Below are 60,958 nucleotides of genomic sequence, written 5' to 3'. Positions count from 1 at the left end.
CCAATCGCAGCTAGGACAGCGCACAGGATCCTCTTTCAATTCCCGTATTTCCAATGACGATACGTCATGTTGCCAACGCAGGTCATTGGACTTCTTGACTGGTGTCTGCTACGCTTCTTTACAAAATCGTGATTCAAAAACGAATGATTTTGGTCCATGTTTTTCTGTTAAGCACGAGAACACCTCGACAGAAAAGTTGCTCGTAAGGGCTGATGTCGGAGTCGAACCGTTTCCCTACCATAAATTTAAACCTAAACAGCCAAGCTCGTCCTGAATCAGCGCTTACATACCACTCAGGCTGCAGTACAACGACGACAACAAACACTACCCGGAAGTACAACCTCATCGTGACCCTTCCGTACACTGATGATGATATCCTGTTGTACTAAACAGTGATGGTGGTTATCAGTTAGCTAATTATAGAGGTGAAAATTTGGCGATAGAACGAGGTAGTTATACGCAAATAGATAATAGATTTTGGCATTGAATATCTGTTTCATTGCTTGTAACTATGCAATTCATCTCAGATCACACGCGTGTCTGGGAATTTGTAATTTTGGAAGGAACGGATGAATCACTGTTGCTGCCTAGCTGGCTGGCTAACGATCGTAAGCTAGATAATAAATCTTAATTTTCTTAAATTTCTGTATTGTTTCATAGATTTTGTTGACAGAGGGGGCAACAATGGCACACATAACAATTAATCAGTACCTTCAACAGGTAAATGCATTTCAATGAGTTGTTAAATGAAATGGTCTACTAGCTGGCTAACCGTAGCCACATTACATAGCTCCTGTATGTCTTGGATTTTCATTAGTTGCAAACAATCACTAGCTCGGTAGAAAATATTAATCTTTTCCTTTGAATTTGCCCATGTTTTCGGAAGCTTTTGATTCATGCATATTGCAATATTATGGCTGTCGCACTAGGTGTTGGAGGCTATAGAAACCAGAGACGGCTCCTTCTGTGCAGAACTCCTTTCATTCAAACACCCGCATGTAGCCAACCCTCGCCTGCAGGTAGAGATTCTGATTGTTTTGTAATTGTCAGTTAGATTTGTATTTTTCTGACACTGTTGTGTTTAACAGGAATTCTAAAGACTTATTTCTACAGTTCAGTTCCTTACATTTAGGCCGTTGTTGACCTATTGATTGTAGCAACATGATTTCTCTGTTCCACCGTGACCCGTTTTAAGTTATCATTTTAAAGGTAACGATGTATGGCCAGACTCAGCATCTGCATTTAAAATTTAAATTATCTTGGAAGATGTGCTCAGTGGTATGATTGTTACACTATACACTTGCAACAGGTTGAACTCCAGTTTTGGAACAATGTGATAAATTCCATGACACACATTTTGGTGGTATGCAGTTATGTAATGTGTATATGTAAACCCATATTGGATGTGCATCTGACATAACCACTGTGCACATGCAGCTTTCAAGCCCAGAAGAGAAATGTCAGCAGGTGTTGGAACCACCCTATGATGAAATGGTTGCAGCACACCTGAGGTATGACATTCTCAGTTACAGTGTCCAGGTGGATAAGGACTTCGATGACTCAAAATTTATAATCTATGGAACCGGTTCCTTGCTCAAATATGTGACTGACTCAAACCAGAGGCCTTTGGGCTACACCACACTGCCACACAGGCTGGTGTGTGTTCAGCGGTTTTTCTCTTTCAGTGCATGTGTGTTTAGGCCTGTATGTGTATGTGTAGTTTTGCATGTGTTAGTGCCTGTGTGTGCTGTTTTTTCTGGGTTCTACCTACCAGGCTGTATGCCTCTCTCCCTTAACAGGTGCACATATGCAGTGTCTAACCATGACTTTGTGGAGGCCTACAGATGCCAGACAGTGGTGGTTCAATATCCTTTATTAACATTAAAGCTGTGATCTACAGTCACTGGGTTCACTGAATGTGAAAACATTACCAGGACTTTTCCGAAAAAGGACCAAAATCTGCTTTTCTCCTTAACGTGGTACATCATTCCTGAAGGCATTCCAGGCACACAAAGAAGAGAACTGGTGAGAAACATAACAGTCAAAATTTTGTTGAATAAAAGTTAAATATCCATTAAGTATCCAGTGATTGGACGACAACTCCCAAGCACTGAAGGTTTAATAAATAAAATACTTCTTACACAGTCATGAGGTTGTCATGAATTAAACGCATGCCATGTGGTCAGTGTTTCTGAGAAGCCATGCTGATTGTACCTTTGAGCCTGGGGTCACTGTGCCTGTAGAGTGAGGCTCTTTCTGCTCTTTCCAGGGCTCTACCAGTGATGTTTGCAGTTGCACTTGATCTTCGAATATTTGCCAACAATGTAAGTGTATTTACAGTATGCTGTTATGAGAGGAAAGTGATTGCATGGCATTATGGGTATCTGATTAAAGCATGACAAATTGGCAATTTGATTAATACAGTACTGTGAGTGTTTTCATGTGACAGCTGATGAGAATGCACACTCACTACCTTGTGTGTGTATGTGTGATGCATGTATGTGTGCACACATTTATATTTGCACACAGGTAGTGTAAGAACTGTGACATATTAGTACTTGTTATAGTTGAGATCGTGGTAGCAGCTGTGGTTTTTGTGTGTGATGCAGGCGGAGCAGCAGCTGCAGAAGGGTAAAGGGAAAGTGGGAGACATGCTGGAGAAGGCAGCTGAGCAGCTCATGAGCTGTTTCAGAGTGTGTGCCAGTGACAAGTGAGCCCCCCGCCCACCGCATCTCACACACTTTGATGGAGCTGTATAATATTGCATGGAGATGTACACAGCCTAACCCAAGGAGGAGGCGCATTGTATGCTTACGTATAGATCAGAGGCTGTCCCCAATCTTAGACACCAACTGGATTTTAACCCCATCTCACACACACATCATCACAGAGAATCCCTGTATCTCTCTCCCAGTCAGAACCACTGAATCCCCAAGGCATCTTTCAAATATCGACAGCTTCTCTGTGACTTGTTTGCTTAATTGTTCAGTAAGTCTACTAGCACACTGTATGATACATATTGTTTTTTACAAAGGGTGTGAACTCCTGATATGTGTTGTGTTACAGTCGAGCTGGTATTGATGACTCCAAGAAGTGGGGGATGCTGTTCCTCATCAATCAACTCTTCAAGATCTACTTCAAGGTGAAAATGCTGTGTGTGTGTGTGTGTGTGTGTGTGTGTGTGTGTGTGAGAGAGAGAGAGAGAGAGAGAGTGTGTGTGAGTGTTAGTATGTGGTTTTGGCCTAATGAATAGCCTGCCAGGCTCAGGGGTGGCATATAATATTTTAATGCAGATTTCCCTACTCCATCTTCTGAATAGGACAGTTATTGAAGGAATTTGACAAATATCAAACTCTTTAAATTGTGTGTTTTTTGCAATAAAGACATGAAAGTGGTGAAATGTGTAACCCTGCTCTTCTGTCCCAGATTAACAAATTGCACCTTTGCAAACCGCTGATCCGTGCCATTGACAGCTCAAACCTGAAGGACGACTACAGCATGGCACAGAGGGTCACTTACAAGTACTATGTAGGCCGCAAGGCGATGTTTGACAGCGACTTCAAACCAGGTGAGAGACCATCACCACCTGTCCTGCACACACTCAGTACCTAGCATATTACACAGTCATATCTGAATGGCACATCCCAATCTATCCCTGTAAGACAAAATCAGGACTCATCATGCCAATCATGGTGAATCATGGTCAGTATCTGTCCTGCATAGCACACTGACTTTGACTCACGCCTGTTTTCACTTGTCCGTGTGTCTCCCACCTGTCACATGCCTGTCCCTGTCTCCCGCAGCGGAGGAATACTTGTCCTTTGCCTTTCATCACTGTCACCGCTCCTGTCAGAGGAACAAGCGCCTGGTGCTGATCTACCTGCTGCCCGTCAAAATGCTGCTGGTGAGAAAAAAATGATACACAGCCAAAAACTCTTACACCAATACACACCCAAAGACTGATACCTTCATAGACATCAAAATAATGATGCTGTGATACACTTCAATGCTCACACATACTCAAACACTGATACGTTGTACTACGTTATAGTAGACCGTAGAGTGTCATTGCATTTACCCCATAATTTGGTATGTCTGTCAGTAATGCACCAACAGAAATATTTATTTCTTTTTGTCTGGGACTACGTATGTCTGAAGTGTACTTTTGATGTTGCTATTCTGAACTCTCTTGTGTTTCCCCTTGATTTGTTCGGCATCTGTGGTTTATATGGTGACATCTTTTGTGTACAGAACTATGTGTATCTTTTCCATCCTTTTTATAAATTTAATTTAATTTAAAAAAATATAAAGTAGGGAGCCACTAAAAGAGACATTGTCTATCTAGAGAGATGTTGTCAATAATTTGATAGCAAAGCTGGCATGGTGTGAGAGACAGATAGGAGAGAGGGAGGAGCAGATGGTAATAAATATTTACTCTTCTTTTAAATAATAACTTTTACTTGTTTTCCTCACTGCCATTTAGACAGAAGCTGGAAGCTGCCGTTTGGATTGGCAAACAAACGATTTTTGGAAACCGTGGTGCAGCACGTATTTGAACAACATGCATAACCTTCAGCCTCAGTGAAATAGTATGAGCCAGCAAAAAGTCATGCTGTGAAAAAGTACGAAATTACTGTACAGACTGCGTGGGCGTGTCCATTTGCTCTCTGTAGAAAGGCTGATAATGCAATGAAAGGATCTGTAGTTATCAATTGGAGAAGTCAAGAGAATTTGTCATATTTTTACTTTCAGATGCCCCCCCCATCTAGACTTACTGTTAGCTCGCTGCATTGTAACCCAACTCTGAAAGTTGTGTGCGTGGGGTTAGTCTGAACATGGGTGACCAGGGCTTGTTTTGAGATTAGACAGAACAGATCACCTGACAGCCTATCAGCAGAGCACAGAACTGATGGGACTAGAGATGGTGTGTCTCACAGTCTCACAAGTCTGTAAATTTTAGCAATTTGAACTATGTGCATATCTACATACATTTTAAACTGTAGATGTTTAAAATTTGTGTTTGTTGGTACGTTGTGTCAGTACGTTGTGCGGGAAGGTTGAACATTGCGTACTTATCATCTGTGAACTGTCTGGTTAAAATATGTAGGCTAAACATTAGTCGTTGATAGTATGTTTACATTCTGAACTAGTTTAGTGCTTGTTTGTTTAGTTTTGTGTACAATCATATGCAAAACTTACATAGCTTTGCTCTCATGCCAGAGATACACACTGGTAATGTTTTGCTCTCATGCCAGAGATACAGACTGGTAAAAGTTTTGCTCTCATGCCAGAGATACACACTGGTAATGTTTTGCTCTCATGCCAGAGATACAGACTGGTAAAGTTTTGCTCTCATGCCAGAGATACAGACTGGTAAAGTTTTGCTCTCATGCCAGAGATACAGACTGGTAAAGTTTTGCCTTTGTGCCAGACATGCACACTGGTGAAGTTTGGTTTTCAGTACCAGAGATGCAGACTGGCACAGTTTCGTTTTCAGTACCACAGATTCACACTGGTACAGTCTTGGTCTCAGTTCCAGAATGAGTGACTGATACTTCTGTGTTCTCAGGGCCATATGCCCACTCACCAGCTCCTCAGGAAGTATGACCTCCTGCAGTTTGCTGACGTCACCAAGGCTGTAAGGTACAGATTTTCATCTCCGCTACCAACTACATCTTTATCTCTCTACCCCTCTGTGTCTTCCTTTTTTAGTCACTCCTCTTCTCCTCCCTTGCTGTAATATAGTAGTGCCTGCTCTCTGTTCACTCACAGTGTTAGAGTATTTTTGGGCAGATTTTACTGTACCTAAAAGATACCTACCTGTACATAAGTTTTTATAATTTCTAAATCATGTCTTTACACCATTTTTATGTTTATTAAAAAGTGAAAGCACTCAGGAAACAAATGATTCATGTATACTTTCTCAATGGCAGTGAGGGTAACCTGCTACTCCTGAATGAAGCATTGGCCAAACACGAGACCTTCTTCATCCGCTGCGGTATCTTCCTCATCCTGGAGAAGCTGAAGATTATCACTTACAGGAACCTCTTCAAGAAAGTGTGAGTGACACTAAGAGTACAGAGGTGGAGGTGCATGGGGGAGGTTGGGGTATTACCTCGTGCCCTGGTCCCTGTGTTCATGGAGGTGTTGATTAACTTGCGCAGGTATCAGCTCTTGAAGACCCACCAGCTTCCACTCGACGCCTTCCTGGTAGCGCTGAAGATGATGCAGGTGGAGGAGGTGGACATTGACGAGGTGCAGTGCATCCTGGCCAACCTCATTTACATGGTGAGATTTCCGTGAGACATGCCTCTCTCACAAATTGGACTCGCCCCTTTCAATCTCATGTGCATGATGAAATATACCCCTCTCTTAGTGGCTTTGTTACACCCACCAGATAAAGTCTGACACCATGTTATTGACAAATGAAGCCAAGCTCAAAAAGGGACTTTTTCTGTATGCTTCTCATTGAATTGTGATTGTGGCAACACAAGTCTGAAATGTTGTCTTTCTATGTCTCTTTCTCAGGGTCACATCAAGGGCTACATCTCTCACCAGCACCAAAAATTAGTGGTTAGCAAGCAGAACCCCTTCCCCCCTTTGTCCAGTGTGTCCTAAACTACAGTACCCAGAATTCCCCTTTCCACTATGCCTCCCCCCCATCCATGATTCTGCATACCTGGCTGGACTGGTTTCTGTGTCAGTTAACAGGATTACTTTCATCTTTTATGATCTGTGTTTTGTACTGTGTGGGAAATAAAGCTAAGAAAGTTTTGCAATATTGGAGCATGAGTATTTATTTGACCTGTTGGAAGAGATGGGTCAGGGGGCAGTCCAAGGATTGTCTGTCCACATAGTCAGCGTTCCATTTGTTGTTGTTATATTTTATAAATTATTATTTTAAAAACAGCACAGTAGCCACTAGCGTCAGCAGCCTTGAAAGGTGTGGGTATATATCTCTGTAGTTGTCTGTGAAGTAGCCTTGGGTCTAGCAGTCACTCCTCAGGGTGGGCCAGGTGTTGCTTAAGCCACGGCAGGTAGCGGGAGAGCTTGGTGAAGGCGTGGACCTGGGTGCAGTTTTGCATTTCAGGTGAGATGAGCAGTCCTGTGAGGAAGACTGTGTCCTTTTCCACAGTTACCACAGGGGATCCAGGCAGGGCACCACAGCCTGCCCTCTCCTTCGACCACCTGCTGTCCCTCCCTAGCATGCAGAACATCTTATTGGTGAGGTGAATACTGAGGTTGTAGCTGGTCTGGCACTCTTCCAGAGGCATGTAGGAGAGAATGTCTGGGCTGCTCTTTGTCTCGGCAGGCTCCCACCCTGCTAACAAGCCCTCTCGCCCTACCCTCATCAGCACATTCTCACTGAAGTCCTTCTCTGGGAGGCAGATCTGGAACGCTGTGGGGCTGAACCTGATGCTCTTCTGTAGTTGCAGGAAAGCCAAGTCGTGCTCTGGCTGATCTGCCTGGTACCTCTTGTGAATGGATGTGTGTGATACTGACAAGATCTGTCCTGGGCCTTCAATGATGTGTGGTCTCTGTCCTGGACGCCTCCCTCCCTGTGACCACTCGCCTAGGCTCCCCAAGTCTGTGGTCTGTCCAGCTGAGGAGAAGGAACCAGAACAAGAAGCCAGGAATGTTTGTGTCTGCCTTGTAGCTGGAGGACTGTCCTCAGTACAGCTGGGGGTTAATGCCTGGGGCAGCAGTGTAGCATAGCGGTAAGGAGCAGGACTCATAACCGAAAGGTTGATGGGTCGATTCCCCGCTGGAGCACTGCTGCTGTGCCCTTGGGCAAGGTACTTAACCCACAGTTGCCTCAGTAAATATCCAGCTGTATAAATGGATAACATGTAAAAACTGTAACCTATGTAAGTCGTTCTGGATAAGAGCGCCTGTTAAATGCCAGTAATGTAATGTCTACAATGTAGCTGACTCACCAAGCTCTACAGTGAAGCTTTTGGCCTTGGAGACGCAAGCTGCAGCAGTCAGGACGGAACGTTCCCCTAGGATCACACCGCTGCAGAATTCGTGTCCCCTGGAATCCAGCAAGCTGACCTGTGCAGCAGTGAGACTTCAGCTGACTGGCTGCACTGCACATTTCACCAGCAGATCTGACAAACCAGCTTCACTTTGACAGAGGCCATAAAGTGTGGCTGTATCAGATAAGGATGGGCATGGCTGTGGAGTTAATTAAGGAGGAGTTTTGCTATGTTTTTGAACAAGGACTCACCTGCCAGGGACACCTGCCATGTAGACAGTGATGACTACCAGAACTGGACCTCATGATGGTCTGGTTCCGCTCAGAGGACTCGTGTACAGGTGTTCTCCCACAGGGGTACTGGACTGAGGAGACACCATCATCAATCAGAAGCACATCCCTGGCTCGGATTGAAATTTGTATGAGTGTGCGAGTAAGTTGGTTGTCTGTCTCTTGTACCCTCAGGTTGACAGGTCTTCCCGTCAGGCTGAATTTTGTATCCATCTGCACAATGGCAGTGGTACGAGGTGAAGGTGGGCCTGCAGAAGTGGTCACATGACAAGGGACCTTCAGGATGGCACTCGGCCACATCTGCACACACAGTCAGACACACACCGTTAATAACTAAGACAACTACAAACAGCGTGGGTGACATGGAGAGTCAAGCACTTAGATGCCTACAGACACCTTGGAAAACACACAGTAATACACAGAGCCACAATGAGTCAAAAATTAAAAACAGACTTCTTTTGGTTAGGCAAAACTTGACACAATAGCTTTTGGTGCCCTTATGTGTTTATCCATATGCTAACTTGATACACAAACAAGAACACTCCTTGTGTGGCCAAACTCAATTCCATGTCAGACGACTCAAGGTGACAGTATCTTTATTGCTAAAATGTGTTGCTAGCAAAATCTTGACCTTCGCTGTTAATATACTGACAGACGAAATGCTTTTCTTCACCTTTCTTTGCAAAATAGGATTTTTTTTTTTTTCAAGCTGGCCACTGAAGTCTGATTAAAATATTTTCACCTTGAGTAAAATGATATCTTTGGGCATAGGCTAGCCAGATCTCAGATCACTTGTATAGTTGCTCAGTGTAACTACTTATAGTTATCAACTATTCCTGGTCACACACACTCATCTTTGCTCCTTAGTATACCAACAATTTTCACTCCATACTCCTAGCCAGACTGACAGTCATAGTTTTTGCTACTCTTACAGCTACACAGCATATGCACTTGACTATATCATGAGCAAAAATGTGAGCAATCAACAGCAATTAACATGTGATGTTACTCCCTGAACTCTTGGTCTCCTTTTTCCTCCTGACCCTGCCCCCCTCCTTGATCTTAGACCATCTTGTGTATCTGCTCCCCTCCTGCCTAACCCCTGACCCAAGACCCTCAGGTATACCTGTCTCTCTCCACTTAACCCTGCCTGCAGATGCTCTTGTGTACCTCTCTCCCTCTGCCTAACCCCTGACCCCTGAGGCTCTTCTGTACCCTTCTCGCAGTTCACCCCGTTGTACAGCTCTTTGCATTCGCAGTTGTAGCCTCCGATGCTGTCAGTGCACCTGGCACCGTTGAGACACGGGTTGGGCTTGCACTGATCACCATCTGCAGGAAGGGAGAGGAAGATGAAGCTACATCACAGACAGAACTGAGGACATACTCTTGACTTTGCACATCTGCCCAAGACTGAAACTGCACTTACCATAATATACTGCCCAAAAGACATCCTGTGGAAACAGAAGACCCACAGTGACTCGTCTAAAGCCAGGCATATAGGTTAATGAGTTTGGGCTAAATATAAGCTTTTAATACACTGTCCAAAAATCAATATACCATCATGGCCATATAAATTCAACTTCATTGACTTAAGCTGAAAAAGTTACAGATTCTTTAAGAAAGAAAGGAATTTAATATTTTACTGATGGCCTTTTGGTTGGTTGACCTCCATACCTGTATTAGTGAGAATCTGGCACATAGTGTAACAAAGGGTTGATGGTAATTTTGTGGATAATAGTAGGACTAAAACAGAATGCTGAGAATGTTGGGGATTTTATGATTGTAAAAATTATGTATGGTATGAGTATGGAGACTAATAGTAAGCTTTACAAACAGCCACTTATGGTTTTGGAATATCAGGATCCCATGAAAAGTTTGGATAGTGGGATTGTAACCAGATACTGACAGTTTTTGGGATGTCCTCGAAGTATTCCCTGGCCTCCTCGTAATCACATCTCTCCTCATAACACTCCCGCTCCAGGTTTCCCTGAAGTATCTCTTCGATAAAGAAAATATTGGCTCTCCTGGACCGCTGTAAGACAGCGCTGGCCTCCGGCTGGGACTGAAACACTGAGGGGGATGTCTTAATCACTTGTCTGAAACACTTGGAGTGTCTTAATCAGAACATCAGGACACTGACTGCTAACTCTGTACACACATCAGAGCACTGTTTTCTTTTCCCTCACTCATAGCTTGCACACATTCAATGAGACTCAGGCATTCTTTCCAATTGTGATGCAGGTAACATTGAAAATAAATCTTAAAGGTTAGGCTTGAACACTTGAAACAACACCAAAAGCATTTCTTTTAATTCAGTGTTAAGGAATGGTGATCGTATGATACATGAAAAAATGAACAAATGAATGAATGAATGAATGAATGAATGAATGAATGAATACATGAAATTCATGTATACATGAAATTCATTTTGCAATTTCGTTGTGCTTGCACAATGACAACAAAGTTCTTCTTGATTCTTGAATGAATGAATGAATTGATAGTGTGTCCTGCGTAAATAATGCCCAGCCAATGCGGTTGTAGAAGACACACTAAATGCAAATATGTCAGCGTTTGTTATACAATTTGTTTTTGGAAAGCAGGATGTCGCACGTGAATATTTACCCCTCCTCTCAGTGCTGGTGAGAACAAAGGACCTGAGCAGAAAGAAGTGAAGAAAGCAGGTCCACAGCGTCATGCTGATCCACGCTATGCCAAGAGCTCACAGACAGTCCAGAATCTCCACCCCCCCACTCTCCCTCTTTCCTTCCCTTCCCCTCTCTCTGTCTCACAATCAGACTGCGCTCGGAATATTATTCCTTTCTCACACTGTCCCTCTCACACACTGTACCTGTCTCTTTCTGCCTCACAGTGAGTCAATGTTCAATACTCTGTCGTCTCTCGCTTTCACCCTCCCTCTACTTCTCTCTCCTCCCCCCTCTCTCACAGGCTGCCAGTGTTCAGGTCGCTTTTTCAATTTACGGCTTGTGTTACTGGCATGAGACACATCATATAGATGTATATTGCTTCCGCTCTGTCTCCACCTCCTGTAGTTTGCACCATAAGTATTGGTGTTTTTGGCAATGTTTCTTCGTTTATAATTCAAAATTTATTTTGTGTGTGACAGTAGAACCAGGTCATCTGCATAAAATCAATTTTTTATGCTCCATGAAAGGTAGGTTCTCTCTTACTCTCTTTTTTATGGCCACAGAAAAAAACACCCCCCCCCCCCCCCCCCCCCCCAAACACACACAGTTCTTGCCTCTCTCCTAACCAGGTAGTACTTTGAACAGTCTCTCATGCCCCCCTCTCACATTTGCTGAATGCTTTGTGAATACTGTATTTGGTGTATCATTTTTGTAGTGCATTTTATGAACAGTGGTGGGAGCACTTCTATGCCTTTCTGGAACAATAAACAATGAATGTATCAAACTTGGCAGTTGATCTGCATTTCTCTCTGAATATGGAGTGCTAATGTAATAAACTGGCATCTCGTCTGGATGTGGGTGTCTAAGCCTATGTCACCATCCCTCAGAGTTTCGGTGGAACACTTTGTACTGCTAGTGGACTCTAGTCATGTAAACACTCAATTCTGTTGATGAACTCTGTGTCTAAACAGTGCAGAACAAACATTAAACTTGAGTTCAGCAACTTTTCTGTAAGTTGAATGTCTTACCTAATCATCAGAGCATGTGTGTGTATGTGTGTGTGTGTGTGTGTGTGTGTGTGTGCGTGTGTCTGTGTGTGTATGTGTGTGTGAAACAGTGAGACAGACACAGAGAGAGAGAATCAGAAAGACTCATGGACTGATAATTGCCAAAGTGAATTCACAGGTTAAGGATGAATAAAAGTTTTAATGGAACCTTGATGGTATCTTGTTACTAAATAGCCAGTATTGTAGCTCTGTGGCTTTGGGTGAGGTAATTACTCAGTACGATTATAAAAACAGTCATTACAAAAATGCACAAGCATGACAAGCTACTTGCGTGAAGTGAACAAATGATCATGGATATCATTGTGAAATGTGAAAAACACTTCATCAACCATCATTCCAAACTCTTTATTTTTGTGTGTCTCTCACAACTATTAGTGTTCACCAGTCCTCATCTTTTCCCTTGGAACTGTGTCCACTCCCCTTTGGATTGAATCTCTCCATAACGATCCGGATCCAGCCAATGTACTTGGATACCTGCGTGTAGACGCCGTACTTTCCTTCCCGCGCACACCCCTCCCCCCAGCTCACCACGCCCGTGACGTACCACGTGTCCCTGAACAGGGTGACGTGGGGACCGCCGCTGTCCCCTTGACAGGCGTCCTTCTCCTCTTTGTCATAGCCGGCACAAAACATGCGGCTGGTGATCTTGAACTGGCTGGACTCGATGCAGATGCCGCGGTCCACGTAGGGCACGGTCAGCCGCTGCAGGACGGTGGCCTGGCGGCCGCCCTCACGCACCCTCCCAAACCCGCTGACCATGCCATCTGGCTGCTTCATCAGCACCTGCTCCGCGAACTCGTTGTCTGGGAGGCAGGCTGGCAGGATGTACGGAGAGAACTTTATGGGCTTCTGCAGCTTGATGAGGGCGATGTCGTTGTGGTACGTCTCCGGGATGTAGCGCCTGTGCGTGAGCACCTGGTCCACCTCATACACGGCCTCGTGTGGTTCCTTCACCTCCCTGTCAAAATCTCCTGCAGGTGTCAGGAGGAGATTACATTACATCACATTACATTACATTATTGGTGCATTTAGCAGATGCTCTTATCCAGAGCGACTTACATCAGTTACTGCTGTTTTTACAATGTTATCCATTTATACAGCTGGATATTTACTGAGGCAATTGTGGGTTAAGTACCTTGCCCAAGGGTACAGCAGCAGTGCCCCAGCGGGAAATTGAACTGGCAACCTTTCGGTTACGAGTTCTGCTCCTTAACCACTTGTTCCTTAACCACTATGCTACATTGCCACCCGCTGTGGAGTGGAGATGATGGGGTGGGGGACGCTAACAAAACCTCATGAGAAACATTTCCAGATGTCATTTACCTGTCACTTTCAGTCTATTATTACTGCTGTCAGCAATGCTGTCAGTATAAAGTTACATGCAACGTGTAATATTGTTAGTGCTCCGCCCCCTTAGCTGTGGGGTTTTTCCCTGTCCGTGTGCTTTTGTTTTCCTTGTGTTCTAGCCCTGCCCCACTCCCCGCCTGGTCTCCGCCCACCTGATTGCCTCATCGCCTTCACCTGCCTGCCTGCCCACCTGCATCCCATCTCCTCCTCACCCCAGCCCTATATCTTCCCTGCGTGTCTCTGTCTATGGGCTTGCCACGATTGCCTGATTGCCTGCCTGTCCTGTTCCTGACCCTGCCTGCTCCAGTTTCCAACCCTGATTCTGTCCACGGACTGCCTTCTGGTTTTTGATCCTGCCTGTTTCTGATTTGCGATTTGCCTGATGATTTCAATAAAGACGCTTGGAACCCAAAGCTCCCGTGGTCCACGCCTGAGTCCTTGCCTGAGCCCTGACAAATATACACTTTGAATGCAACAAAGCTGTTTAGTCACATTAACCGGCTCTTAATGTGTGCTGCATTTGTTCTCATCTGATTCGTCAAAAATCACATCAATAAGCATGGCTGCTTGACAGAAGCTGGATAACTGTGCAGCAATTTGCTATTAGGACCATTTTTTGCAATGTGCTAGCTAGCTGACAGTGGAACCCCACTGCCAACATTCTGTGCTCTTGCAATTACCTTCCCGACACATATTTGCCCTTGAATAACAGTGATTCATTCTAACCTTATACTATACACAGTGTTGCATAGAATTACTATGACTTATTCATACCACATAACAGGAACAGTGCAGAATAATTGAGCCTAAACATAACATGCACTGAGGACGATGTAGAATGACTATGACCGATTCATACCATGTACAGAGTATGATGTAGAAGGACTGTGACCACTTCACACCACAGCGGTATGACATAGAATTACAGTGACTGACCATAGAACATGCAGAGTATAATGTAGAAATACCATGAACGATTAATTCCACATACAGAGTATGATGCATAATGACTGTGACAGTGACCGACTCATACCACATACCCAGAACGATGTAGAATGTCCGTGACTGGTTCATACAATGTGCTGCAGATAAGATGAAGTAGTCATTCAGGACAGTCCCACCACAGAATCCAATATCCTCCTCATTCACCAACAGAGCCTGAGGAATGACGATCAAGTAAGGTTTGGTTAATCAGCGAGCAACACATGAACCTTCCTCCTTTCACACAAATTCCAAAGTTCCAGTAAAGAGCATTGAGGTGTTGTGTTGTCTGAGGGAATAATGTGTATGTACCACCCAGATATATCTGTCAGGGGTGCGTGTATGTGTGTGTGTGTGTATGTGTGTGCATACTGCTAAGTGTCTCTTGTCAGGGATTTGTGTTTTTGTGCATAGATGTGTATGCATATACAGTTAAGGGATGAGTATCTTTTAGTGTGTGTGTGTGTGTGTGTGTGTATGTGTATACCTGTCAGGTATGTGTCTGCGTAGTGTGTACCTGCCAAGGGCAGTCTCCTGCAGGACAGTCTTCCCCATTCACAATACGCGAGCCTGTAGCCGCCTCCTCATTGTAGTCCTCAAATGTTTCTGTCTTCGTTTCATTCAGGCTTTGGGTACTGTTGGTTATATTATGTGCGTTGTTATATGTTTCTATAGTATGTATCTCCGTGGTAACATGGCTGTGCACTGTGGCGTTAAAACGTTGTCTGGGAAGGTTACTCCTGGTGTTCACAGATTTCCGACGTCCACATTTAAAAGGCTCTGCCATGGAAGAAAGAAGGTATGGGCCTGAGTTCAATATACTGCACAGACAGATATTTGCATGCATGCATGCATGTATTTGTGTGGTGCATGCAGGTGTACCTGTGTGTATGTGTGTGTGTGTGCATGTTGTGAGAGAGAAGGAAATATGCAACGCAACAGGTATACACACGGTTCCTCTCACTCTCACATTCATTCTCTTCACATTGTCACACAAACACACGCCTACACACAACTGCACACGCTCACTCATGCTACGGTGAGGTAGCACTCTTTTCCCCTCTTTTTCTGCGTTTACTGCGTCTGCACAGGGGATAAAATGTATCTCTACTTTTTGGATTTTTAAAAAGTGTATTCTGCCAGCTAATTTGGTGTTTTTGTTCATGGCCTGGTTGCTTTTCAGTTTTTTTCAGTATTTTATGATCTCTTGTTCCATGTCTCCTTCTCTCTCACCATGGGAAAGGCAGGTCCTTCCATCTTCTCCCAGGAAGTACCCGTCTGCGCAGGAGCACTGGACCCTGTCCATCTGTACGTGGCAGAAGTGGTGGCAGTGTCCGTTGTCGTTCATGCACAGCAGTGGGATCTCTGAGGGAAGAGCCGGAGCTGGTATCAGGACCCCGATCGGAGGATGGGAGGCACCGGCGCTCTCCATGGTAACGGTACCCTACCTATCTCGCAGTTTAAGCCCTGGAATCCAGGGTGGCAGAAGCACTTGTACGCCCCGATTCCATCCTTGCAAAGACCCTGGTTGAGGCAGGGCTGGGACTCACAGGAATCTCCGTCTGTGGAGCCGAACACAGATAACATGAACTACCCCCTAACACTGCCCTTCAAAACCCCCAACTCTGCCCCCAAGACACCCAACAAGACAACATCATTCCCCCTTATCCATAACACAATTGTACCCTACCTGTTCCACAAAAACATAGCCACACCCTCTGTTCCACTAAAGCACGTTCAAATCCTTTTGCCAAAGTACAGTCACACTTTCTGTGCCCCCTCCCCCACCACACACACACGCACACACACAGTGAGACTCTCTGTATTCCCCCTAAAGCATAGTCAAACTGTTTGTGATCCCCCCTACACACACACACACACACACACACAGACCCACACACCAAAAAGCAAAATCACACCCATAGTAGACATTCTTCTTACCATAGTAGACATTCCAGAACTCATTCTAGGTGAAGGAAGAAAAAAAGAGTTAACAGGATGTAAAAACTGAGTTGTGAAAGGATGGATAACGGGGTTGCATTTCATGGTTCCAAAACAAATTCTTCTCTCTGTTAGATCCAGTACAGACTGTCCATGAGATGCCTTTACCTTATCCACCAATACAGTACCCACCAATGAAAAAGCCGCAAGTCAATTCACTGTCCTGATGTATCATAGAATCCTTGGTAAAGACCTGAATGTAGTAATGAGACACTACGGGTGTGTAAGAATGTGTTTCAGAGTTTGTTATAGACAGTGTAAAGTGTGTGCAGTGTGTTTTCCTCTGGCTTCTTGGTTGTTAGTGAGTTGGAGACTGTCACAGTATAAATGTGGAAGAGTGTGGTTGTTTATATGAGTAAGAGTTTATGATACAGCCTGAATCAGTTCTGTAAGGTAATGCCAAAGCGTGAGCGCATTAAAGTGCTACTGTGTAAGAATGCAAGTTCGGTACTGATGTGTCTGAGATCAAGATGTGCTACTTGCTGTCCGCTCGTCGTTCTCAAATATCTCCCTGGCCTCCTCCTGGCTGCACCTCTCCTCGATGCACTCCCGCTCCATGTTCCCCTGACGGAACTCCTCAAATGGGCTGTTGGCCCGACGCGTCCGGCTCAGCACTTGATTAGCATCTTGACTCTGAAGGAAGACTGAGATACCAATGGACCAGCTCAGCACTTCATAGTTCTTCACAACCTCCTTCCAACATATTAAAGTCCCCCTCAATCTCCTCTCCAAATTCGCCTAAACTCACTAAATATTCCAAGATCAAATTCAATGATCCAAATCAGAAGAATGAAAAAAACTAAAATCCCACAGAGAGAATCAATGTTCACTCTAATATCACCATCTAACAAGGGCCCCAAAGTGGATCATAAGAGAAATATTAGTCTTTTAGTTGTGTGTGAACTGAAACATTTGCTGAAAAATATTAGCATGTTTTATCTATGACCAAGGATATTTCAGCTCATTTACTGAGTTTCAACAACGGAAAACATAATGTTTAAAGACAGCTCCTGGCAGCGATCACTGCTTAGAATTATATAAGAACTGCAGTAACAGGTGGCTCGGTTGGCAAGGTGCCACTCCTGAGCGGAGGCTGAGCCCTGGGTCCGAATCCGGCTGTGTCATCTGCTGACAATGACTGGGAGCCCATAGTGGCAGAACAATTTGACTTCCCTCCGCTAGGGATGGGGGTGAGCAGGCTGGCCAGGGTCCCCTCATCACACAGCTCTCAGGCACCCTGAGATTTGTCAGCCACCTGCAGCTTGCTCTTTGATGTCAGTGCAGTGGTGCAGTAGCGCCTATCCTCCAATGAGCACCCACTTCACTGGGGTGCCCGTGTAACTTGTAACTCAAAAAGTAGCTGTTGACTGCATACAAGCATACCAGAGGTTTGCATTCCTCTGGCTTCAGCTCTCTTACACGTGCGCAGGTGTCATGGTGAGACAAAGCCCATCGTACTATAAGACTTTTTTAAAAAGTCATATAAAGGGGAATAAGTATTGAAAAAGAACCACCGTAATGAATCACATTTGAAAGACTGCAATAATGAACTGTACTGAACTCCACACTAATGACCACACTGACTCCCTGTAATGCAACAAAAGTAATGCAACAAACTGTATGCCTGGGAGAGGCCGCAGTAATGACCCCTGCTGACCTTGCAGGAGGAAACTCAATAACGACCACACAAAACTCCCATCGTAATGACCACACTGAATTCCTGGGAGTGACTGTAGCCAATGCCCACACAACCTCAGACAGTGGTACTATGCATACTGTAACACTGAAGTCCTATGAAATTACTTGTAAAAGAACCACCCACTAAGTCTCTCAGTCGTTTAAATTCCCTATTTTAGAACAAGGTATATTTAAGCCAATTTCATGTTCACATTTCAGATGTTCAGTACTTCTATTAGCTACAATGGCAGTGTACCACAGTTTGACTCCACTGAAACACCCGTTAGACTCTACTGTCAACCAATGTACAACTATTTAAAATCCTTGCATAAGTGTCACAGTCTGATTTTTTAGTAACGCTGTTTTTTGATGGAACATCCGCAGTACCTACCCTTGGCAGTGGTCTGCTGAAGCAGAAGGAGGAGAAGACAGCCGTGGATGAGGCGTTTCATGACTTCTTTTCTGGAAAAATGCACCTCTCCTCTCTAAAAGAACTCGAGAACTGAAGGGGAGAGAGAGGGAGAGAGGGAGAGGTCATTGACCTGCCTGATGGGACGTGGGGGGGGGGATCAATATCAGCAGGAAGAAGTTTCATCGGACCTGACCGACGCTGATTCCGTGTCCTGTTTTCAAGGTTTACAGGAACACAAGTTTTGTGACGGGACGATGGAGAACGTCATCATCGAGACAGCCGGGAAATGCACCAATAAAAATGTTTTCATTTGGGGGTCAGAGATCACGAGGAACATATGGGCACTCAGAGAACAAGGGATTTTGCAAACATTTACTCTGAGTTGGTTCTTTGATCTGACTCTGCCAATGTTTAACAGGGATCAGGCTGACTTGGGATCACTGCAGTCTATCCAGAATTACTGAGCCCCACAAACTTCAGAGAAATCATGCTTTGTGAATATGCCTGGGCAGTGTTGCTTGCTCATGTTACAACTGTACATAGGCAATGGTAATTAACTCTGTGTTGGCTCAATAGCATGTAATTACGTATGCGTTAGTTGTTCCACAAATGACTGTTTTTTAAATCCCAGAACAGTAACTCTTGCCCGGAGTTTGCTGTAGAGGGTAAAATTCAAAGTCCTCAGACTGGTTATGTTCTTATACCACCCCAGCGTCTGTATTCCGGGTACAGATGGGGGTACATTAAAATTCTGATGGTACAAGTAAAAAAACACTAAACTGAGCATTCTTTCTGCCACTGCCATACCTTTTTATTCATTTAGTATCATGATGCTGTAACATCGCCTCAAAATCAGATAACATCCTGTATGGAAAAGTCAAAAGCTGTCTACTGTGTATTAATTTCCACAAACATATGTTCAAAAGCATTGATAAACATTACATCATACAAGCATTACAGTATAATTTTGTGTAGGTCTTACACTCTGTATTTCCCTTTTCTGCTATTATAACTGACATTTTAGTTGACAAGGCTTGGTTAAGTTAAAAAAAAAACTCATAGATATTCATATGTAAATCCATACATAGAATTGAAGTGTTTTGACAGTTACACTTAGTGATTCCTTAGTGAAATGAACGCGTTGTAACTGTATTGGTACAAATCAAACGATAAAGTGAACCTTTTTCTCTAGCATATTTTTTTGCTTTCTCAAGCACATTTTAATAAATTTTTCTCCCCGCTAATAGAGGTGCAGAATGCATTTAGTTTAGCTAATAGTTGCTGAATTAATTGTCTCAAGCACTATGGATAGTATTCTCATGATGCCACAGAGGTGTCACTTCTTTATGGTTTGCTAGATCGCAAAGGGAGCAATAATATATGACTAAGAAAAAATTGTATTCTAACAGTTTTTCTATGCAATGATCCAAGAAACATATCAGCTAGTAAGTATCTAACTTGCACCTGCTTCTCACAGGCTCCTTGTAGATGCCGTTAGAAGCCAGCTACATGTAAATCTCACTACATTTAATATCTTTAACTATTATATAGTTGGAACCCTTAGATCCATAATAAATACACTTTCTTTGGTGTGTGAGATACTGTGAAAAATTTTGTTAGCGTAATATCGTTATAAACACTTTGAGTGGCAGAGCTATTTTTTTGAATTTATACATACTGACATATGGAGAATATATTATTTGTCCATGTAACTTGGCTTTCTTTTGTATTCTGAAAGCATACTTCCAGATATGCCTTTTTGTGGCATACTTTTTGAAATTGTTATGCAAATGAATTGAAATGAAAACACAAGCCAAGCAGATATACAGGCATGCATATACACACTGAGGTGAAATGAATGATGGGCAAATGTGTATAATGGAACATATAGTGATGCAACTGTGCAGTAGGAGAGATCTTTTTTGGTTTTCCTAGTAGTAAAAGAGGGTGCAGTGACTACATCAGTGTTCGTCAGTAAAATTACTGCCTTATCATGGGATTGTTTAACAAAGCAGGGAGATTTACACAGTAGAAATACTTTTACAGCAGTACAATTCACTGCTTGTTTCAGTTCCAAGCTATCCAGATGTGCTAAAATCTCATTGGCCTAGTTAAAGACAATACCCCTTGATGGAATAGTGTGGCATTAATATAAAATTCACATTTGTAGTATTACTTGTAATGCTTTTCAGGTTGAACAAGGTAGCAGTTTGCATTGCTACAACTAACAGATAGCATCAGAATCTCAATGTGATCAATTACTGCTATCCACACTGGATCAACCAAGGGCGAGGGTACTAATGTTTGTATTTTCTTTCTTTTGACACATTGACAATTGTTTCAAGTATCAACATCAAAGAATTCTATCAACAGAAGATATTTTAGGTAGTAAGAAAAGTAATTACTTGTATATTATTCTTTTTTATAACAGAGGAAACTGCATGTCTTTGAGAGACCAGAGTCACATCACACATGAAGTCATTCCAAGCATTCAAGTGTCAGATATATAAATAAAATTATTTAACAATTTCAGCAGAGCACAGCAATGTGTACCAGGCCATTTACTGGTGTAATACTGTGTAGAATGGATATATTTTAGATCCTAGTGCCATTGGTTGCTTGTCCAGCTGTGTGTTTGTGGATCCACTCCAGGTAGAGGGACACTCGTGTATATATCCCATAATTCCCTGGTCGTGCACAGCCCTTCCCCCAGCTGACAATGCCCAATAAGAACGAGGTGTTCCTGTACTTGGTCACCAGAGGGCCCCCGCTGTCGCCCTTGCAGGAGTCCTGCTTGCCCTCGATGTAGCCGGCGCAGAACATGTTTGTGGTGATGCTGACGCCGCTGTACTCCACGCAGTCCTGTGTGCGGATGCGCGGGACATCCAGTCTGCGCAGAAGGCGGGAGGTGGGGCCACCCTCGCTGCGCCGGCCCCAGCCGCTGACGGTGTGGAGCCGGACGGCCCACAGCTCCCGCTCCGCCATCTCCCGCTGCGGCAGGCAAATGGGCACGGCGTGCGGCGTGTACGTGATGGGCTCCTTCAGCCGCAGCAGGGCGATGTCGTTGTCTGACGTCTTCACCACATAGTCCTTGTGCATCACTATCTCCGCCACCTGGATGGTCTGCTCCGTCCCCTCTTTTACGTCAAGGTTGTGCTCGCCTGTGCAGGACAAGACAAATACAGCATGGTGCACAGCTCAAAAGCAACGTGTCTCAAGCCTACAAGCGCACAGTACAGTATAAAGACTGGAATAAACAGATCAGAATGCACACAGTGTAGATTAAAACCCTTAATCTAGATATTCATCATTTCCATAATTAGCACGTCACAGATATAATTGAAGCTTACTTGAACACAGACGGAATATTCCTAAGAATTCCAAATTAAAATAAGATAAAAAATTCTCCCAACCCAGAAGAAAACACACATGCAGACACACACATATGTACCTGCAACCACCTTCAGGTGCTTGACATCTAAATTCTCCAGGCAGTGAGAGGCAGTAATAATCCAGGTGGGTTTGTAGATCACGCCCCCACAAAAACCCTTATCCCCATACATCAGTAGCACCTGGAGCACAGAGAACAGTATAGGCGCCTAAGGTATAGCAGCTGAGAGGACACTACAGGCAACAGTGACATGGAGCTCTGTGGCCATCCAAAATACAGAAAACACTACCACCAAGCTGTAAAGAAGTGTGATACTTGTGATGGATCCTATACCTGCCAAGGACAGTGATCTTTCGGGCATTCAGTTCCCCCAACGATCCTAGCCCGAGGGTCATGCGGGGCGTCCATCTTGTCAGCAAGGCTCGCCTGTAGCACTGGGACCTTCCCACAGGGGTACACCTCTGGGAGACGGAGGGGAGAGGATTGGCACAGGCATGATCATTCTCATAGTTGACCACATGCAGTTATAGCTACAGTGACAACAAGTCTGATCATGCTCATAGTGAGCACACTGACAGCCACACAGCGGGTTTCAGACCAGGAATCCATCTACCCGTGACAACCTGACAAACACGCTAAAGACCTACTGCAGGTTCTACAGAATCCTCTTGTACACGAACCTCTTCTATCAGACATAGCTGTGAGAGTAACGGCTGAACAGATCTGTGAGTCTGTGGACTTGAAGGTTCCTACCTTGAGACAGGCAGTGCTGTCCATCTGTGTCCAGGCTGTAGCCATCCGCACAAGAGCAGGTGCGAGGCCCCGCTGACTCCTCACAGAAGTGTTCACACCCCCCATTGTCATGGAGGCAGTTGTCAGGAACAGCCTTGAACTCTGCAGAGCAGAGCAGGATTAGGAGTAGCTGGCTCATTGTCTCACCCCTATATGTACTATGATTACCATTTGTCCTGATAACAATATCAACAATAACAATATCAATGAACCCCATTTTCTCTTGTTGTGTGTGTTACCCCCATATTGACAACAGAAGACAAACACATCAATTATTTCAATATGCCTTCCAGTCCTGTACTGACCTGTACAGGGCATAACTGAAAATGCTGTTACCCACAGAGTCTTCATTCTATTATATTCTTTTTTCCACAAGGGGGGGGGGGGGGGGGGGGGGGGCGCTCACTCAAAAAACTGACTACCCATAGCCATCAATGTGTTCACCTCAATATATACATATACATATTCACCCCTAAATATACATTTTTCCATATTTTAACCACCAGGGAATAGAAGCCGTTTAGGGTACAGAAACAAAAAAGAATTAAAATGCATCAGTGGCATTTAGCAATAGCAACAGCAGCTCTATTATATTAAAATTGATGTACTATATGTAAATATGCACTGTGCTTATTGTATTCCTCCTGTTTTGCACTGCATGTCCCTTCCCAAACTGTGGAAGTGTGACTTAAGACTTAATCAGGGAATTTCGTGCAAGATGGGTGAGGTTAAACACTTTCATACTTTGGTGGTTCTATTTAGACCAAGCCTGCAGGGAGTAATGTCTATTACCAGCTTTTGACAAATATGTATGTAAAAAAAAAAAAAAAACTAGAAAGTGGATTCTTCTTGATCTAGGGAACAATACGGGACTATGTGAGTGGCCCTGCGGACACTTTTGTAACCAGGGCTTAGAGCTGAGCATCCCTGTTCACACTTAGGCTTCAATACTGGCTTTACCCTGGAGCTCATGTCAGATTCACAGGAGTCAAGTTACCTAGTTCACAGTTCCGGCCGCTGAAACCTGAGGGACAGAAGCAGGTGTAGGATCCTGATTGGTTAGAACAGGTTCCATTGTTCTGACACGGGTTGGAAAGACAGTTGTCTTGAACTGTAAAGATTCCAAATACAGAATCACACAGTATGAACTCATCAGTGGGCCCATTGCTAAAGGAAGAATGATTACATGTCTGCAGATCATTGGGTCACTACATTCCAGCAGTGAGGAATAATTAAGTTCTCACCGTTGTAGAGTTTCCAGAACTCTGCCTGTTGAGAGAAAAAAATCAGAGAATGATTTGATTGATACCTTGTATGCATGGGAGCACAGGCTGTCCTGCACCTACATGGATTGTATCTAAAATCAATGTTCTGGACCTATGTGTATGTAAGCAGAGGTCATGTTAGGCCTGCGTGTTTGAAAGACGCAGTTTCTCTGGACTTGTGTGTACATATTTACAGTTGAGCATTCCGCTGGAGCTCAGCTTTGAGCCCCTGAAGTGATAATGCTGTTTGACTCTTGAGTGCAGGTGCACCAGTAAAATAGCCCCAGTGAACAGAGTGCCCCTTGGCATAACGGTTGGGGGCAGATGTAACATTGTGATTAGGGAATTTGACCTGGAACCTACATGGAGCAATCATGCCAAATGAAGCATTTGGCCTGAATTGTTGCAGGAAATATATAGCTGTGTGAATGCATCATGCATTCAACGTAAGCCATGCAAATAGTCCTGGGAAGCGCTGCGTGCTACGGAAATAGATAATGTAATGCAATGTAAATATGCATGTTGAGTTTCTGAGGAAAGGTTAACGTGATGACGTACCGTGACCTGGTCATGCTCAAACACCTCCCGCGCCTCTTCATACGAGCACTGTTCCTCCAGACACTCCCTCTCCAGGTTCCCCTTCATAAGCTCCTCGAACCAGCCGGAATTGGCCCGCTTGATCCTGCTGAGGAGGCTGTGGGCCTGGTGTTGCCCCAGGAACACTGCATGCAGAGGTCACAAGAGAGGGAGGGGCTGCTGTGATCATATGAGCCTCTCTGCATTTTATTCTCACCACAACGATCACATTCTTTTTCTTAAATTCTATGGGATTTAAAAAGCAGGATATTAAATACATTTTTGGAAAAAAAAACAAAAACAAAACAAAACTACGGAACAGTACAGAGAGAGAACCACAGGCTTCACTTATTTCCTTCTGACACTACAGCTCTATTCACATTGTAAGTCTATCCTATGCATTTGGTCTCACTGTGTCTTCAGCATTGACAGACCCTGCGATTCCCTGTTCCACAGCCCCGCAGAGCCGCCGTTACCTGAGACGGGAGCAGAGAAGGAGAAGGCCAGCAGGAGAAAGACGATGCGTAGCCACATGGCGAACACTGACACAGCTCTGACAAATCTCTCCCTTTCTGCCTGGGGGTCCAAAGTCTGGCAAATTTTTTACTGGGTCCCTGAACTGGGCCCCTCCCCCAAGCTGTTCACTCCTCATAGGCACGCTGCAGGAACAGGCCTCTGGCACTCTGGCCTTATTCTATAACTCTGTTTATTTGTGTCTGGTCATTCTCCGCTATGAAACCCTGTTCATGTGTGTTTGGTCATGTTTCAGTCTGAAACCTTCTTTAGGTGTGTTTGGTCAGTCTCCACTGTGAAACCCTGTTTATCTGTGTTTGTCACTTTGTGATGCCCTTAAATATTGATCAAATATTGATCATAGCGTTCTAAAACATGTATTAATCTCAGGCTTATTCATTTTTTTTGTCTCAGACTGAAATGGATTTTCTCTAATACAATTTCAGAAACAATAAGGTTGAACATTTTACAATATATGAAAGCCCATTAGCTTTTACAAATTAGTTGAGACAAGACACACTAGTGTATTGAAAGTGGTGCTCTTTAATTGTGCTGTACCTCATGTGCATTTGAGTGTGTAATATACAAAATGAATTCCTACCAGATCAGAGAGTCTCAGTTAATGGTGTGATCATTGAGCAACACTAAAAGTCATTCAAGCATTATCAAGTATCAATAGTCAATCTCAATATATTTTATGTGATGAATCAACAATGATTCATCTTCAAAGAGGTAATGGTGAGATGGACAGGTTTTAATTTTTAAGTTTTTTGCATACAGCTGTTTTACTGTAGCCTTGTTAAGTCTGTCGAGTCTCACTTCTTCTTCTGATAACAGGTTTTTGAATAAACCACTTTCATGGTTGAGTCAGTTGAGTCTTGTGATATTTCCCGGTGGATTTAAAGTCACACAGCATCATCTTTAGCCTCCTGTTGTTTTTGATTCAGTTGTCTACCTTTTCACTCAATTTCACCCCTACAGACAACAGAACCATTGTGTTCTCAGCTCCATAAAGCTGTTCACAATGTTTAGTTGTGCATGTCAGTGCATTGTGCATGTTTAACACATAATATTTTATTTCTTCATTAGTTTACCTTTCTAACCAACTCTGCAGGTTTTATATATGAAAATTCGTATTGTTTATTTTTTCCTGGTAGTGTGCAACATTACACATTTTCTTAATATTTGATTTAACTGCATGAGAAATCAATTTTTATTCATTATTTCCATGCCTTATTTTTGTCTGTATAACAACAGATCTGGTAAATAAATTGCAAAAAAAAAAAAAAAACAACAACAACACAGTGCTGGTTAGGCCATCAAAACCGAGTCAGTAACTACTCTTCACAAATAAATATTATCACTTCAATTACATATCTGGTTGTTTTCTGTGTGTGTGTGTTTGTGTTTGTGTGTGTGTGTGTGTGTGTGTGTGTGTGTGAGAGAGAGAGAGAGAGAGAGGGAGAGAGAGAGAGAAAAGGACAGTGGTAGGTAACAACGTTCCCAAAAGATTTTTGGTGCGTTGAGTTCCACAGGATGTTTTTTTGGAAATGGCTGAGGAACCTCTTCATGAGCAAGCCACGCCCCTCACACAGTGGCCATAGTGTTGTTGATCCAGTCCAGGAAATTGGAGACTCGGGTGTAGATGCCATAGAAACCCGACTGGGCACAGCCCTTCCCCCAGCTCACCACACCCGTCAGGAACCAAGTGTTCTTGTAGCGGGTGACGAGGGGACCCCCGCTGTCGCCCTGGCAGGAGTCCTGCCCACCTTCCGGGAAGCCAGCGCACAGCATGTTATCGGTAATGTTGAGGCCAGTCTGCTCCCGACAGTCCTGCAGCGGGACGAGCGGGACTTCCAGTCTCTGTAGGCTGACGGACTCCAGGCCTCCCTGGGCCAGCCTCCCCCAGCCGCTCACGACCGAGCTACGCACAGCCGCCAGCGTCTGCTGGACAAAGCGTCTGTCTCTGGGTGGGAGGCACACGGGCAAGGCGTAGAGGCCCAGCGCTATCTTCGAATCAAGCCGCAGCAGCGCCAGATCGCTGTCCGCAGAGGAGTGGTTGTAATTCGGGTGGACGATTACCCTCACCACCCTTCTCACCTGCTCGGTGCCCTCTGGCTTGAAACGGATGTGCTCACCTGAGGATATGGGGAGAGAGGAACGGATGAGGAGACAGGAGAAAACAAGGAGGTACGTACTTAAGGAGGAGTTTAAGAGTAGGTGGGTGGATTTCCTGTTATCGCTTGCATCAAGTTCAAAACCTTCGTGCTGACATACAGGACAGTGGATGGGATAGACCCTTAATACCTACAGTTGGTCTTCAAACCATGTGTACCACCCAGATCACTATGCTCTGCAACCCTGGGGCAATTGACTGACACAATTCTGCTCTGGTCCCTCAGTGGCAGAACGAAATTCCCATAGGGGTCAGGGCAGGAGAATCACTGGCCATCTTCCGATGCAGACTGAAGACCCACCTCTTCAGACTGCATCTCGTTTCCACATAAAACCCCACCCCATAATACCGGACTTGTATTAGTTGTATTACTTGCTGCTCATTTTACGTATCGCAACGTGTTTTGGTTAATGATCTAGTGACTGCAATGTATGATAGTGTTTGCACTTTGCTTCCCTTAGTTTCTAGGCTGTCTAGTTAGGTAGGGCTTGAATGGTATTATGCTCACACACACTGGTCTGGGAGTGGAGTGTTGTTAGCCTGGTCTGACACTGTTGCTCAATTAACTTGAACGGATGAACTTCTGTTCTTTTGTTCTGGAAATTGCCCTGGATAAGAGCATCTGCTAATTGAATGTAATGTAATGGAATGGAAAGAAGGAGAAAGGGAGTGAGCGGAAGAAGGAGAGGGGAAAGCAAAGAGAAACCATTTTACAAATGGTGAATGCCTGATCCGCCACTCTGAAAATCCCCCCCAAAGGCCCCATTCCCTCCCCGTGTTTGCACTGGAGACAAGGTACACGCACCCACAGTGACCTGCAGCTGAGACACCTGGACACGCCACACGCAGTGCGCAGCTGTGAGGACCCACCCGGCATCCAGGATAATGCCTCCGCACATGTACGTTTTCTCATACTCCAGCATGGCCTGTGGAGAAGGTGAGAGGGACTTGGTGGAACCATGCCATGGGCTGGCAGTGTAGCGCAGAGCTTAAGGAGCAGTACTCGTAACTGAAAGGGTTATTGCAGTAAGTATCAAGTTGTATAATTGGATGACATTGTAAAAACCTGTAACTGATGTAAGTCGCTCTGGATAAGAGCACCTGTTAAATGCCAACAATGTAATGTAATGCCCTGTACCAAATCAAGAGGAACCCAGTGCAACAGAACCTAGATGTAAAAATTCATCTAGATGAATTTTTACTTGTACCATGTCAGAGTACCTGAACTACTTATTACAGGTCTACATAGCCTTCCTCAAACTGGATTGGCTAAATTTGTGTATATTCTATGAGATTAAATTTGATTAGATAAAATAGAGAGATGGACAGAAAGCCTGAGGGTCAGGTTGTAGAGATTGATTGGGCTGGTGGGATGATGATTCAGTATATGGCCTCTGTGGATGAATATATGAATAGGAGAATTGTGTCCGCTTTCATTGAGTCTTCTATGGACAGGCACAGTATGTAGTCTGTGCATGAGTTCACGGTGGGTGGGGCAGGTAGCTACCTGCCATGGACACTCCCCCTTGGGACACATATTGCCTTTCACAATCCTTGGGTTGAACTGCACCACTCTGCCACAGGGGAAGGGAACTGAGGCAGGGAAAGGGAAAGGAAGAAGGAGGGGGAAGAGAGACAACCAAAAATTACACATTGTAAGTTGGATATCACAGTGGTCCTTTTAGACATGGTAATGATAATTTGGGTATGGCACTGACTCTCTTGAGCATGATTTTGATGTTCTTTGGCATGGCATTAATACTGCTGGTCACAGTGCTGAAACTCATGGTCATGGTACCAATACTCCTGGTAATGAATACTCCATAGTAATGAAACTCTTGAGCATGCATGGCATTGATATTCTTGTGTGCAGCACTGAAACTCATGGGCGTGGTGGTGAGACACAGACCTTCTGGCTGACAGGAAGTGTTATCTTCACCCAGAGTGTAGCCTGGGGCGCACTCACATCGGGGGGGTGAGCCCGGTGCGTCCGTGCAGAAATGTTCACACCCTCCATTCTTATACAAGCAGCCAAAGGACTCCTGCACCGCTTGGGGTACAGAACACAAACATCAATCCATGATAAAATGCAACAGTAACAGCATTAAAATTAAACTAGAAGCTACAATTTTTTTTTTCTGTAATGGCACAAATACAATATTTGAAAAATCAGAATGCGAAGACTGTAGACTTTTATGTTGTGGAGAACTCCAAATTCCTTCCTCATGTCACAGTATAAAAGCATAGATGGACAGCATTATGAACTCCCAATCACACTTGTCTCCTGTCCCAACAGCTTCATATAGCAGCAGAGTGTGCAAAAAACAGCAATATATTTGAGCGAAGAACAATGGAAACAGCCAAAGCGCAGTACGATTCAGTCTGCAACCCTCAGTTTAAGCACAAATCCTCTGATCTCAAGTGTTATCCTTGAGACAGACTCCTTCTTCCGTTCAGTCAGTTAATTATTTATTTTCTTAGCAGACTCCCTTACTCAAAGGTGCTTGCATAATTTAGATATTATTAGACATTAAAACTGAATATTTGCTCTACCAGGTTAGGTTAAACACCTTAGTTGGGGATACAACATCAGTGTCATACACATATTACCCTAGTACCTGAAGCTGCAATCTACTGGTTACAAGTTTAGTCCTCTAACCTGTCCTCCACACCTGTCATTATTTTACCTGTGTGATATCCCTCCCCCTTCATCCTGCTACCTGTGTGCTATTCCCCATTATTTTATCCCTCCACCTTTCATTCTGTTACCTGTGTGATACTCCCCTCCCCCTATTGTTACTTGTGTGATATCCTTCACCCCTCCATTCTGTTACCTGTATGACAGTCCCGTCCTTCAAACCCACGGAGGCAGACACAGATGTAATTTTTGACCTGGTCCACACACGTGGCCCCATTCTTGCAGGGACCAGATTCACACTGATCCTCCTCTATGGAGAGACATTGGTGAGGACACAGAACCCCCCAATGGAGGAAGTACAGTGAATGATCCAACAGAACAGAACAAAAGAGGCTCTGACTGACCCAGTTTGTGGATATGCACTCATGAAAGATCTTATTAATCTACCAAAGCTAGTCTATAATGAAGAAAATGTGAAAAAACTTCAAAAACATACCTGCGTAATTCCTCCAGAACTCTTCCTGTAAAAAAAGTAGATGATTTGGTAGTTGCCACAGTAAGGTGGTGATAATCGGCCAGATTTAGCCAAATTTTCAAACAGAGATGCTACTGCTATTGTCAGCAATGCCTGTCCAGATCAATATTCTTGTAATGACAGCGCTGGCAGCAAGTTGGGTAGGAATTAATCTTTGATCAGTTGACAGTGTAACAATGGTGTCTGTGGGTCAGGACGCAGGACCCCAGCCTCATTCTCTCTGAGAGAGCATTTACAGCATTGCCATGGATCATCATCATCATCATCACAGAGCATTGCTATTAATGGGAGCACAACACGAGATATCCCAGAAACAGACCACAGGTATATCCTTTGAGTTACAGCGATAATTTGTAAACAAATTTATGATTTAAATTAACTGAGAAAGTAAATATATGAAAATATGTAGCAATATGAATGACTCATAAGGAGATGTCAACTATTTTCAACTATCATTTTCATGGTTCTCTACAACTTAAGATATATGCAAACAAGTAGTTAAATCTATAGTATCAAAACTCAAAAAAATTTATTTCAGAAACCATTCATCTCCAATCCATCCTACAAGGCATTACAGTGGATGAGAAAAGACAAATATTATATTTACAAATACATATGAAACTTTAAACATATACCAAAATAGTCACAGAACAAATATACAATTATTTAATTTGCTATAATTATTAGGAATGTTTTATTTGCTATAGCATTGACTTATAACATTGTTACTATATTAGTATTTGTGTGGATGCCTTCCCCACATAGGCCTAGTAAATAAATCTTTATTTTTCTCATAATCACCCCATGTCAGGTCTTTTGGTATTATTGGTATTTCAACATGAATAAAAAAGCACCTTTTCCCTGGGGGGTTTTTATATCTGATTAAATACTTTTGTGCTGGGCATTTGTAGTAATACACACCAAAAAAAATGGTTACACACCTCCCACACCCACTTGGTGCAATTGTTCAGAAAAGCAAGGAGGAAAATAGTGGACATAACACAAGTGTTCTTTTTCTATGTCTGTGCCATGCCAAAATGTCGTATGCTTACTTTTGTGTTTAATTATTTTAATTATTGTTGTTTTGCACCCTCTAAATAGAGCCCAGTGCATTACATCTAAACCACCTATTTGGCAAACAGTAATTACTAAGTAGTGAAAAAGGAGATATTTTATCAGTGTTCAAAGGAGAGTAGTTCTGCATTACACTCAATGGTTGTATTTCTGCATTACACTCACCAGGTTTTCAGGGAATGAGAATATTTCTCGTGCCTCCTCGTAGGAACATTTCTCCTCCAAACACTCTCTCTCGAGATCTCCCAGTTTGAACTCCTCGAAAAATGAGTTGGCACGCCGTGTTCTGTGCAGGAGTACTCTACTTGCCTCTGGTCTGTTCAGGAACACTGGGGTTGGAAGCCACGGCCAAAGGAAGGAAACATCAGAGAAAGGAGGCAGATAGACGGACGGACAGGCACACTTTAAACAGTGTCAACCCTGAACACATCCATTACAAGCAGACCACATTCAGGTACAAATGATCAAGAACGGTAGAAAAGCCCTTTTAGAGACTTAGCCAGGAGCTTCCGGTTTGTGATGTCCCAGTGAGCTTGTATGTTATACCAGGCTCCAGGCCATTACAATGGATAGGTGTCAGACTTACCTCCATGAGTCCCAAGGCATGTTAATATACAGCAGAGAAACAGGAGCAGGCAGAGAAGTGTCACTTTCTGTGTGTTGAACTCCATTACTCCTATTACAGGGCCTCTAGAGGAGGGCTCAGTACAGTGATCAAAGTTCGTTTGTCACACACAATGTGGGCAGTTGCATGTTGTCCATCGATATATAAGGGTTGAGGACACTTTGCCCATGTTCTGATTGCCAAATCATGAACACTTAGCGGCAGAAGGCATCATTTCTGATGTCACACTGTCAACTAGCCAGTGAGGAAATTTGTTTAAACTCAGCAGAAATAATACAGCATGTAGCATAGATGAGAACAGATTTGATTATTGATAAATACATTTTAGTTAAATTTAATTACATTTAACTATTTAACTTGTAGTATAATAATATCAACTTCAGTATATAGGCTACTGAAATCGTGTTAAAACCATGCCTAAGAGGAGGGTTATGGAAAGAGGGATGGAAGAAGGAGAGAAAAAATAGAATGTCAGGAGAACACACATGAAAAACACGAGGAAAAGGACAAAGGATGCAAGAGAAAAGATGAGAAAAATGATGAAAGCCCTAGTGAGGGAATAGCCAGAGATTTCCTCAGTTGGTATTGCGGCAGTTACAGCAAAACGTTAACATTTATGTAGAAATAACAGGAGAACATTTGACGGGCAACTCCACCTGGCTGTGAGAGGCCACTGTCGGACGAACTGCACAGTAAACGGTTTAGTCATCTGCGCTCATAGTCCTCCTGTCCAACATACTGGATATGGGCTTTAGAATATTATAAACTGAAAGCAATGCCGAAAGGATCGTTTTAATTGTGCATCATATGTGAAAAGAAATATTATCACAATGCAAACTCATGTAATATCTACATAATCTGATTGCTTATTTGTTAATCTGTTTGCTTATTTGTTAATGCAGGCATGTATCGTTTTCATATTCACAATAGGTAGGTTTGTACACACACTATTATTTCAAATCTGTAAAATGTACAAATTTGAACTAACACTCCCCTCCCCCGCGGCTAATCTCGTTGCAATTGATATGTTGTCAAACCTCTTCCGTTCCAGGTATGTCGCAAGACTGTCTGTCACACCTTTTTTGTATAATATACAATATTAGTCTTTTTATTAATTTTTATATTAATTTTCTTTTTATTAATTTACTAATTTATTAATTTTATATTAATATTAATTTTAGTCCAAGCTTCGAAGCTTCCAACGTTGTATAACACAAACATATAATGGAAAATCTACAATATTTTGCCGTTTCCTTGTGTGAGGTCAATGTTTCAAGCCGAATGACACAACAATCAAAATTGTGTAACATGAATTAATACTTGCTTTAGTTTAGCTGACCACACAAATTGCCCAATATCGGAAACTTTTGCTGTCACATGACTTTCTCGTCGTGCGGTCATGTGACCACATCCCAAATAAACAAGAGTGATCACGTGGAACTCTCAGTGCCAAGACGGAAAATGACAACTAACATGGCTCCGACAGCAGTACTGACCATTCTTTTTGTGGTGCTTCTTGCCTTCCCGTGCAATCTGCACAAAATTCCTCCACACGAAGATGTCGCTAGGGTAGCAAGATTCGTCGCCAACCAGTGCGACTGGGCATCGATGGCTACAATTTCCACCCACGATCCCATCAAAGGACAGCCTTTTTCCAATGCGTTTTCCGTGAGCGACGGCCCAGTCGGGTATGGTTCTGGTGTGCCTTACATGTACCTGACCCTCATGGAAATCTCAGTGCAGGATCTGCAGGTATGTAAAACAAGCCGTCATGGTATCACCACAACTGTTTAGTTAAATGAATAGTTAGACTGCCAGTTCGTCACCACGGTGTGTATTCCTTTCGGATGAGACAAACTGTAATGTATTCTCGCCGGTGATTGTTGCATAGCTGGCTGGCAGACTGTTTGGGTTTGCGTCTTACCCCCATGCTGTAAGCATTCGTAGGCTATCATGGCATTGCTAGTGAAAGCTGCACATTTGCGTTTAAGTTGGACATATATATAATTTCCACAGATCTCAGGGTTACTACCTCCGTACTATGGCGACTTAAGTTTCATTTCAAATCGTCGCAGTTAACCTTAGGTGACCTTGCGCTTGAGATCAGTTTTATAACTAAAATTAAGTCTTCTGAAACACAAACCTCTCTGAACTTATGTTCCTGGATATAATCGTTTAAACACTGTAGAAGTCGGATGTGCAAAATCTAGAGATGAGACTGACGGGTCAGGTAGACACGAATAACTTTTGAATAACTTGTGTAACGTGCACCAGTTCTTTCTCGTGACAGATTGATAAGAACGCAGCTGCAGCCTCATGATTACGCCTCTAAACATGTGCGATGACGCAGCATTTTTCTCCCTCGCTGACAGCTGCAAAATGCACGTCTTACAGTTTTATTTAAACTGTAAGACGTTTCGCTGTTTCGCAACTTTTTCTATTGACTGTCACGATACTTGCATATGGCCGGACATTTGCTTCTAGTTCTATGCTTAGAATATGTGTATGTGCTTATTACGCAGATTACAGACTGTGTACATGTTTTTGATGTAGATGTGTTGATGTGTTTATTTATGGGTACATGTAAATGTAAAGCAATTAGGTGTGACTTTGGGGTTCCTTTAGCTTATCCTCTTTGTGTTTATATCTGCATGTGTGTGAGTTTATTTATTTGTGGGTGTGTGTTGATTCTCTTTCATTCGCTTCCCTCAGGTGAATTCCCAGGCCTCTCTCTCCATGTCTCTGGCTCAGACAGACTTCTGTAAGAACGAGGGCTACGACCCCCAGAGCCCCCTGTGTGCTCACATAATCTTCTCTGGAACTGTGGTAGAGGTAAGAGTACACACCAACACACTGCACACCCCAACTCCAGTCACTCCACACACTCACAACACACCCTCACTGTCACTCTCCTCCACAAACTCCAGTGGCCTACATCCTCAACAACAGTCTTGTGCCATGATATGCAGGTGTTGTCTGTTGTAGTTTTTCAGGGGTTGGGGGTGTTAAGGTGAGGTCTGTTGTGGTGTGTTCCACGAGTGGAGGTATAATGGTGTGGTCTGTCATGGTGTGGTCCAGGTGAATGGAACAGAGGCAGTAACAGCCAAGAAGGCTTTATTTGGACGACACCCCGAGATGGCAGACTGGCCCTCCGACCATAACTGGTTCTTCGCCAAAATGAACATTACACAGGTGTGGGTCCTGGACTATTTTGGAGGAGTCAAGACCGTCACCCCAGAGGACTACTTCAAGGCCACGCCTTACAAGAGCTTCCACTGTGAGTTAGACATCCCTAGTGTTTCCCCTAGTTTTCACAAAACACTGCTCATTAGAACTTTTTGAACAACTGTTTGATTAAAGCATTTTTATTTTCAGGATGACACTATCTTGGACTGGAAGCTGTGGAGCAGAGGGATCCGAAAGTGTTTGCAGTCTCTGCATGATCAGCAGCAGTGATAGGCAGCACTACCATCACTGACCAAAGACTGCTATTATATACTACTAAAGAACGTGTGTCAGAGCACAAGAATGGCTTCTCATATGGCTGCTTGAAATTTAAGCAATAATGAAGAACTGCTTATTGCGTTTTTGTGTGTGTTGAGAAATCAGTTCCATGGCAGAATGATATTGAGTTTCATTTCCGTCTTCTGCATTTTAGGCCCAGTTAAACTACTGCAGTCACTACAAGCAGTGTGGTGTTCTAACCATAAGAGGGGGCTCTTGGTACAAACTTGTACAGACTAATTTTGTAAAAAGGAATTTATGCTGTCAGGAAATGACACATTTTTTATCCACAATGAATACATATTGTTTATACACTTATTGTTTTTCAACATGGCACTTTACTAAAGCAATTTATGAATAATTTACTTGCTTAACTTGTTATGATGCAAAATCTGAGATAAATAACCCTGTTCTGTTTAGGTGTTACACCTCATGGTTTCAGAATGTGATCTATTTGCAGATGAAATGTACTCAGGGTACTAGTTTTGTAAAAACCCTAGTTTTATTTGTAAAACTAAGATTTTTTTACAAGGACGTTGCTCTGTATTCACAAGCTGGTTCTGTTCAATCACAACCCCATTATACTTTTTTTAAATCAGAATAAAATTAAGGTATGTATATTTGTCTCTAATTGACTGAAATCTTTAGTGATACCAACAGCTTGCTAAAAGAGCAGGGAAGAATCCTTGATAGGTTGAGACACAAGTGTAGTGGAACTTTGTCAGCTTTTTGGTATGAAGATGATGGATCTGAGTCCCTCTGGCACAGGTTACAGAAGAATGGCCACTATGTTGTAAAAATGTATTCCGTATACGTGAGTGGTTTTATGCTACTTAAGTCTGTGATGGATGGAAGTGAAGTTACAGTGAAGTTTGGGGCTGAGCCAAGGGGTCCAGGTGTGTAACTGCGTGGGATGGTCATTGCATAAGAATCATCTTTTTTGGAATAGCTGTACAGGGCGAAAATGTCACACAGGGCTTCCTACAGTCAGTTGTGCACTCTCACCCTGACTGGCAGTTGAGTCAAATCGTGATATACACAGAAGCAAGTGTATTAGTTCGGCTGATATAATCTAGGAGTGGTTAGCTGCGTGGTTTTCAGTTTCTGCAGAGGAGAGATGGGTGCTCATTTCACTAGCGTGTTCTGTGATTAGTGCAAATGCAGGTGTTGCTTACCACACAAATAGAAAGCCAGAGAATAGTGGCTCCATGCTTTGAAGCCTGTTTTAGAAAGGCGGTCTGATGGCATGCCCTCAACAGTAGTCATTTTCTGTAAATGCGGTGTTGGTAATGACAGGACATCAGACAGAATTCTAGAGTGTGAACCCTTGGGACACTGACCTCAATGAAATCCACACGGAGTACACTATCTGCTAAATGTAGAGTTCATGAAACATTAGTTCAATGCAGGTAGAAGTGCAGACATGTGATGAAAAACAAGTGGATAGATTTATTGGTATATTCATCAAAATCCTTTGCGGGAAGTGATATGCCTTCCAAACCAAAGCACCATGTTCCTCACTGATAAACTCATGTATCAGGACCACTAGGCTGGCAGGACCTCTATGGTGACAGATGTTCTTATGTGTGGCACAATTCAAAACAACTTGTTTTTCTGGGAGAGCACAGACATGTTCAACAGAATTATAGAATTGAGAATAACCAGGACCTCAAAACCAGTCCATGTGATTGTGAGCTCACCACACATGAGTCCCACGAAGCCTTATCTTCCCAGCATTTGCAGAAGACACGATGATCATTGTTACAGCATAGAGCAGCCGGTTCACTTCTGACTGGAGTTGCTTTTTCAGGGTCTAAGTGTTGAATTTGCTGAAACAATGGGCAAGCAAGAATTAATGTAGCATACTTTTAAAACAAATCTGAAATGTAGAGAATATTTATGATAAACTCAAACATTGACTGTTGCCTTGAGCAGCCTTGGAGTATATCTGTCTGCACAGGAAACTGAGAAAAGCTTAAGCTAAGGTTAAAATCCAAAATGTTGCCTTACATGACCATTACAAATGTATAATATCCTACATGAATAGCAAGCAGAAACCAATCAAATAATAGTAATAATAAAAAAAATCTTTTTGCTGAGCCCTTCCCCTGCTTCAGCTCTGACTCCAGGCCCTAATTTCAGTCAGGTAACAGAAACTAATAACCTCCTGAAAACAGCTGCAGATAACTTCATTTCTTTCACAGCACAGCAGTTTCCATATATTCTAATACTAGTAACTCAAGGTTTGTGGTTAAGAGGAAAAACTACTAGTTAATTGCATCAGCAGTTTCATACCTAATTGCCTGAAATTGTGACAGTTCAACAGTCATCAAAAATCTTCAATGAATATTTAGTCAGGGTTTTATATAAAAAGTACAATACTTGCAACTTTCCCACCTAGTGATCACTATGAAAAAATAATGTACAGTACCATGTGCACAGTAATGTACTATATAAACTACTATTATCATCAACAACATGCAATTATCTATACATAACAGTTAAGTAAACTTCAAGATTCATCATCACATATACATAATATGTTCTGGTCAGACACAGACTTTTCCTTTTGTTAAAATTTTGTGTATATATAAGCCTATTCACACACCCAATTTAATTTAAACGTGTTTAATAAGTTCAAAGTCAATTTTCCTGTGCAGCTATTATCGGATTGCACACATTCTCATAAATGTTTTGTTGTTTGTTTTCACATTTGTCCTCTGTGGTTGCAAAAACACTTTACTTTGTGAAAGTGCTGCTCCCATTATGTGTGAGATGTCTTTTTTTTTCTTTTTCACGCTGCAAAAATAGTTCTCCTTTGGTACTGGTATTACAATGTTGCAAATGCTGTGCTACAGCCGAATGCATTGCTTGTGCCGGACACACCATTTTGATGACTAGTCAAACGGTGCAACTTTTTCGGAAATGTAGTGGACAAACTAAATCTTTCTTTGCCTTACAAGAATGTTTAGAAATCACAATATCAAACTACGAATAATAACAGGTACAGTAAAAACTGTAACACATTTATTATTAACACATCTTTTCACAGTATCGCAGCTTGGACTACATAACATGTTGAAAAGAAAATATTTTTATATTGACAGTATCATATCAGCCATTAAGGTGTATTTATGCCCATAGTTGCTGACTGGCGTGCGTCCTTCTCTCTATTGATGCAACTCAGAAATACTTACATAGTTACCACACACAATCACAACAGCAACATTGCCCTCAAACTTATGTTTTTTTAAGAGAGCGACATATTTCTTTTTTAAAAAAATGTGGAAAATTGTACTTTTCACACAACTCACTTCATTCAATCTGCACTGAAAGTTCATTTCCACATGTAGCACTTTAATTTTTAAACGTTCTTTTCTTGAAGGTTCAGAAATGTAAGGCAGCATACTAAATGGTGTCTTTACTTTGTAATACTACTCTGCTACTTCCCAATCTTGCTCATGTGTTACCCCCTGGAATGCTGGTGCTCATTCAAAACATGCTGTTGAATGTGTTTGTGCTGATGAATATATGAAAACAAAGGCTGTGAACCTGTTTCGTTGGCCTCTCCGCCCCTGATACAGATTTATGGCAAGTGCCTCGACAGATAATGCGCAATTATTTTTTACACCGGTCTGGGCCTCATAATATCTGAATTGAGGAAAAACTATGTCTCGTTAATTTCTGAGAAAACATTCAGTATTAATACATTATGAGGCACAAAGCAAAAGCGGAATTAGAAAAATACTTTACTTTACTTTACTTTATTAGCAAAGCACACCACCTAAAACACATTTCAATAATACACAGATCTCAGCAGATAACCGCCAAATCAAAAAAGGTCCGTGTTCCATTGGTAATTCAATTAATCTTAATTAAATGACCTCATCTGAAATTAAAACCAGCATTCGGAAGGGAAACACGCGGCCTGGGGCATACTGTCTATACAGATTAATGGCGTCCTTTAATATTTTCAAAACAATAGCCTGCTTGCTTGCATTGTTTTAGAGTCTGTGGTTTTACCTTTCTGGTAAATGTGCAACAGGTCAGTCGTCCTTGTCTTGGTAGTTTTCAGAAGAGCATCAGTTATTTTTATTTTTTTTTTTTGCTTCAATGGTCAGGATAGCATAGACAAAGTTACTTGATTTATTTCTGTGGACGAAACATTCAGGCAGAAGTTAACAATGTCCCAGTTGTGCGCCGTTCAGCACGAACTAGTGAACAAGCGCGAAGTGGAACACATCTTTTCATGTTCTGCTTTAAAAAGGTTCAAGGTAGGCATTTTCCGTGAGATGGAGACAAAAGAGGTCTATTCATCTGCTTTGTTTCTGCAAGAGGCCCATTGTAGAGGAAACCCACCGTGACACTGCCGTGCTGGTCTTGTGAGGTTAAAATGCACGAAAATGCAAATTTAGCCTGCCTCTTCAACATATTTTGTGTTGCAACAGAACCAAGAAAGCTGCATTAATACCCACTCGGGAGATACACATGCATATAAATTTTACTTTAATATACAAAAATATGATAAATTGTACAGTGTAAAGAATCTCATTCATAATATTATTTTGCTAGGATGAATATGGATAAAACTGCCTTGAACAGTCTAGTAAACAATTGGCGTAGCAATGAACATGGATAAAATGTTGTAACCAGTATTACTGAATCAGTGAGTGATTTGGTATTAATTTTAAATTATTTCTAAGCCCACGTCCTTTCAGCCTATGGGATGCTTTCATGCAATGCACCTCACAAAAGAAAAAATAATTATTGGAATTCTGAAAATCCAGCAGAAATGGTTTGAAGCTTTATATATAATACCTGACTAATCAAGAGGGACAGAGGGAAGAAATCTTTTAAGTCTGAAATAAAGGTCATTATTTGAGAACACTATAACTGTGCTCTGTGCAAAGCTTTTAAGATTAAAGTATATTTAAAATATATAGCTAATAAAATTAGCGAAAATGTGATTTTTTTTGGATAACTTTTTTCCCATTCTTTTTAATCAGGCATATAAATAAATACTGAGGGCTGCAATGCTGACACAGCTGACCTCCCTCATACCGAGGACAAGCAGAAGTCATCATTCAGCCTGCCCCACTCCTACCCACCTCAAGTCCCCCCCCCCCCCCCCCCCCCCCCACCTGCACCCACTGATGTCAGCCTTCAGAAACTGGGCCAATGCGTTAGAGAGTGGAGCCTACGCTGTATCAAGCAGTTAGCAGGTGGAGCTGTAGAGAGGAGCCACTTCCTGTGAGCAGACTGTGACTTTAGGGCAACAAGCCATAGCTGTCACTCACCTTAAGCAGCTGCTGCAGGAACTTGACCCACAGTAAGCAACCAGAGGGAGAGAGCTAGAGAGAGCCAGGGAGAACGCGTGTGGCAGATGGATCTACGGAGGACGGGTGCCCTAGTGTTCCTGGCCTTGGTGGTCCCAACAGCAGGTAAGAAGTGACCTGTGTCTCCAGGATCTTCCGTCTACAACTTGTGCTGCCCTTCTAACACAGCCGAGTCCAAAACTTTCTCTCATAATCATTCACAGTTTTTTTGTGTGAGCTCATGATTTTAGTATGAAAAATGGTTATAGGAGAAGGTGGACCTCGTTTTTGCTGTTCGAATGATGCAGTCTATGTAGTTAACACTCTGCGTCTTTGGCAGCGGGTGAAAGTATTTTTCTTTTCGACTGGCCTTCCGCATTTCAAAGACGGAAAACGCTCAGCTGCCTCAGACCAGGTGCTTAGACCAACACCGCCAAGTGATTAAAGTCAAGGGGAGAGGAGAGGGCCGCTCCTCGAACTTTGCTCTAGTCAAAATGCGGGACTTCTGTTTCGGCGTTCTGCTTTGGGACACACTGAATTCTGGGCCATGGCCCTTAATGCCTCCGGTGTTTGTGCAGGTGTGAAATGAGGATGAATAGACTGATGAGGACCGAGTGAAACGCGATGCTGATGTTACGTGCAGAAGTGCAGCGGATTGTGCCATTTCTTCAGTCACGTTGTTTCCAGTTTGCTTCAGATGAGTTAAGCAGAGGATCAGTGCTCTCTTAGCTGTTTTTGTCAGCAGCCCAAATCATTTGTTGCACTGAGTGGATTCTTTTATTCCATTTTTGTTTAAAATGTACGGAGCCTTTTTCTTATAGCGTACCAGTTCAAAACATTTAAAAAAACTATTTTACAAGTACTTCCTGAAGATGTTGCATGACATTATGTCAAATGTTCTTAGCCTTTGCAGACATGTATTATTGTTATTATTAATTTTTTTAAAGTTTAAACTGTGTGCTCTGGAGACTTGAAGCCCTACCAGCCTTGTAGCTCCTGAAATTACAACATGAACCTATGGATTGTCATCTATTTACTGTCACTGTAATATTCCAGTTACTCCCATTTTAGATCATATTTATTTTTATATAAAAATCCATATTCTTGGCAACATGTAAAAAAGTACTAAGTTGTATGTCATTAAACTTTATAAATGTAAAATGCAGTTCTTAATTTTTAACGTAGTCAATTGGATATCCACTGGTGTGCTCTTAGGGCCCAGTTTGCTGAGCTCATAAATATGAGTTGCATAGATAAGTCACATTAAAGACTCTCAAAATATATATAGTTGATTAACCAAACAGGGGTAATGGGTCAAACTGTCAGTTATGTACCTTGATGAGTACATCAAGGTACATACATATGATTAAAGTACATTACATTACAAGATTAAACTAGACGGTCGGTAGGCTAACCAGACGTCAATTAAGTATTCCATTGTCTTTTTTAATGCCGCATTTTCCGAAAGGCAGAACTCTTACTTTCGAAACATACATTTGAAATTCGGAGACTGCTGGTCTGTACTGTTTTTTTTCCCCCTATTGTTTATTTGTTTAAGATATAATATACACACTGCAAATTCTCATCAATTTGCACCTTGAGACTTGCTAAGGTGATCTTTTGAGACTTGCTAAGATGATTCTGTCAGATGTGACAAATACGTTTTCAAAGCATTTGCAGTTCTGTTCGGTGATCTCACCTCACCAGCAATAGGGAATATTCATGCCTGGAAAAAAATCCTGTTGAAATGGAATGTCAGCTCTTCACATATCAGAAACTCTGTGGCTGAAGTAGGGGTCTGCATAATTACCTGCTTGCCATATATTTTTATCTGTATTTTTAAATTTGTATATATTTAACATTCTAGTGCGCTTAACTGTTCCATTTTAAATTTGTGTCATGAAGAGGTGAGCAATTCATTTTTTACAATAAGATAACTGGTTCATTAATAATATAAAATGTTATCCTGACACTCTGGCCTAATGTTCGTCTAAATATATGCATACATATATCATTTTTTTGCTATATTTTTTAAATCTTGTTTTATTATTAAAAGCTCATAGTGACATTGCCCTGTCCAAATAAAACTTGACAGGCTTATTGTTGCAGATGCACATGAGTCTGAATGGGTGACTCTTTCCCACAACTGGTATGCCTGAAAATGATAAGCTTCCAAGAGAAAGAGCACACAGTGTTCATATTTGCTATGTCATTTCCTCAATATGACAACCATCCTTTGTAGAAATGTGACATTTGGAATATAGGCTGAATGGCAATCCTTTGGTAAGTGAAACAAAATTGGTTCGGACGGTATGACAGCCATATCGCAGATGGCAGATTTATGTAGATAAAGCCATTTCTCCTGATCTATGGCGTGCAGTACCCCTACTTTTCTGTCATGTAGTGTTATTTTTTTTCCTAATAATAAACATGTCATGCGCTGTATGTATTCAAGTAGAATGTAGTATAGCGCAATAGTCATATTATGTTAGCTTTCAAACCCCTTGCCATATATTGAACTATTTCTTCTGCTATCCATATGTAACCTCTCATATCACTATGCATTGCACAGTGCATTGTACCCAGTGCACCCTCGCATGGGGGTGGTGGACATTTTGCATATGGTGAATATATGTTTATGTGCCTGGGTGGCAGCCATTTCTTTTACATTATCTTCACACCTTGCAAACAGCTTAATATTAGAGCGTTTATGTTGTATGCGAGTGAGATTTGGCTAAATTGCGTGGTGCGGTGGCTACGTTGTGCACAACATATATACATTATTATAAATCCCTCTAAAGTACCTGTTGCATAGTCTACAGATTCTTCAGATTTCTCCACTGTATTGCCTTCAGTTCTTTCATGCAGGGTCATAATGTGACACAAAAGGTACTATCAACAACACCTGCTTTTACAGCTTTATTACATGAAACTAATTCTTTGTACATCTCAAAGGCTGCATTTGAGCTTGGAAGTCCACACTAGTTTTTACACAGCATTTTTCACAAATGACAGTTCAAGAGAAGCAGCTGCGGATATCAAGTCAGATGTAGGTATAAACTAAGCAGGTAAATGTGCTGACAGAGAGAGAAGCAAAATGATCACCTGTAAATACGTCACTAAAATAATCACTCTCAAAACATACTTCTTATATAGCACAGAGGACTTGCGTACAAGTCACATCAATATATCTGATCTGATCTCCAATCATTTTTTCTTACTTTACGTTATGTAAAATCTTAAATTTTCCATGGTTTATTGTGTTATTCCGAGTTATTTTTTGTGCGATTTAATTCCAAATTATATTTTTGGTCTTGTAGTACTTTGTTTTCATATAAAAACTTGCACCAAAATGTATGAATTCCCTGTCTCCGGGGATGTTTTTGTACAGTATATTTTTGTGTTTTGGAATATGTTGGCATGCACATAATTTATGTGTAGTTGTCTTTATTAACTGTGACAACAAAATATTTTTTAGGAGGATGGCGTATCTGTCTGCTTTACATGTCTAGTCATGGTAAATTTCACTGTAAATCAAGCTGAGAGCGAAATTCACGTAAGAAAAAGACAGAACACTAAAATGTGCATTCAGTTAGCATGATTTTAATCTATCTGAATTAACAGATTTTTTTGGTAATGACATTCTGAATTAAATCAGTGTTTCCTAACTCATGTGCTGAGAGCACATAGCGCTCAGGTTTTTGTTCTTCCTGAGTGTTCAAAAAAGGTGCAGCCTGAGGACGGGCAGGGGACCAAAACACTGCAGCTTTATTTACTTGGAATGCTTTAATAAAGCGAAGGAAGTCATTGAAAGTAGTGTTGCACGCTATTTTCTAATCTTTTATATATGAGGGTTTGGGGGAAAAAAATTGAACATGGTGTGCAACAAGGACCTCCTTAACCCAGGCTCAAATCAATCGTAATGACTCATAGAAACACCTTTATTTATATCCCAACCAAGCACAACAAACACACTTCTAGCAACCAACAACCACTAGCAACCACTTCTAGCAACCGATCCAAATCTGTATTTGGCTCAATCAAGTCAACACATGGTCTTTCCCATGGTTGGGAAATAAGTCAATTGCTATTCAGGGTCTAAGGGGATTACTACCAAAGACACCCTCTTGCATGATCAGTTGTTTAATGTGTTTATTCTACTGCATAACACAGTTCAATTATGTGTTTTATGTGTATAAATTCAGCCTTGTGTTTTTTTTTTCATTTGTATATATAGGGTTTCCATCAAATGATATCTATAAATACTATCATTATTCTTCTCTACCAGAAAGGAAGTTTGTGTAGCCTGGTGCCAAGGCAAAATGTGCAAATGTGCCCAGTGAATATTCCAAATTAAAATACAGTAGAGTGAGTGATCTGTTTTATTTGATTGCATTTTTTTAATTTATTTGATCTGGACATTGCAGACAATATTCAGTTTGTATTTACAAATAATAGATGTATTGTAGCAATGTAACACAATCTCAAAACAGAAAAATGTGAGCTGTGTGATTTTATACTTCCTGAAACTGGCCCCAATACACAGAGTGCTAAACCTCTCTGTACTGTCCCCTACCTCAGCACCCAACGCACTGATGGTTGTCTGAGTGAGTGTGTGTTAGCATATATTTGTGTGTAGGTGTGGTGTGTGTGAGTGTGTTTGTTCTTGCACTTCCTGTGGTTGTGACACTCTCCTGTTGAAGCGATGCTGGACTCTCATTCACTTGTGCTACATTATCAGGCCAAGTAACACAGTGGCATTGTTCCCCCAGCAATTCTCTATTTTCTCAATATTAACAAGATATTAGGCTGACCACACTTAGTTTAAAAATGCGTCATTTTCAATAATAAGTATTTCTTAACAATGAACTTCTCAAAAACTTAAAGGAAGTTGGAACAGCTTTGCTGAGTTGGAGAGGAATACATAATGTGTAATGTCTTCTGAGAGCGCTGTTCTCTTTCTTTAGATCAGTTTAATATGATGTGATCACACTTGTAACCAAGGATTTCACAGTAAAACAAGTCTAGCCTATTAAATACAACAGCCTCGGCATTGATGTTCGAATACTATGACATTGTCATTTTGTTGTTAATCTATATGCCTTTTCAAACAGTTACTGTAGTGCATTCTTACCCGCAGATTATTTTTCTGTAAATGTGTGCATTTGTGAGGGTATGTCCAAAGAGCAGGCCATGGGAACTGTGTCTGTCTCTGTTGGAGCAGCAGTGGGTTCTGATCTAGCAATATCTTTTTGAAGGGTGAGAAACATGCACATTATGGATGCAGGGCAGATATGTATTTCTTTCCATCTGTGCGTTCACTGTATCTTCCCACAGTACACCACTTTTGTTATGTACCTCAGTATTACTGGGAAATGGAAGAAGGGTTCTTTCTGCCATTCCAACTGAAGGGAAGTATTATCTTTTTACTTTTCAAGAACTCAAGGAACATGAACCGGTATAGAAAGTCATAATCAATCAATCCAGCTCTTTTTCCATAACTTCTTTCATCATCTTCATCATCATCGTCATTATGAATTCCTCTTATTACTTGGGATTTCTTCCCTACGCTTGAAGGAGCGTATGAAAATGTTCCGATATGTTAAGAAGAGGGGTCATTACATCAAGACTGTTAGTAAGCATTAATACAGTGAGGCAACACTAACACTGTTTTTGAAATGTATCATTTTCAGTAAACGGTAAGACAGTGGGTGAATGTTAACACTGTAAGAAAACCATAACACTGTGGTCAAACATTAAAGGACAACTTTACATAATTGAACATTCTTCACTTACTCTAAGAATAGGTATGCATACAGAAGAATAAGGAACTGATTTTACTGCAGAGAAATCTCCATGGTCGGATTCCGCCCGTCTTCTTTGCCTGTAGCTATGCGTTCAAGCGTATTCCTAAAGACAACAAGAGACCATGATGGTCATCTTTTAATCTCATAGATCTGTGTTTTTTTTTTTTTAATTTTTGAGATGCTTGTTAACCCTTTATGCAACCCTAATTTGGAATCCCCAAGTTTGTACTACTAGGCTCATCTCACCTTAACAACCGCTGCATTAGGAAGGGAGCTCGGAGGAGAGACAAGAGCAATGCCCCTGATACACTCACACACAGCCGTCGGCTATTTTTCACACTGCAAGTCACACAGTGCGCCACAGTGGAGTGGGCACTCATTTGAATATAGGTGCTACGCCAGTGATGTGACCTAAGCATCTCGCAGGTGCCTGACAAATTGCCGGGTGCCTGAGAGCGGTGAAATGAAGGGACCCCGGCTGACCATACCTACCCCTAACCCCGACAGAGTGAAGACAGTTTGTTTCGGCCTTTGCAAACCCGTGGTCATCATCGGTGGATGACACGGCTGGGACGAAATGCTTGGGAGCCCCATATATCTGTTGTAAATAACTCACCATTTATTTTGACCACAATTAGATCATCATTACAGCAGCAGTTCTTATTGTGGATAATCCTGTTAAGCCACTGCGGACAAAGCCTGACCATTGTTCTCACAGTGGGCTCATTAGAAATTACATTTTCGTTGTGCTTGCACAATGACAATAAAGTTCTTGAATCTTGAATCTTGAATTAGAATGTAAAGTTGCTGTGCACTTACAGCCTAAAATTAAACAATGAATCAGTGTGTTCTGAATAGTCTTACTGATTAGCTGAAAAGCTCATCGGCATTAACAAATCTGATGTTGCTAGTCTTCAACCCTGTTTAACAGTAAATGTAAATAAATACAGATTATTTTTTATATTGAATAAATTATGGGAACCTGAATATAGGGGTCACATTTTTAGAATCAATGCCCCCCATTCACATTTGTAGAGCTAACAGCTCACATCACTGTGCACCTCATCAGAGCCGTACTTAGATACATTCCCCTTTTTTCTTAACAAAGTGCCCCTGTGAAATGTCCAGGCCTAACTGCCACAGGTTCACACTCAGTAATAGCCCACCCCTCTCCTGGCTGATTTCTTTTTTATTTTTGCAATGCATAATGCCTGTTGCATCAGCTTCAACCCCAAGAGCGGTGGATATTCTCACCACCCCCCTGCCGTACAGGGACATAAGTTAAGTGCAGCCACACAGAAAAATGCAGTGTTGCCGCTATTGGCATTTTTGCAGAAGGCAAGGTAGTATAGAAGCTGACACTTGGACTACATTTTTGTGCAATAAAATTGGAACACGGAGAGTGTTTCTGTTAGAGCCTAGCATGCTCCACAAACAACACAACTATAAAGTCTGTAACTATGAAGAATGCAACTAACTGCACTTGTAAAGAATTTGTACACTGATTGCTTGATTGATCCATAAACTGATGTGCATGTTCTGAGGTTTCAAATAACGATTACGATCTCTTTGGGTAGGGAAAGAAGAGCATAATGCAACATTGGCGCCAAGGCTGGCTGCTGCTCGATCACTGTCACTTACGTTTTCGTGTGCGCCCTTTAAAAATAGATATTACGAAAAAACCTGTGGTGCTCATCAGATAAGAGCAACGATGTTCCGTCTCTCTGAGACCCTGTGAGGCTTTAGCTGTATACTTCCTGTCACAAACAACACTTCAGTAATATCTTGCTTTCGAACATGTCTACAATTCTCCGTGTGTACTTGATTCTTCACAGTAAAAAAATCTTTCAAGAATGTTCAAATTCATACAGCTATCAACACATTAATTGTACTTACGTAATGTCATGTTTCTGTTATGCCGGAATTTGAACCATCATAGCTACTATTTTTTATGACAATAAGTCTGGGTCTTCATGAACTACAGACAAAATGACAAGTCATTTTGCGTTGAATGCCATGATAAGGTTGACGTATGTTACATGTTTCAAATTATGAAAAGAAACAGCAAGCCAGCAATTTGGCATTTGTTAACAACATCTAAATAATAAATTAATGAGATTAAAGTAATATGAGCCATATGATTGAGTATAGTGCTATAAAATGAATAGGTGACATATGGAAAACACTGAATCTTGAACCTAAATCTGAAAAATAATTATACAGTTTGCGCACAAAAAATGTTAACTCAGGATTCTTTTTTGCCTAAGTATGGCAATTGTGTACAAGACAGTTGTGCCTTACACAGAACTGTGTCAGACCACTAGTCTAGCTTACGAATTCTTAGAGAAATCGAATCTGATGGTTTGAATTAATTTTCCACCTTTGCAGGTTTTTTTTTTCTATTCCATGGCCCTTGTCTTGTTTTCTGAATCGGTGTCAGTCTGTCTGAGTGAGTCAGTTTTAATCTGTGTCTGAGTGAGTTTGTTAGTTTATCTGAATGAGTCAATTTCAGTACATGTTGAAACACCTTCAGGGAATCCTAAATGAGACAGTTTCGCTCTGTGTCTGAGACACCAGCAGGGAATCCCGAGTAAGTCGCTATCAGTGTGTGTCTGAGACACCGGCAGGGAATCCCAAAGTCGCCGATCCTTGTGGTAAAGGATGTTGCTACTGGAAACCCCTGACAGGAAGGAAAGGGCATCAGACATGGTGTCACATGGCAGGACAGGAAAGACAGTCAGAACCAATATGGAGGAGTCACTATGCAGGTCACACAGCGGAGAGGGAGGCCTGTGATGGAGACACGCTTGTGCTGTGGGTTCTGCTCGTCAGTGTTGCAACCCCTCAACCCCGCCCCCTCACAATCCTTCATGCAGGCAGTTAGACCCCCTGGTCTGACGCAAACTCGGAAAACTCAACAACAGAGGAAAACCACTGAACTAGATGCTACTTGAGTAGCGCAGACCACGAAAGCTATGAAAGCCACTTTTTCAATCGCACCTTCTGTGTGTGTGTGTGGTGTGTGTCTGTGCAGGCGCATCTGATCTGGGGATGTAAAGCGTAGCTGAGTTCCTGCAAACTGGGCCTCCGTATATTAAGAGAAATGAAGCTTTCTGCGTTTTTTTTATACTATCACATGAATTACCTCACTTTTGCTAACATATGCGTGGGTGTGCATTCAGGGTGAAGGGGGCGATCTCCACCTCTCTGGCTTTCTCATTCTCTTGCACAATCATGAATGTGTATATAGATGTGAACTTGGTGATTAATGTATATCATATCATATCAATGTATCTCACTTTGAGTGACGTGGGTGTAATTGTGTTGCTTCAGTTTATCCGTCACCTTACCTGAGCAACATACAGCATAGAGCCTTCATCTCGATACAGTACATTTTTAGAAACATTTGTGAATTGTTAAGCATGTCTTTTTCACTGTCTGAAGTTTTGAAAATATTATTTATTTTCTGCTAATTTTGCACAGCGAAGAAACAGAAAGATTCAAAAGGTGTCTGTGTCACCTGTTTATACAAAGCTAATTATGCACTTCTGAACAAGTCGCTGTACCTCTGCTGCTTCAGAAAAAAATTCAGGGGCAATATTCATAATTTAAACCATTTCAGCCAAGCCACTCTTTAAGATGTTAGATATTACTATTAGGTACTTTGCAGTAAGCTGCACAGGAGCTATGAGGCAAAGTTGCGTATTAAAATATTTAGCTATTAGGTGTCAGTTATTACCTGGATCACCACTGCATTGTTTAATAAATTAATTATATAAATTAATAAATGCGTTCATGCATGTTCACACTAAATATTGTTAGCAGCAAAAATGAAACAAATAATCATCTCAGTGTTCTGTAAAAATGAAAACTTAAATATGTATTTACCAGATAACTATACATTTCCTTAATATTGCAGTGGTGTCAACACTTTTAATAAAGGAATGTTTTTTTTTTTGGGTGGTGTAATTGACTCTCATCTTATCTATCGTAAACAGAGTATGCCTAATCTAAACTTCCATCATCTTGTTAGTTTGAAGACATTCTGTGGTTGTAGCGATGCATACCTTGTAGCTCTTTTCAAAAGTGACATCCTGTCTGACAAAGTAGGCTGTTGCGACCAGTGAACCGCTGCCCTTTGCTGCCATCATGTCGTTTTATGTTTGCGTTGACCACAATATTGCATAATCAATTTTGTGATACCAATAACCATTCCTCAGTAACCAAGTTCCCAGGGCGAAGCAGAGTGAGTGAATGCCACCCCATTCTCCATTGGCGTCTCACTTCTATTTATCTGTGGATGAATGATCACACCCTTGTTTTTCTCCTGTCTGTCTGCGGGTAAATACCTGATTCTCACTGAGTGAATGACTTTCTCTGGTCTGTCACCTATGGTCTCTTGCACCTGTAAATGGCTGCACCTGTTTCTATGTGAATAAACGGCTGGTTCTCCTGTATCTTGTCATGAGGTTCAGAGCCCGCGAATGCGCTGAACAACCCCATGCTTTGCTACATCCTGGACGGGGTCCTGCTAGTGTACGGTCTGGTGGTCACAGCACTCTTCTTCAGAGAGAGGGTGAGTCTGCCATCCCCAAGCTTTTCCACCTCTGATGCCACTGTTTCGCCAGCAACATCATTACTGAAATGTTTCCTGTGTTGTTATTCCATTGGTATCACCAATGTATCGAGAGAGTAGAAAACTGGTCTCTCCCTTTCCCTTTTGTTGTCTTCTGTTTAGTTCTTCAAGCCCGCGGCTGTCTCTACTGACGACCCTGTCTATATGGTGAGTCTTCCCCTTGTCCACAGAGGTTCATTCCATAACCATCCCTTTACCTGGTGGGAGGTACTCCATTGCGCCCTCAAATTGTGTCGGCTGTTCGGACTGCAAGTATACTTTGCCGTAATCACAGGACACTTGGCCTAATTTCTCCACGTTGTTTTATCAGTCACAGCACCAGCTGTCATTATTGTGACTTTTTTATGCATGGCGCTGGTGGCGTTGGAGCAGGCTTTGAGCACACTGTGTATGGCTTCTCTCAGGGTCTGAACAAACCCGGTGACCAGTATGAGGAATTGAGGCGTCGGAATGACCCTGAGGGCGGAGCCGCACGAGCGGTGAGTGGAAAACGTGGGCTAATCGGGTCTCTCTTAAAAAATAAATCACTCTCCCGATGAGGCCAATTGGTTAAACGTGGGTCTCAGAAATGCTTGAGAACAACACGAGCGGGAGAAAGAGCGTTGAAAACAGCTGTTTATGAGATGTTTCTGTTCTTCCCCTCAGAACCGCAGACAGGGTACTGAAGAAACCTACACGGTAAGGGCCGTACCAAACCCAGTGAAATACTTAAGGGCCAGATGAAACTGTCAGTCTATACACATTGATTATTTTAATTAGGGCAGCAGTGTAGTGTAGTGTTAATAGGGCCAGGGCTCATGACCCAAAGAATACCAGTTCAGTTCTCAGCTGGGACACTGCTGTTACACAAAGTGTAAGCTGTGTACGGCGAAGTGCTTCTGCCATGCGAATGTACTATAGCTAGAGAGCCCAGTTTTTTTATAATAAGCTTTTGATTTCTGCCCTGTGCCTAAATGTGGTACTGCTGGGGGCAGGCGGAGACAGAGGACAGAGAACTGATTTTTTGATGTGCTTCAATCCACAGCGCCTGCAGAAGACAACTGAGGATGCATACAAAGAGATTGGAGTAAAGAAGGAGGTAAAGAAGTGTTTCTTCTGCTTACATCGCTCAGAAATACACGGTCCAAGATGTTTTTTTCTCATGTTACATTATTCTGAATTCAGTGGTCGCCACTAACTATGGTTCCATGAGCATAAAGTCATGTAAATCCATAAAGTCAATTTTACAGTTCTACATGACTTAACCAGAAAATGGGTATTATGCGTATAAAGCAAAAAATCAGATTTATTAAAATGTTAGACCTTCTTAGCGTTCTTAGCGAGTCCATAGTTTGGGAAAATGGTAAATAAGTGAAATAAACATGTAGTAAGTCCAATAGCACAATTTGTAATTGTGAGAAAATGTAGTTCTCACCATTACTGCAATTAAAAAAATTCAGCATTCTCTCATGTGAACAATTAATTCAAGTCGTTTAATATCACATGATGCAAAGCTGACTCAGATCACAGGGTTACTCTTCTGCCCGGCAGAAATTTCAGTGAAAATGCTTGTCTTTGTAGGTGTTGCATATGTTTAGAAAAGACCGTCTTTACCGCTCCTTTAATTCAACACTGTCATGTAAGCTCCCATATGGCTCAGACAGTAGAAGAAAAAAAAAACTTTTTCTAAGTGCGGACTGAGATCTAAGGCTCCGGTTCAAAACCAGTTGTGTCATTCGCCGACAATGACACAGCTGATCGGCATATCACCCAACATCAGCAGAACGAACTGGGTACAGGGGTGGGTGGACCAGCCACGGCCCCTTCTGTGCTCCTCTCTCAGCACCCTGAGGCTTATGTGGGAGTCTCTGAGTTATTCAAATGGCTTCAGGGGGATACACCTCTCCTCCGACTTCATGTGAAAAATAGTTGCCGTAGGTATACGTGCATATCAGAAGGATTGTACGTGCCTTCTCTTGCGTTCCTTAGTAGGTTCAGAGGTTATTGCAGTGGTGACAAGCTTGGATGTACAATTACCAACTGCTATAAACTTGGATGAGAAGGGGAATTTTTTTTAAAGCAGGTGAGAGGTGTTATTGTTAAGTGAAAGAAGAGTCTAGTGAAGCAAGTGAGATTAGATGTCTTTCTTAACTAACATTTTTAATCTGCCCCATAGCGTCGTGGAAAAAGGGAACAGGTGTACCAGGTAAGAGATGCATATTTCTTTCATTATATTTTTAACATTAACACTTGTGCCTTATTGGATTTCTTTCATCTTAATTTCTTTTAAACGATTACCTGACTTGTCATGATTGGCGATTTACATAAAATTTGATAAACATTTGTAAAGCCATTTATCAGATTTAAATCCACAATTTTATGTGAAAGTGGTTCCCACAAGCCAATCAGTGTGCAGCAGATGTGTGCAACATGTAGTCAAGTATCAGTAAACTTTGGGTCAATCTGTGTACTTGTAGTCTGAAAATTTTCAATGCAACCCATGCAAAATAATAATAATAATAATTATTTAAATATCACAAAAAAAACAGAATCATTGTAGAGGGTTTGGGGAAGTATCCATTCTGCCAACTTAACTAAATCTAATACTAATTTAATTTTAAATCTAATACACCACTGTGTGGCATAGTCATCACAGCTAGACACATTTCTCTCGCTACGTTGAATATTACATTCAGTAGGTTCATGACAACTGTAGCCTTTTCTCACTCCTGATGAAAGCTAACCATAGTTTTCACATATAAGTAATAATAGTGTTGTTATATTCACTATTTTCAACTTGCCATTGTTTACATTGTATAATTTTAAAATGTGGTCTTTCCCACAACCCCCTCTGACCAGGGCCTGAGTGCAGCCACCAAGGACACCTATGATTCCCTGCAGATGCAGTCAGTGCCACCGCCACCTCCCCGTTAAGAAATGGCATGACCTCTGACCTCTGACCTCTGACCTGTCCTGTACAGTATTTTGTTTGTACTCAGGGCAGTGAAGCTGATACTGCAGGACACTGTCCGTTTCTTTACACAGACAACCACTCAGGGGTGGGGGTGGGCGGGGATGTCCAGATTTTCTACATTAACACCATGAACAATATTCTTGGATGAATTACAGTGAAGAAAAAGGCAGTACTGAGCTGCAGCATCAGTTATAAGCTTGCCAAACTTGAGATTAAAGTCATTTTATTGTTGGCCCTGCCTCCTCACAATACTGAGATGTTTATAATTAGAGTTTAATCAGCTGTATTTGTTACACGACTTAAATGTTATAGGCCAGGTTTTTTCCCCAACACAATGATGTATGTCCTTATAGAATGTCTTGTTTCTACATTTTATTCTGCCATATTAATTAATGTCATGGATTTTTTTTTGCAGAGATCAAGTATGTCAACATTCAGCATTTATTTGTTTGGTGAAGGATGATTATTCTGTATTCTGTTTCTTTAGTCATTTCATTTACCAGGTATCACATTCCTAGAGTTGGACAGAATGATTTTTCTGGGGGTTAACAGTTTAGAGAAAAAAAATATATAAAATTATATGTACATGTACAGTTTTTTTTTTTTTTTACTTTATTGTCCTATCATTCATATTAGATTGTAAAAATTCAACCGACTTATTGGTCAGAAAAAAAATGGTTTCTTAAATCTTATTTTCAACTCATGCTTTTTACCGTTTACAAATCAAATGTTGTAATAAATTATGAACCAAGCTCAATCCTGTGTCAGTTTGTTCAATCTAGCTTAGTGTTACACTATATGGCCAAAAGTATGTGGAAACCTGACCATCACACCAATATGAGCTTATTGAACGTCTCATTACAAAACCATGGGCATTTATATGGAATTTATATGGAGTTGCTCCCCCTCCTCCCTTGCAGCTTTAACAGTTTCCACTCTTCTGGGCTCTGTGCAGGCCACTGGAGCTCCTCCACACCAAACTCGTCAAACCATGTCTTTATGGACGTTGCTTTGTGCACAGGGGCACAGTCATGCTGGAACAGGAAAGGGCCTACCCCAAACTGTTGCCACAAAGTTGGACGCGTACAATTGTCTAAAATGTCTTTGTATGCTGTAGCATTAATGTTACACTTCACTGGAACTCAGGGGCCTAGCCCAAACCCTGAAAAACAGCCCTAGACCATTATCCCTCCTTCACCAAACTTTACAGTAGGAATTGTGCATTCTGGTAGGTAGTGCTCTCCTGGCATCCGTCAAACCCAGATTCATCCATCAGACTGCCAGATAGCGAAGCGTGATTCATCACTGCAGAGAACGTGCTTCTACTGCTCCAGAGTCCAGTGGTGGCGTGCTTTGCACCACTCCAACCTTACCTTGGCTTTGCATATAGTGATGTTGGGCTTGTGTACAGCTGCTCGGCCATGGAAACCCATTTCTTGAAGCTCCCGATGCACAGTTTTTGTGCTGCTGTTGCAGCCAGAGACAGTTTGGAACTCTGTAGTGAGCGATTCAACAGAGGATAGACGGTTTTTACGTGCTACGCGCTTCAGCACTCGGCGGCCCCGCTCTGTAAGTTTGTGTGGTCTACCGCTTCGTGGCCGAGCTGTTGCTGCTCCTAGACCCTTCCACTTGACAATAATAGCACTTGTAATACAGTTGACCGGGGCAGATACAGCAGGGCAGAAATTTCATGAACTGACTTGTGGCAAAGATGGCATCCTATGATAGTGCCACGGTTTAGATTCACTGAGCTATCCAATACGACCCATTCTACTTCCAAGGTTTGTCTATGGAGATTGCATGGCTATGTGCTTGTTTTTATGCACCTGTTAACAATGTGTGTGTCTGAAACACCTGAACTCAATAATTAGGAGGGGTGTCCACATACGTTTGGCCATGTCGTGTACCTCAATTTACAGTTGTTCTAATAATATCTTGAAGTGTAATGACATTCTTTACTCACCTTTTCCACGACAGAAAGGTGAGGGAAAATTAAGGCTTTTATGTTCAATGCATTGTATAAAACCTGAGAGGAAACAACACATGAGACTAGTGTATGAACGAGCTTTTCAGCTTCAGAGCACCAGTCAGGACCTTAATAGGTGAACGGCCTTGGTGTCAGCTGCAACAGTATTTGATTTTTACTGCCCTCTAGAGGAGATAAACATTACAACGCTCTTCAGAGCAGAGTATATTTTTGTATAGACAGGATTTCTTATCACAAAATTGAACTGGTCTTAGCTAGCAAACCACTGGTTTAAAAATGCAGGCCATAAGTATCGAGGTGTGAAGAACAATGGCCATTTTAGCCAAGTCTACAGAATCTAGTCTTTGATAGTTTTTAGTTTTGTTATTTGTGCGCTGCCATTGATTTATTTGGTTTATCAATTACTAACAATGACATTCACCTAGCTAGCTTGCTTGCCTGTCAGCTGATATCATGGTAACCTCACCAAGATATGAGACAAACTCCATATGCCTGTCTAGGTATAGGTAACACTTCCCTAAAAAATTAAAAGAAGGAGCACTAGGGATCCAACTGTAGAAGGTAACAATGGAGATGATACACATTACAATGTTAAAACACTTGGAAAAACGGTTTAATGATGTTTACAACAAAAAGTACTGTACAGTTACAGTAAGATTCTTTATATATATATAAAAAACAAAATAAAACAGAAACCAAAAATACAGCAGATGAATGCATCTACAACAAATCTACCATATATACTGATTCACAAAAATGTCTACACGACCTGTCAGAACTAAATCACCTTGTTGTAGCTGCTTTTGTCTAAGATCATGGACATGTGTTTCCCATAGCAACAGAGAAGAGTGTCAACAGTGTCGGAGAGGTACGAACATGGGTCAACAACATGGGCGGATAGCCCTCAAAAGGTAGTGTAATCTAAACACCTGCCAGTTACAGTGTCACCATAACAGTGAGAACTACAAATCCCAGTTCTGAACGAGTGGGGGAAAAATGGTGCAGTTTCTGAGGAGTTTGTTTAAAAAAGTAAGAGGGAGACACATTCCATTTCCAGACTGCAGTGGGTGAAAAAATGAACCTTTACAGAATGCACATCCTTTGAAACCTACAATAAAGTAATATGTACACGTTTAATTCATTTTTTTCTTTTACCAGTTTTTAAAACCATGATAACTGGGCAGTGAAACGGATATCACGTACATTGACACACCCAAAACATACAAAAATACTATTTTTTTTTCACCTACCAAGAGTAAGACAGTTTTGTATTTAACTCCATGCCATGACAAAAAAGAGCAATACACCAAACAAACAAAGTTTAAAACGACACAAAACCTTTTTTTTTCCTTAATTGTCCCAGAAAAATATCAAAATATACATCTAAGCTTTGGAATTACTGAGGTTAGGACAAAAGCTAGTGCTGGGTTCTGTCTCTTAATACACGGTCTGTGGGGTTAGAGAGTAATCTTTGGTATCTGCATCAGGCGAACGTTTCATATTTGGATTTTTGCTTTGGAATAGAGCTTGTAAGATCCTACAACCCAACTTAGACCAAAAACAAACAAACCAAAAAAATGAAATTTAAAAGGAAAAACAACAACAAAAAAAAAAAAAAACAGAAAGGGTCAATTTCATTTACCAACATGCCAGGACACACAGACTGAGTCCACAAAGGGTTGAGGAATACGATGCATAGTCGCACAGTTGAACAGTGTCTTATGACATAGGGAATGAAAGAGGAGAAATAAATGAAGCCATAGAGACAGCGCGAGACAGACAGAGAGAGGGGAAGAGATCGCAGTGATAATAAACAGACAGAAACAGTGAATCCTGAGCGATGGCAATGCGCCCAGATCTTCCCTCAGTGTGTATTAATAAACATCACCCAGCCCACAAAGGGTTAATATAAGCGCCCCTGGCCGGAGTAGCCCACAGCGCCTCTCCCGTCTCCACACGGCCACGCCCAGTGGCTCTCCCGACAGGTGCCACAATCACAGGCTCCACCTGCGCAGCGACACACACACATATACACACAGCGCCAGCGTTACCTGCAGGCAGGTGAGTGCTGGAGAGTGCAGTACATTCTCATGGCCAGCAGGAGTGTGTCGCTGGTGAGCAGGTGGCGACGCAGCCCCCAGGCCTGGACCTGCTTGGGAGCACGCGTCTGCTCTCTCCTTCCAGTGGAGGGTGAGGTGGGACGAGAGACGGCTTAGATACAATCACTAACAAGTCTTTGGTTTTCCCTGAGGGTGTCTGGGAGCCAGGAAGACAGCACTTACACCTCTCTTATCTACATTCAGAATCAACAGGGACACCACTCACAAAGGATTGTCCAAAATCATATATATTAGAAATATTAAAAAAATAATAATAATAAAAAAAAACAAGATGGGGAAGTAGTTATGAGTATATCTTAATATACCCCGTAATATCTGACAATATGCTGAGAAAACAGCGTGGTTTTTCCAAATCTAATATTCTCAAAACTGCAGAATGTGCCCATTATCAACAAAAAATTGAAAAGGAAAAAAAAAAAAACAAAGAAAAAAAAAAAAATCAAAACAAAACATGAGGACACTTTGGCCGGGAAATAACCCAAACGGTAACTTTCCCTTTTAAAGCAGACATTCGTGAGTGTGCGTGTTAAGGCTGTCAGCTACTGCCCTCTGCAGGCTCCTGTTCTCCAGCACCCACAGGTATACACTAAACAAGACGACTGTGGCCTACTCCAGCGGGACCTTTCTTTTTCTTTTAAAAAGATTAAAGCAAGTTTACTCAGTTTCGAGTCAGAAATGAGGTATACAACAGCTCCTGTACCCACCCACCCCCACCCCACCCCGACAACGCTTTTCACCAGTGGTAGGTTCACTGCTGTGCCACTTTCACGCTTGCAGCTCTGTGCCAGCCTGTGGCAGACCCAACAGCGTTTCACCCTACGCCAACCACACAGTTCTGCAAACACAGATGATGAAAAAGAAACATCTCCACTCACAACCTCGCACTTACTTGACTAATTTAACCTATTTAACCTGCGACCACAGGTGGTGGCTGTTCGCTCCACACTGTTTCTGGAGCACACAGTCCATCCTACAAATTAGTGTTTCCTCTGTCCTTCAGCCACTCACAGGGAGGAGGGCAGAGAATTCCAACAAACCAGTTCTAAGCCAGCCCAGATCTTCTGATATCATTTTTTTTTCAATTTGGAAAAATCAAGATTTGATTTTCTCCATTTGCGTTTCTCTGATTTTTTTCCTTTTTGTTTTCCATAAAATGTTGTCTTCAAGTGCTCTTCTTACACAATTCCACTGTTCTGTCTCAGTACTACACACAAGAAAACATTTCACTGGCAATAAGTCAGCCATCACCTGGATCCACCGCCCGTCACACACCTATTTGGAATTACAGGTTATGTTTTACCGTCACATTTCCCACCTAAACACACACTGATATACAACAGCTCCAGCGCCTTGAGTCCCACACATACGCACTGAAACTCTTTTAAACACCTGCCACTTCGTCAGCTGATATGTACCAAATTGAACATGTGTGTGCATATGTATACACAAATTTAGAATGAACTACATTTTATGAATGTCAGTAAAAAATGCAAAAAAGATGTGTTTAGAAGAGCTGTGATAAAATAACACAAACCAGTGACCTTGCTCCCTTGTGTGATATAAAAATCAACAAAGGCATAAATTAATAAAAATTCAAATGATTGTTAACCACTTAATAGAAAGAAAGTCATGCACAGCAAGTAATACCAGTAAAATGAAAAACAAGCACAAAAGAAGCATTAAGATCAGGTGCTTGGAGTTGTTTCCCAGGTAACTGTCAGAGCAAAGCGAGTCTACCAGGAGCACCAGAGCGACTTCACCCCACTCCTAGAGGGGGCGGGCATGAAAAACAACCCCACCCACTCACGGGACACACCCACAGAGGGGGAGGGCTGGGGGTTTTGTTTTTGGTCTTGACAGAACTATTTAGCATTGCTCTCGTAAAAAGGAAGTTTAAGTTTTGCATTTGTCTTTTGAATAAGCATGACAAACCACTACATTCATTAACTGATAACATACGTTCAGAAATAAAAACTATTAATAATATTGTATATGTGTATATATTTATTATATAAAAACAATTAAAAAAAAAAAAAAAAACATTTCCCAAGTCCTTTGTCATTCCCCAGATAAATATTTCAGTAACATCCAGGGAGCTGCGCTCCCGAGAGACTGACACGATAGACTAACTAGCAATGCAACACATGCTCTGAGTCCTATGAGCTAGCCAGCAACACAGCCACACACTGGGCTGAGAGGGCAGCCCAGGGAGAACGCAGCTGACTGCAGCACGTTCGAGGACAGACTGCTGCGCAGCTGCAGACACAAAGGCTTCTGCTTCGACAAGCAGGATCACAAATGAATCATTACCAACTTCAGAAACCACCCCAAAACATAGTAGTACTAGTAGTAATAGTAGTAGTAGTAGTAGCATTTTTTTATCAGTATCATTTCCTATAAACAGCATAAGTTTTTTTTTTTTTTTTAAGTTTTTTCCTTAAAAATATACAGCAAAGTCACACAAATAATCAACCGTACTATTAATGTCTACAACTAAGACAATGTAGTTTCGCTTAAAGTGAACCTTATTTGCTTAGAAGTGCCACTGAGGTATTTACTTAAAGTAACATGATGGTTAAAAAAAATGAAGTATATATTAAAAAAAAACCGAGAAAAACAAAAGAGCATGTGAAACCTGCCCTGGTTAGTGGC

The 60,958-nt window shown here is 41.9% G+C and overlaps 7 protein-coding genes across 9 annotated transcripts; 3 read left to right on the top strand and 4 right to left on the bottom strand.

Annotated features, from left to right (window-relative positions):
* The first annotated feature begins 370 nt into the window (after positions 1-370).
* Positions 371-6,748, top strand: pcid2 (PCI domain containing 2). Its single transcript, XM_036540416.1, has 15 exons — positions 371-449; positions 661-720; positions 930-1,019; positions 1,438-1,511; positions 1,800-1,865; positions 1,984-2,025; positions 2,270-2,324; positions 2,610-2,710; positions 3,067-3,142; positions 3,427-3,568; positions 3,804-3,904; positions 5,570-5,643; positions 5,934-6,059; positions 6,165-6,288; positions 6,529-6,748. The coding sequence occupies exons 2-15, from the start codon at positions 685-687 to the stop codon at positions 6,616-6,618; spliced, it is 1,197 nt and encodes a 398-aa protein (XP_036396309.1). The 5' UTR covers positions 371-449; positions 661-684; the 3' UTR covers positions 6,619-6,748.
* A 40-nt stretch (positions 6,749-6,788) lies between these two features.
* prozb (protein Z, vitamin K-dependent plasma glycoprotein b) lies at positions 6,789-11,151 on the bottom strand. Of its 2 annotated transcripts, none has more exons than XM_036540409.1 (8): positions 10,892-11,151; positions 10,176-10,339; positions 9,696-9,720; positions 9,440-9,598; positions 8,438-8,569; positions 8,231-8,343; positions 7,938-8,055; positions 6,789-7,603 (listed from the first exon to the last, which is right to left on the bottom strand). In XM_036540409.1, exons 1-8 carry the CDS (start codon positions 10,962-10,964, stop codon positions 6,996-6,998), a joined length of 1,392 nt encoding a protein of 463 aa, XP_036396302.1. In that variant the 5' UTR covers positions 10,965-11,151; the 3' UTR covers positions 6,789-6,995. The 2 variants fall into 2 exon arrangements, with proteins under 2 accessions (XP_036396302.1, XP_036396303.1); XM_036540410.1 differs by having other exon boundaries at positions 9,485-9,598; positions 10,892-11,150.
* Positions 11,152-12,100: 949 nt separating this feature from the next.
* On the bottom strand, positions 12,101-18,603 carry f10 (coagulation factor X). The gene is made up of 9 exons (XM_036540406.1): positions 18,588-18,603; positions 18,379-18,489; positions 16,794-16,954; positions 16,251-16,275; positions 15,758-15,871; positions 15,543-15,674; positions 14,827-15,089; positions 14,369-14,486; positions 12,101-12,952 (listed from the first exon to the last, which is right to left on the bottom strand). The coding sequence occupies exons 2-9, from the start codon at positions 18,437-18,439 to the stop codon at positions 12,360-12,362; spliced, it is 1,467 nt and encodes a 488-aa protein (XP_036396299.1). The 5' UTR covers positions 18,440-18,489; positions 18,588-18,603; the 3' UTR covers positions 12,101-12,359.
* Positions 18,604-19,569: 966 nt separating this feature from the next.
* Positions 19,570-24,979, bottom strand: LOC118785604 (coagulation factor VII-like). The gene is made up of 8 exons (XM_036540413.1): positions 24,900-24,979; positions 24,406-24,569; positions 23,827-23,851; positions 23,580-23,693; positions 22,544-22,684; positions 22,124-22,251; positions 21,851-21,971; positions 19,570-21,560 (listed from the first exon to the last, which is right to left on the bottom strand). The coding sequence occupies exons 1-8, from the start codon at positions 24,955-24,957 to the stop codon at positions 20,995-20,997; spliced, it is 1,317 nt and encodes a 438-aa protein (XP_036396306.1). The 5' UTR covers positions 24,958-24,979; the 3' UTR covers positions 19,570-20,994.
* Positions 24,980-26,365: 1,386 nt separating this feature from the next.
* f7l (coagulation factor VII, like) lies at positions 26,366-32,103 on the bottom strand. Its single transcript, XM_036540415.1, has 8 exons — positions 31,946-32,103; positions 31,525-31,688; positions 30,247-30,271; positions 29,947-30,060; positions 29,022-29,162; positions 28,620-28,705; positions 27,918-28,038; positions 26,366-27,074 (listed from the first exon to the last, which is right to left on the bottom strand). The coding sequence occupies exons 1-8, from the start codon at positions 32,028-32,030 to the stop codon at positions 26,524-26,526; spliced, it is 1,287 nt and encodes a 428-aa protein (XP_036396308.1). The 5' UTR covers positions 32,031-32,103; the 3' UTR covers positions 26,366-26,523.
* A 1,321-nt stretch (positions 32,104-33,424) lies between these two features.
* Positions 33,425-36,061, top strand: creg1 (cellular repressor of E1A-stimulated genes 1). 2 transcript variants are annotated; one of them, XM_036540420.1, is made up of 4 exons: positions 33,425-33,736; positions 34,697-34,816; positions 35,063-35,261; positions 35,360-36,061. In XM_036540420.1, coding segments are annotated over exons 1-4 (612 nt in total). In that variant the 5' UTR covers positions 33,425-33,445; the 3' UTR covers positions 35,362-36,061. The 2 variants fall into 2 exon arrangements, with proteins under 2 accessions (XP_036396313.1, XP_036396312.1); XM_036540419.1 differs by having other exon boundaries at positions 35,345-36,061.
* Positions 36,062-40,802: 4,741 nt separating this feature from the next.
* On the top strand, positions 40,803-54,523 carry LOC118785614 (T-cell surface glycoprotein CD3 zeta chain-like). The gene is made up of 8 exons (XM_036540424.1): positions 40,803-40,929; positions 51,080-51,186; positions 51,349-51,393; positions 51,651-51,725; positions 51,892-51,924; positions 52,271-52,324; positions 53,402-53,431; positions 54,085-54,523. The coding sequence occupies exons 1-8, from the start codon at positions 40,872-40,874 to the stop codon at positions 54,157-54,159; spliced, it is 477 nt and encodes a 158-aa protein (XP_036396317.1). The 5' UTR covers positions 40,803-40,871; the 3' UTR covers positions 54,160-54,523.
* Positions 54,524-60,958: the final 6,435 nt, after the last annotated feature.

The sequence above is a fragment of the Megalops cyprinoides genome, chromosome 11 (genome assembly GCF_013368585.1).
Source record: "Megalops cyprinoides isolate fMegCyp1 chromosome 11, fMegCyp1.pri, whole genome shotgun sequence".
NCBI classification, from domain to species: Eukaryota; Metazoa; Chordata; class Actinopteri; order Elopiformes; family Megalopidae; genus Megalops; species Megalops cyprinoides.
Note: the sequence above shows the minus strand (reverse complement) of the source record. Positions and strands in the feature narration are given on the sequence as shown.

Bases quoted from the DNA above. Each gene is read 5' to 3' on its own strand.
- pcid2 (XM_036540416.1), top strand. From the start codon at position 685: ATGGCACACATAACAATTAATCAGTACCTTCAACAG. The intron at 1,512-1,799 runs GTATGACATTCT...CTCCCTTAACAG, and splicing joins ATGGTTGCAGCACACCTGAG to GTGCACATATGCAGTGTCTA. The intron at 6,289-6,528 runs GTGAGATTTCCG...TCTCTTTCTCAG, and splicing joins TGGCCAACCTCATTTACATG to GGTCACATCAAGGGCTACAT.
- prozb (XM_036540409.1), bottom strand. From the start codon at position 10,964: ATGACGCTGTGGACCTGCTTTCTTCACTTCTTTCTGCTCAGGTCCTTT. The intron at 9,599-9,695 runs GTAAGTGCAGTT...CCCTTCCTGCAG, and splicing joins CTTTTGGGCAGTATATTATG to ATGGTGATCAGTGCAAGCCC. The intron at 8,570-9,439 runs GTACACAAGAGC...CTGTGTGTGCAG, and splicing joins GGTTAGGCAGAGGGAGAGAG to ATGTGGCCGAGTGCCATCCT.
- f10 (XM_036540406.1), bottom strand. From the start codon at position 18,439: ATGAAACGCCTCATCCACGGCTGTCTTCTCCTCCTTCTGCTTCAGCAG. The intron at 15,090-15,542 runs GTGAGAGAGAAG...CTTCCATGGCAG, and splicing joins AAGGACCTGCCTTTCCCATG to AGCCTTTTAAATGTGGACGT. The intron at 12,953-14,368 runs GTATGTGGTATG...TGACACCTGCAG, and splicing joins GACATTCTACATCGTTCTGG to GAGATTTTGACAGGGAGGTG.
- LOC118785604 (XM_036540413.1), bottom strand. From the start codon at position 24,957: ATGTGGCTACGCATCGTCTTTCTCCTGCTGGCCTTCTCCTTCTCTGCT. The intron at 23,852-24,405 runs GTACGTCATCAC...TTCTCTCAACAG, and splicing joins TTGAGCATGACCAGGTCACG to GCAGAGTTCTGGAAACTCTA. The intron at 23,694-23,826 runs GTGAGAACTTAA...GAATCTTTACAG, and splicing joins GTTCTGGAAACTCTACAACG to TTCAAGACAACTGTCTTTCC.
- f7l (XM_036540415.1), bottom strand. From the start codon at position 32,030: ATGGAGTTCAACACACAGAAAGTGACACTTCTCTGCCTGCTCCTGTTT. The intron at 30,061-30,246 runs GTATGTTTTTGA...GTCTCTCCATAG, and splicing joins GTTCTGGAGGAATTACGCAG to AGGAGGATCAGTGTGAATCT. The intron at 28,039-28,619 runs GTAGCTACCTGC...CCTTCTCCACAG, and splicing joins AGGGGGAGTGTCCATGGCAG to GCCATGCTGGAGTATGAGAA.
- creg1 (XM_036540419.1), top strand. From the start codon at position 33,446: ATGACAACTAACATGGCTCCGACAGCAGTACTGACCATTCTTTTTGTG. The intron at 34,817-35,062 runs GTAAGAGTACAC...GGTGTGGTCCAG, and splicing joins TCTCTGGAACTGTGGTAGAG to GTGAATGGAACAGAGGCAGT. The intron at 35,262-35,344 runs GTGAGTTAGACA...GTTTGATTAAAG, and splicing joins GCCTTACAAGAGCTTCCACT to CATTTTTATTTTCAGGATGA.
- LOC118785614 (XM_036540424.1), top strand. From the start codon at position 40,872: ATGGATCTACGGAGGACGGGTGCCCTAGTGTTCCTGGCCTTGGTGGTC. The intron at 40,930-51,079 runs GTAAGAAGTGAC...TCTTGTCATGAG, and splicing joins CTTGGTGGTCCCAACAGCAG to GTTCAGAGCCCGCGAATGCG. The intron at 51,187-51,348 runs GTGAGTCTGCCA...TCTTCTGTTTAG, and splicing joins CACTCTTCTTCAGAGAGAGG to TTCTTCAAGCCCGCGGCTGT.